Source organism: Centruroides sculpturatus, unplaced genomic scaffold, assembly GCF_000671375.1.
Source record: "Centruroides sculpturatus isolate CEXI.00-Female unplaced genomic scaffold, Cexi_2.0 scaffold722, whole genome shotgun sequence".
Classification (NCBI taxonomy): domain Eukaryota; kingdom Metazoa; phylum Arthropoda; class Arachnida; order Scorpiones; family Buthidae; genus Centruroides; species Centruroides sculpturatus.
The window spans coordinates 199,595-271,683 of NW_019384969.1; the positions used below are offsets into that span (position 1 = coordinate 199,595).

At 31.1% G+C, this 72,089-nt stretch overlaps 1 protein-coding gene across 2 annotated transcripts; it reads right to left on the reverse strand.

Moving 5' to 3' along the window:
- Positions 1 to 25,518: 25,518 nt before the first annotated feature.
- Positions 25,519 to 46,747, reverse strand: LOC111632558 (monocarboxylate transporter 12-like). 2 transcript variants are annotated; one of them, XM_023377021.1, is made up of 6 exons: positions 46,515 to 46,747; positions 35,030 to 35,386; positions 31,435 to 31,578; positions 27,373 to 28,782; positions 27,176 to 27,301; positions 25,519 to 27,101 (listed from the first exon to the last, which is right to left on the reverse strand). In XM_023377021.1, the coding sequence occupies exons 1-6, from the start codon at positions 46,537 to 46,539 to the stop codon at positions 26,893 to 26,895; spliced, it is 2,271 nt and encodes a 756-aa protein (XP_023232789.1). In that variant the 5' UTR covers positions 46,540 to 46,747; the 3' UTR covers positions 25,519 to 26,892. The 2 variants fall into 2 exon arrangements, with proteins under 2 accessions (XP_023232789.1, XP_023232790.1); XM_023377022.1 differs by lacking the exon at positions 46,515 to 46,747 and adding an exon at positions 40,025 to 40,595.
- Positions 46,748 to 72,089: the final 25,342 nt, after the last annotated feature.

Genomic DNA, 72,089 nt, shown 5'->3' on the forward strand with positions numbered 1-72,089 from the left:
TCGGACTTCCGCTGCGTGTTTCATCAACAATTATGGCTTTTCCAGGCTCGTAATTACGAAATTTTATTATCCATCAATTTACAATCGACCTATCGTCACCATAAACAGCCTTTAAACGTAATTTTCTCAGCAGTTAAAAATTCGATAACAGCACGCTGTTTAACTCGCGTTGACATAGCACCAGAACATGTCTCCATATTTCCGCTTCTCAAAATATACTGAATGAACGCAACAACCTCAAACTGCGCATGCACATAGAGGGGGAATATTACTTCCATATGCCATCTGGCACGCTTCTGAAAACCATTTCGTTTGTGCTCTACAAGCATGTGTGCATTACTTTTCAGCCTACCCTCGTAGAATACCATTGAGATATAAAAATATCCTTAAACTTTAAACATAATTATATCTTTAAAGTCTTGAATATAAAAGTTTATAAACATTGCGAACGAGTACAAATCTTACTCTGAATAAAAATTCATACTAGAATCAATACATAATATATATAAATGACAGAAGTTATTATAAAATATTTAAAAAGACTACAAACAATAACAATCCAAAAAATATTGTGAATAGGACAGAAAGGAATGAAACAATGAATGTAACGGTAGATACACAAGAATTAAGCACTGTTGTATTATACAAATAAAATTAATTAATGGATACACCTTACCATTGATGTAAACAACAATTTTTCTCACTCTCTGTCAAATGATAATTCTCAAGTCAATTTATTCTCTGGAAAAACCCTTCAAATACAACACGGGTCACTGAAGGATTTCTCTTATATTTCCGATTCGAAATTGGGACACTTCTAAACCAGAGGGGGCAGAGACGTGTTACTGGTCAAGTCGACTCGTCCAGAAAATTTTATTACCCAAGAGGGAAATGCCAAGATAAGATCGGGCTCAAAATAAAGATAAAAATATTAAGAACAGATGCAAAGCTTATATACAAATCTGTTGAACTCATTATAATTATGAAAATGACTCTATTATATTGTAAAGTTTTAACATGAAGAAATTCGTAAGTAAATTTCATGTTTAATTAAGGCGGCTATACACGATGGGTTAATCCTCAAAGGAGTAACCATGCATGCCTGATTTTGAGTCATTCCTGGAAGTGTGTGGGGGAAAATTTAACAGTTTCGGCGAACTGTACCGACCACCTGAATAAAATCGCCCATATTCGTTAGGTTAATCCTCAAAGGAGTAATCATGCATGCCTGATTTTGAGTCATTCCTGGAAGTGTGTGGGGGAAAATTTAACAGTTTCGGCGAACTGTACCGACCACCTGAATAGAATCGGCCATATTCTTTAGGTTAATTCTCAAAGGAGTAATCATGCATGCCTGACCTTTATAATTCTTGGTAGTTTATGGGGGACAATTTAACAGCTTCGGCGACCTGTACCGACCACCTGAGTAGAATTGAAAAACCATTTGATTTTCCTGGCGCAGTGTCAGACTGCGCAGGCCGACCTAAACGTGTGTGAGAACAATGTCTCGTGAATGTTTGGAAGAATTATTTTCTATAACCTTATTAACTTTTATTATTTATAACCTAATAAATTAATTTTTCAGGTTATAAATTATTTTCGGATCAAAAATTTCTTGAGTAAATTAAAATTATAAATAATTTTAATATTTAGAAAACTTCTCAATTCATTTCTTCCGTTTTCATAAAACATCTTGATACTCTATATCATTTTCTTTTACATTTTAAAAAATTTATTGTTTTAATATCCAAGTAAATTAAAACATGACAACTTAAAATAAGACAAAGTTTAATAAATTCTTTTTAATTATTAAATTATAAAATTAATTTGCGATAATAATGTTTACAATTTGTACTAATATCGGATGTGGTTGAGAATTATTAATATATATTCGTCTATAAAATTTAATCCATGAATTTTTTTGGTAGTAAAATCGACTTGCCATTGTCTTTCGCTGATAATTGATGCTTTTTAACATAATCTATAGCCCAAGATTTCTCTTGAAAAATTAATTTTGTGATCTGAAATAATTCCATTAAAAAATTATTCATATGAAAAATTAATTTTGTGATCAGTGCTACCCAAACCACTACTACTACTATTTACACCATAGACTTCTATGCATACTTTTTTCCCGCGAGTTTTAATAGAATTTGTTGCCAATAAACATCAGTGGCGTAATAATAAACACAATGGCGTAGCGAACATAACTGCACCCGGGCCGCGACACTATATTGGCGCCCCCTCCCCCTCCAGAAACAAATTTTGTTTTTCTTGGAAACCATTTGGCTCCCCTCTGCCAGTGGCGCCCGGGGCAAGCTGGCCCACCCTCTGCTGAGAGGTTTTCTTCGTTCGTGAGCGATAGGAAATTCTGAAGTTCCTCAAGGCCAGGAAGCCTGAAAGGATTAACCCATCGTGTATAGCCGCCTTTAGATAGAAAAACCCCACATATTTTTCGGGGGGAGTGGTATGTTTCCCTCACCATCCGCACCTCATCGTAGGCCTGGCCGAGTCCAGGATATGTTAATGAAAAGGCCCACAAGGTGGAAAGAGTTTTTAAAAAATAGTTAAATTACAGAATTATTTAAATTTCTGTCGTTAAAATATTTCACTTTTTGCATTTACTGGGCAATCCAAACTGGAAAGTAATATTCATTAAAATATAAAAGTAATTTAAAGTTTTGTCATCGTTACAGTTTATTATTTCATTCTTTAGAAGGGGTGAACACCTAAATTCTAGACGAATTATATCTAATTAATATTTATTTTTAATAAATTTTAATTACATACATCGTTCGTGGATTCAAAAATGTTTCAATCGATCTCTAGATTAATTTCTTTCATAAGAAAAATTTTATTTTCTAATTCAAATTTTTATTATTCATTCCGTCATTCGATCATGATAGGCATAAAAGTTTCCAGGTATTCGAATAAATTTCTATAAAGTTTTGTACGAGTTCTATAACTAAGGGTGCATACACATAAACGGAGCACGCCTCATATTAGCTATGAGGCGTGCACTGTTTAGATGTCGCACTGGCAGCACTAGTGTTATTAACTTGATACTTCCAATAGTGTGTAAAATAGTGGAAACTGAGCAGTTTTGATCTGCTTATAAAAACCTAGTTTAAAGAATGTGACAATTGCTGAATTAAAAAAAAATTAAAAGAATTAGGCATACGCGTCGTCAGTGGGTCAGGGGGGTCTAATGGGTCTGTAGACCATCCTGTTTCCGCCGTGTAGGGTTACGTCACAAAGCTAGGCTCCGATTGATGTTTATACTGTTTAACGATTAAAAAACACGATATTTTTAAGCTTGAATTTTGTTATTGTTGTATAAAACGTTGATTAATAACGCGATGAATGGTGACTCAAGCATAGATTAGAGGGTTCCCAATACGTAAGTGTATAAGTTACCGCTAAAGCTCGAAACTCGTTAATCTGCAGATTACCTAGCTAATCTGCAGATTAACAAGTGTGATCCATTAAAGTTGTGAAAATTGTTCCATTTCTCAAATTACCTAGATTTCTAAATTCTTCTCTTCTCTTAAATTTTATAAAACATTATCTTACCCGTCGCGCATTGCTGCGATCTCAGAAGAAGCGAAATTCAAGCAAACTCGTTATGATAAAATTAAATTTACATTTACATTTACATTTTATACATAATAAATTTACATTTTTAGTGAAACTTATTATTATATTATTATTATTCATTTTCATCGGGAAAAAAACATTTCAAAGTGTCGTTTCAATTCTATTTATTTATTGGAGTGCTTGTGGATACACGATATTTTTGTTTTTCCGTCTGGTGCGTACACGAATAAATCGGAAGATTTTTTGACGCGTGAGTTGGCCACATACAGTTGTCCATGCGAGAAGCATGGATTCTTGGAAATTTAGCCCACACACTCGCAGCGATTGTCAGAAGCGCGATATTCTCCATTTTTATATATATATTTTTTAATCCTTTATAATTTTAATTATTTAATTGCTCCTTCCTCTCTTCCTTGGCATGTTGTGACATTTCTGATAGTTGGATAACAAACCGTTTTATTGTAATTTGTCTTTTTAAATTATTTCGAGTCGATATTAAAATTTGGAAAAGGTGGGGATACCTAGATCGGTAAAATACGCGAATTTCCTCCTACAACTTCGGTTGTTGTTCGGGGTACAGTTGAGGTTTTAACGAAGTTCGAGCGAATACATAATTAGCAAAAAAGAAAGTTGAAATAAAGTGATTAAACAAAAATTATTACAAATATCGTAAATAACAGTTCACAAATGCATATATAGAGATATTTTTTGAAGGGGAGAAATGGTCTTCACAATTTGAAATCGATCGAACACACTGTGCTCGAATGCTCGTGTAAACGCGCGCCATCCATCGTAGGATAAATGTACTATGCTAAAAAACTTTGCGGGAGTGTATTAAAAAAAACTTTCCGAAGTTTTATGGCAATCGTACTATGCCACAAACCTTCGCCGGAATATATTAAACAACTTCCCAAAGTTTCACGGCAATCGGATAAACGGTGTGGTAATGCATAAAGGACAGACAGACAAACACACAAACATACATTCAGATATATATATATAGATATATAGATTTAAAATTCAAATTGATACATAATTCAAAATACGTAATTCATTCTTTTTAAACAGAAATAATGTATAATTATTTATAATAAAGAATTTGTTCAACAAAGTTCTTCATTATATAAATACTAAAATATTGTGGTAAACAAGATTTCTATATAACATAATATCATACAGTAATATAGGACTAACAGAGATAATTTAGCTTGGGATAAGTTATCTCTGCAAAGCCAATTGGATGCTAGCCAAAGGAATTATGAATTTCAAAGGAGTTTTATTTATTATTTAGAAAAATAAGTGATCTATTAAAATTATTAATATGGTATTTATAATAAATTATTCGAATATTTAATTTTAAGTTTTTTTAATGCAGATGCATAGTAAAATAACAAGACTCGGTTACTTTAACTTCAACTAATTAGCATTTTTAGATAAATACAATAAGCTATAATTTATTAAATTTAGAAATTAAATTATTTGTGTTTTTTTTAGATTATTGAAATGAAATATAACATCAAGATATTTCATAATCAAATCTTTTAAAATCGTGATACATTCTTCAAGCAACAAATCGCTTTCATAAATATAAAAACACTGTATTTGTATATATAATGGATTCTCGTTGAAACGAACTTGAGAAAATCTCCAAAAATGTTTGTTAAACTGAAAGTTGTAATGAAAGATACTGTATATACAAATTTTATTAAATTAATTAAATAGTTAAATATGAAGTCCACATATGAAACAAAGATGTTACATAATTATGTTACTTATATCTTTCTTGTTTTAATTATCTCGTATAACTAAAGTAAATTACTTTAATTAGTTCTGAATTCGTCAATTTAATTCAGGCCTCCTAATTACATTCTTTCTATCCTTTCGCTTTCTATACCGAAAGAGACTGACCAGAGGGAGCCCGATGACTTTATTTTCCCCTTTGCTCTTGTGACATCTTGCTCTTGCATCTTAATTTAATTTAATTTAAGTGAAGAATAGGAATAAACAGAAACATTTAAAAAGGCATAAACGGCTTTTCTTCTACCAGTGGCTATAATAATTTGCGTTCTTATTGACATTAGTACAGCTGTAGCTCATTAGTTCTTCCGGGCTCGCCCCTCTACTTTAAGTACAGTTGTTTACTAGTTGGACGACAAAAGGAAAATATTGTAATGAGATCGTTATGTTGATAAGAAAATTGCAGAAATTCTGTTATCGTAGGACTGACATAAAAGGAACGTTAGACTGAAATATCCTAATAAGAGGTTGTCCATAAATTACGTCGGCATTTTTCTTGAAATTTTTACTCCCCCGCCCCTCTTGCCCCACATTTTTCCCAAGTTTCCTTCCGTAACCACCTCCCCTCTTCGGACGTCCAACAGAACTCAACCGTACCTTAAAACCACGAAGGTTTTAAGGTAGGAACTTTGTGAATACTTTATGAATGATAGATACCATAAGTAAAAATGAAACATGGGAAATTTCGAAATAAATATAATAAAATGTATAAATTGTATAAAAGTTAACGAAATAAACGGAGGTCCACTGAAGTAACTTACTTATTTTATCTTTATTTTATCTTTATTATAGGGGAGGAGTTATTTTATCTTTATTAAAAATAACTCCTCCCCTCCTCCTTGTCCGTCTTGTCTTAACTCCTACCTCTCCCACTGTGGACGTCATTTATGGACATCCCCATATCTTCGTAAGTTACAACTGAAAAATTATATTTTGGGATCCTATGAAGATTGGGTCGAAAAAATATATATATAAAAGTTCGTTATGACGAGATTCTACTGTACACTGTAAAGTTATAAGTTATCTTCCTATCGCTCATCATATCTAACAAAGAAAGGACACAGCTAACTCTTACCGATTTTGAACATCTTTATTAAAAATAAATGAACGTGTCCGAGCGTTTGCGTGAAGGTGTTTTAGATAGTCGAAATATTAAGATTTAAAATTTCAAAAATGTCGTCGTATACTTCTTAGCCCGAAAAAGCGGATGTTATTTTCGAGAACAATACGTTATGTTCTGTCACGTGATACCCGTTCTCGGATCACTCGTTTCGAGCAAAATAACAACACACCCTGACTCTCTGCTGATACGGCCAGATGACCCAGTGGTCAAGGTACTGTGGGGAACCGGAAGAATAAAAACCACAGAAATTTTTCGAGAGTAGTCCGTCCGAATATGTTGGTCCCCATCTCTCATCACTTGGCTGAGCCGATAATGGGTTTGCTAAAAAAAAGGGCCCTGTTATCTCCCAGGCGGAAAGAATTTTAAAAAAAAGGAAAGAAAAAATCCTTCTGGGGGTCAAAAGACGTCACATTCTAAAAACATAATAAAATTAAAAATACAGTAAAAACTTTAGTCTGATTTAACTATTATAAACTTACAAGAAAAGTTTCAAATATATTCTTTTTTGTTTATTATATAACAAAAAAGAATATATTTGGAACTTTTTATTATACAGTATAACGATCTCGCCAGGAAGTCTTTTTTTTTCTATTTGAAGCGTGCAATGCTATAATATTGTAAATGTCAAAAAAGAAACTTTTGAGGAGAGGTAAAAAACACTTTTTATAATGAATGAATTCAAATCAATTTTACAATAAAATGGTGAAAATCTCACTAATTTACAAAGTTTTTGGAATATCAAAACGATGTAAATATAAGCCGTTATGGTATTGAACGGTTCATTTATAAATTTTTGATCACCAGAGGGCCAGAATCAATTGTCTGCTCTGCAGTCTGTATTCTCTAGACAAGTATTTTTCAACCTTTTTCTTATAGTGGACGGGTAAAATTATGGATGATTTTGCACGGTCCAAGTAATTAGGTATTTTTAATTTAAAAAAAAAACATACAGTAGATGAAGGGTGTGATTTTGATTGCCGAGAAACGATTTAATTTGTGTTATACGGGGTATATATTAATGCCTCGAATGCTGTCCTTCTAAATTCTAAAGAAAATTGAACATTTTCAAATAAACAAAATTTATATTTGCATAGTGAAATTTCTTTTATCCTCTAGAACAGATTCATTTAGAACTTGCATTTTCGATCAGGTTCAGATGAAGTTTAAATTAGAAGGCAGAGTAACAAGGGTTTTTTTAGGTAAGGTGCAAATTTATTTGAAGCAGACTAGAAGTAGGCAATCCTGTTTCGTTTCTGGAATTAGAATTGTTGGAACTGTTTCGACGAAATGTTTCTTGGAACTGCCGAGAATATGTTTCATGGAATGGAATCAACGAATAGAAAACTATACTTTTGTATGTGAAAACGGAATAGCGAAAGTGAAACATTAAATTACAGTACAGTATTCTCAAGAATGTAGTAATAAATAAAATATTTTTGATCATTTCAATTTATATGCGTCATAATTATACATCTGTATAGCCTATGTAAAATAGAATATCTTCTGTATATCTTCTTACTTTTTGATTGGATGTCAGCTAGCAACCAATCAAAACAAATAATTATGAACTGTAATAAAAACATAAATGTTCCAAATTTACGTTTTTAAATTTAAAATACTCAAAACTAATTTCATTATTCCTCAAAACTCATGGAACATTCTCATTTAGTTCAAATTCAAATCCAGATAGGAGTTAACTGTTTTACAAAAAGCCGTATTCATAAAAGTAGAGTTGAGAACACGTTCGTAGTTCCGATTGAGACTGTCTCAACATTAGGCGTGGAAGTCCAACATTCGAGTCCAAAACAGTTTCATTTGAAATCGTTCCTAAACGACTCACCTCTGAAACGATTCGGACTAGGACTGTCGGAACCGTTAATTCATGTCGAAAATTTTCTATCACGGACGATAGAGAATTGGTTTCCTTACGATGATAACGTGTTTTAATCGAAATAGCAAAGAATTAAATCAGGAACAAGAAAGAAAAGTAAGTAAAACCTGAACATTTGCTTTCGAGTAATATTTTATTTTGAAATTAAAATTTTTAAATGTTGTATTTAATAAATGTATCAATATGAAAAATAATAAGTCTGTTATATAGAATCTTTAAACTATGCACTTGCAACACTCGGCGTGGCGACAAAAAATCACAATGCGCGTACTCACATAGGGCACGAGGAAGTTTCGTCACCGAATTGTGCAAATTTCTAGTGCGGAGTCTTGTGCAAAGTAGATTCATTTTTGTTATCAGACAGTTAATTAATTAACATTTTAAAATATGATTAATTTTTATTTATAAGATAAAATAAATATTGTTGTTTTATTTATATATGAAATAAATAAATATTCATCTTCATTTCATTCATGTTGCATTTTCTTACATCTATTTTACATATTTCAATTTTCGCGGGGCCAACGGTGAGCTGACAAAGCGCTAGGCTCTGTGTCAGCTCACCGTTCGCACTTTCCTCGGGACGATCCTGCATTAAATGTTGTTTTAAGCTTGGTCATATCTTGAGATTTCCAGCCGCGCAGACGACTGCAACCTCGGGGACTGTTTCCGATAACTAGTAAATCCCCTCTGAAAACTTGCACAACTGCAGCCGCGACTAGAAAAGTTTGTTCTACTCGTGCCGATTGCAACCGCGCACATCCAACCAGCAAATATCTTTTGTGCCACATCATATGATGGCAACTGAAAATAGTTATCAAGGCAGAAAATGAGAATAACGGTACAGCTTTGGAGTTTAGACTCGAGATTGGTAGATCTGATTTAGGTACACGAATGCCTATGGAATTTTACTTTTTCGTTTTATCGAAGAGCGCAAGCATGGCGTGAGACAAGCGAAAGTTTCAGCATTGATTGTAAGTACCATTTTTAGATTTCTGGATATAAAAAATTAAATGTTTTTAGTTTAGTAACGACAACATTATTTTACATATAGGTAAGGAACTAAGTAAAAGTGTCATCATTTGCGAACGACATTCCTTCGCATTAAATGAAAGTAGAAGGTAGCAGGCAAAGTTGATGTTGGTGTATTATAAGGTCGTGTGTTTCCGAGTTTTAACTCCAGCAAACAACGACAAGACGCACAAAACGCGCTCATTACAGTTGTAGTTGCCTTCACAGCTGGAAATCGCTAGGTGTGACCATTGCTTTACGTGCAACGTTCCCTCTAATATAAGTACTGTAATGGTTTATTAATGATTATATACAGAGAAACCAGATTTATTAGAATTGAATGATAATAAGTTTTCATCGTAAATAATTGAATAAATGCTGCCTTAAAGATTTTTTTATCTTAAGGTGACATTTTATTGTTTGATTGTGTACTCAACTTTCTTATTCCATATTAGTACATTGAGAAAAAAACACGCTGTGCTTACAGTTTAGAAGCTTTTTAACAAATGTTTTTAGGACATTAAACATTGCTTTTTCAGATTTAAAAAAAAAATATTTGTCACANTTAGTACATTGAGAAAAAAACACGCTGTGCTTACAGTTTAGAAGCTTTTTTAACAAATGTTTTTAGGACATTAAACATTGCTTTTTCAGATTTAAAAAAAAAATATTTGTCACAGGAACCACATAATATCATAAGAAATATTCACTAATTAATTATTTTTCAAAAATATCTTATTTACATTAATTCAATTATTATTATTATTTATTTATTTATTTATTGTTATGAAGATTATGTTGTGTGAGATTTATAATATAATAATGTTTTAATAAATAATGATTAACTGCTCAGAAGACTACAGAAAATTATTTTCCTCTTCTAGTTGATGTTTTCCTTTAGCAGGAACAATAGCCATACAAGATTGCTTGAATATACTCAATAAGAAAAATTAAACTGAAATTTAGTGCATATTTTTAAATTATTATTGCTTTTATAACTTCATATTTTGATACATATAATGCTATTTACTGCATGTACTGTCATTCAGTGTGGACATGTTGCATTTTCTGAAGTAACAGTTCTAGTGAAATTGAAAAATACATTATCAATTATAGAGATTTCTTTTAGATATTTTATGTTGTTAGACGAAAACAAAAATCCAGTATATAAAGTTATATAAACTGTTTTAATATTTAACACCTATTCTGAAATGTTTGCAGTATGCATCATTAAACTGGTTTTAAATATAAACCTGTTTAAATTACAACAAAACATGGTTATCAGATCAGTATTAGTCTATAGACTGTCTGTGGTAATGTTTTAGTTTTCTGACAAGTTGTAACATTATGTATGCTATTAAACAGAATAACAGATTTATTAAACAGATTAAATGTTATAATATGTTGTTTGTAGACTGAAAACATTTTAATATTTAAAATAAAATACAGTAATTCAAATTAAAACTTTCAGTTATTTAAATTAATATTTCATAATAATTGAGAGTAATATAACATAGTACAAATTGCATATTCTAATGAATAAGTACATTGCTTAATAATCATTTTATTATAAAATAAAACAATAAATAAAGTTGAAGTTGATATTTCTATTTATTGGTATTGTCTACTGTTTAATAAATTTTTATAAATATACTTATTTAATTTTCTATAAAAATAAACAATTTTAGTTTATATGCATAACTTTCTTCATTTAGGAACCTTCTTATTATCTCTTGCAAAAACTTTTTAAGGTTTACATTACATAATATATAAAGTTTGTGAGAATGGTTTAATTTTCTCTTGATCTAATTTTAATTTATAAAAATGTTTACTCTGAACTCCTATTTGCAGTTTTGTGTAATGCAAAAATGCATGTGAATACAGAAAAATAAATATATTCTTATTTTAACAAGTATCTCCAAATTTCTTCTCTAATTTTGCATTTCAAAACTAAATAAATAAATTTATCTTTGTACTCTATCATACAAACCATTGACAACCTTTTATTTTGAAACCTATTTAGTTAAAGCCTTTAATTATATGTCAGAGTAACCTCTAAATAAAAAGATACTCTATTTGAAATTATAAAAGGAATTTCGTGGCTTGAACTCGAAGAAACGTACAGTTTACTGCACGTACTGTACAGTACATAGATGAAATCTATACGATGACCTTGGAACTCAATATGCTGGCGTCACAGGGAACATTGGTGTACTGATTTTGTGTTTGTAGACCTTGTTAGTAGTGATCCAAGAGACCGTGACAGCCCAACAGTATGTTAGTGAATCCCGCAGCCACGTGTTTTGCCTCACGTGGCAGGGCTCCCAAGAACCATTTTCCAATAGGACGATGCTCGACTACACACAACAAGGGTATGGACTGTCTCCCTACATTGCCACATTTCCTTGGCCTGCCCAGCCCCCTGATTTGTCACCGATCAAACAAATTATGCAAATTTTGTATTGGCAGAAAATAAATATGAAAATATTTTAATATTGCACTGTGCAATGATATTATTAAAATAAATTATTTCGAAGACTTCCAAAGCACTTTCAATATAGGTGCATCTTAATTTATTCAAAGATTCAAACCCAATTCTACATACAGACAACTTCCTAACACATGGTTGATAGGCTTTGAAACACACTGCGATATTTTGTCTCGGAGACGTTTTGTTGCTCCTCTAGGTACTTGCAACACTCGGCGTGACGACAAAAATCACAATGCGCGTACTCACATATAAACACATAGGGCACGAGGAAGTTTCGTCACCGAATTGTTACCAGCCTCAGGAATTTTTTGTCTCCGTCACCGCACGTTGTCGTGATGTGCGCACTCCCATATAATGCTATGTAATTCGGCCGAGCAACGAAACGTCGCCGAGGCAAAATATCGCAGAATGTCTACAACCTTAGAGTTCTATAAAATCTTGTGTAGTGCAAACTGTTATACGGGACTAAATATTAGTAAGAGCAAAGAGTTACGTTTAAAAGTTAACAAAAATCTGTGAAATTTGAAGAAATAGAGCGTGTTGCAATAGCAGTTCTAATTTTTCTCCCATATTTCTTTATGACATGGATTGTTGCTTCTTTTAAATTTAAACTTTTGGCTAGGTATGTTACGCTTTCTTCTTTTTAAATACGATTCTAAAGAAATAAAGTCTCTTAAGTATTGTTTTTTAACTTTTATTCGACGTAATTTAGGACTGGAATTTAATTCGCAACGAAGAAATTCAAGTGATTTTTAAAGTAGGGTGCCATAAGAAAGAATTATTAAGTTGAATGCAGAAAATTCGATGCTGGATGTTCCTCACCCAGGCGTCTCGGAATAATAACGATAGATACAGGAGCCTGTAATGATGGCATCACCTGTGTTCGGATGGCTGTGTTCGTACTTGTTAGCGGATCAGCAGTCCTGTCAAGTTACTGGTATGCCGAGGGCGTCCTGAGCCTGGCGTCATTTGTGCGAGCTCTCTCTCTCTCTCTCGTCCCAACACCTCCTTACAGTATTGTTAGAACGACCTAGATGGCGGGTTATTCGGCGAGATGACCATCTGGCTTCTTCCAACCTGATGATTCTTTCCCTCTCAAACTTAGTTAGTTGTTCATATGGTCTTTGATTGCGACGTAAAGGCATCTCTAATGATACAGCGTCCCTCTGCAGTAGGGACAGGAATGCCTTTACGGCTACGCGCTTTTATTATAGGCCAAGGAGGACGCACTTTAACGCCCTCTGCTGTCATTATGCAATGCGCCATCACACTATAACTAATCATTTCCACATCTGATTGAGACTTATCTGTATGCCAAGTTTCGCAGCGATACGACAACTCTTTCTCGGTGCGTAAATTTTATTGAGTGTATTTACAATCTATTGAGGCGCTAGACAAGGTAACTTACTCTTCCCTAAATTATTTAATACTGTGCAATAAGAAATTTTTGAAAACTTAAACTAGAGCCAAAAGGGGACTAAAATTCATAACAAAAATCTTTTCACATTTAAGATATGTATATGTTATTCATTTAATAGCAAGTACAGCTGAAGAACTTGATGGAATGGTTTAGAAACTAAATAGAGAAGCAAAAAGAAAAGAAATTTTATATTACAGCAACTGTCAAACCTATTTTTCTAGATCGAGATCAAGAATTAGAAAAAATTAATTAATACATTTATCTAGGAATAATTAATTGATAAAGGAATGGAAGAAGAAATCAAATCAAGGATACAGTTGACCTGCGCAGTTTATAGAAAATCAGCTCCATTCTCAAGAGTGAAATACTTATAAGCCTACAGGAAAAAGTAATAAACCATAGTTTACTTCCTGTGATGACATAGAATTGAAACTTAGTTAAACTTTAGCTGAGAAAATGATTACCAAACTAAGAATGAAGCAGAAAGATGCATCTTGGAAATTACTCTAAAAGACAGAAAACACAATACAGTACTTGGATAAGACAACAAACGTTAAAAGATATTATAACTCATGCTAAATCTCAGAAATGAAGGATAGGCGACATGATGAAAATAGACGATGATCGATGAAGAGGGACCTTAACCAAATAGAAACCAACTGATAAAAAACCAAGAGGAAGACTAAAATCTAGATGGAAAGTAATAAATCATAAATGCTGCTGATCCACAATGATCAACAAAAAGAAGTAAAAAACAAGAATGAAAATTGTTGGAGAAAGTCTTCTTTCAACGATGATACAGGCTTGAAATGATTGCGAATATCGCTTTTCCTGAAAAGCAATAACATAAATGCCAAATTAATAAGTTTTTAGTAAATGCAAATGAAGAAAAATTTTCATATTTGAGATATTTATTTCCAAAACGTGCTAAATCCAATTCTAAGTTATTATTGTATTTTAAAATATTACCCATTTGCATGGCATCTCTCAATATTATAAGCCTAAGACCCATTGAAAGCACTTTATGTAGGAAAGCTATTTCAATTTACTCGATTTTAATTGCTTTACTGCCAAAGATTAATTAATGCCAAAGATGTTTGAACAAATTGGTTTTTTGTGAAATTTTCAATTCATATTTACTTACATCTGTATCTTACATTTCGGTTGTTTGAATAGAATCACTTTCGCGGACGAAGAAAGATGTCCTATTTGAAGTATAGATGATAGCATGAAGGTTTAGATCATTTGTAGCTATTAAATAAAATAGCAATAAAAAATCGCATGATCATTACCATATCATAGCTCTCTTCCACGCTTTCAAAGTTCTGAGTCAACTGGATTATTCATACCGAAGAATCATTTAAGTGAGAAGTTTCCAAACTAAAAGCTATTTCTTCATCTTTGATATGGAAAAAAAAAAATGGTAAAAAGTTACTGTAGTTAATGTTGCTACAGTAGCACGTCAGAAGATCGACGAAAAATCTAGACTTTTTAGTATACAGTAATACCCCGAATTACGAAACACGCGACTTACGTAAATTCGCAGCAGAAAATGTAGGCCTAAATCTCAAAAACTGGAAAACAATCTGAGTAGAGTAATATGTAATTTTACGAAGAATTATTCTATTTCAAACGTTCATTCATTCATTCTCTCTCTCTTTCTCTTCCTTTCTTTCGCACTGTACCGATTTATTACTTATTGTTCTGCTAATTCTTTACTTTTCGGTCTAATTGTAAGCAGGTGCGCAAGCGTACCGGGCACTCTTTCTTGTAAATAATTTTTTATACAAAAAATAATAAATAATATATGTGCAGTTCATATAAAATAATAAATAGACTACAGTAATTTACAAATTCGACTTACGTAAAATTCGAGTTACGTAAAGATCTACGGTGCGCATTACTTACGTAACTCAGAGTATTATTGTATTTGTATTTGTAACAAAAACATCTGAGATGTAAAATAATTATGCCAAGCAATTTATGATAATTTAGACAATGGTCAAAATTTTTCTTAGCACTGTTTCTTTGCTAAAGATAAGCCTGGCGCTGAAAGGCGAAATGTAAAGTAAATCCAGATAAAATTCTTGTGGGTACAGATGCCTTCGATACGCCGTTTAGAAAAATCATTTTAAAAAGTTTTAATTGGCATAAATATGAACTTTGGTAATTCTGAGTAATATTTTGAATAAAATTCATTTGTTTCCATGCAATTTTATCTTTACTGCGTAAGGATAAAATTAAGCCTTAAAACTGAATTAGCTCTATGGAAAACTCCCATAAATTTTGATCTATCGACTCAGAAGTTTTGTGAGCACCTCACTGATAACGAAAAAGGCCTAAGTTTAAAATTTGAGCTTTCTAGACTCAATAGTTTCTCTCTAAGAGCGTCTGCAGTGCAGGACGAAGAAAAAGAAGAAAATAGAACTTTTTGGCGATTTTTGCACTTTTCAATTGCTTATATTTCGGCAACCGCTCTATAGAAAAATCTTAAAATTTTACACACTACATAAGAAAACAATTTTCTTTCGAATGAGATATTCGGAATTATTTCAGGTGTTCGGGGACTCCCGAAAAGCGGAAACTCTGATTCTTGTATATATAAGTCAGTCGGTGATATTTTTACTTGGCGGGGAGTCACTACCGTGACAACTGATATAATAAGATGAATTTAGCTAATCTAATAATCGAAATTCGCGTTAAGAAGTATTTCACCAAGCACCGATAAGTTGATACAGACTGCACTTCAGTAATTTCATACTTGTAACTTTTCTTGAAAAAGCTGACAGACATAATTTTCTTCTTATACACATTAAAAGGTGTTATGTAAAATATCTATCACAAATATAGCAGCTTTATTTTTATGGTAACAATGGTATACAAATTATCTGTATATATTGCTCGTCTTTCTGTAATGCTTGTATGTTTAAATACAGAATATGATTCGTAATATTTACAAGAAAGCAGTTCGATATGAAATTTAACAAATATTCATAGAACAAGATTACAAGATTTACAAGATTTGTACAGTATAGTACAAAGAACCAATGTTGTTAATAAATTTCTTTAATACGAATACGATAATACGAATCTACGGGTGATCCACCCGTAGATATATTTTTTATATAACTGATGCTTTTACATGAAAGCTAAACAATTCTTAGCAAAGCATTTTGGTTCGGATATTATTTTCTAACCACAGTCAAAACGAAAAAAATTTGGAACTTGAAACTTTCAAGAATGATGTAAAATGGTACAGTAGTACAGTAATACCTCGACTTACGCTACCCGACTTACGCGAACCCGGAGTTACGCGATTTTCAAATCTCATCAATTCGTCTTTTGTGTGAGCGCCACGCAAATCTCGATTACTCATTCCCTCCACGCTATTGTTCAACTTACATGTTCGGACGTGTCGCGCGGAATCGGCACATAGCTACAATTTATTTTGTGTTATTTATTTCTGTATTTGTTATATCTACGGAGACGCGAGAGACTCTATGTGATTTCTTGTAACAATGAACGAATCAAAAGACGAGATAAGATTAACGAGAACATTTATTAGCTTACATACATCCGACTTGGATTTTACACAAATTGAGAAATTATACCCCGACTTACGCGAATTCGATTTACGCGGTTATCGCTCGGTCCCACCTATCGCGTAAGTTCGGGGTATTATTGTACACGAAAATAGTCTCGAACTCATCAGAAAAATACAAGGATAATAAAATAAACAGTATCAACACCAACCAGTATAGCGGTTACTTCTATGTCGTCATGTAGCAGCAACTGCTATACTACGTTTCCTTTGATTTATTGGTGTTATAAAATGATGGCAGTCACGATTATCCAGGCATGGATTGTTATCGTGAACTATGATTGCTTTAAGAAAGATTTCCGTCCAATTACAACATAATCTTCTTATCTTTATTTTTAGCATGCAAAATAAGAGGAATGAATGTACGTTGTCTAGATAAAGATATTTTCTTTTAAAACATAAACACAAACTGCCATTATGAAAAGATGTTAAGATATTTTAAATCTGTGCTTCTCCTAAAGAATGATAAAACTATAGAAACTTATAATGTCCTTAAGCTAAATATATATTAGAGTCTCGATATAGCAAATTTTGAAAAGACTGATCTAAATCATTCACTATTCAATTCCACAAAACTTCACTTTATCGAGTGACCACTAAATGAAGAGTGCACTGTAAAATTTTAGAAACAAGGAGATGAATGATGAAAGGAAAGGATAAAGATAAAGAAGAAGAAGGAAAAAATAAGAAAGAATGATAACGTTAAATTTCTAAAAAAATAATTACTAATTTTATGTAAAAATCCATAAAATATTTATTTCACTTTAAATCTTAACATTAACATTAACAAAAACATTTAATTCTTTAGATAGAAACCGCAAATATTGAAACATGTAACCCAATTGGTGTACATAACGAAATTTTAATTACGTAGATTCATCAAAAAACAAAAAGGAGGAGAAAACACACATTCTCTCCGGTGATTGCTACTATAAGTAACTAGAAAAATAAGCAAAACTTTTACTTCTTTCAACGTGTCCTACTTTCTCTTCGTTGATAAACAAGTTAAACAGGGAGTGCACATTGGATAAAATTGAAGATAAGGAAAACCTCATTGGTGTTTATGAACAATTTTCTTCTTTTTTTGACTTAGAAAACAACAAGATCGTCTCTATTAATAGAAATTTATCGAGTGTATTGCTGGAAATAACTTGAGTGTCGATTAATCGTTCCATTATATTACGGGGTTATTCGGTCGAAATCTATCATGTCACTAGGTTGAAGTTTGAAGGAGAAACGTGTTCAATCTCATATTTTATCATTTAAAAATAGTTTTTAAACTAAATTATAATATAATACTTATTAAATTTTATTTATTATTATCATAAAGAATTGGTGCGCGTGTGATGAATGTAAGATGAAGCAAAACACGATTCTATCAATCCAAGAACATGTTATTAAACTAATGGAATATTGGATATCTCATAGATTAATTAATGTATTGATTATCGATTCGATAATTACATATATACATGTAAGCTATATTATAATATTGTAATAAAACTTAATTATATAAAATTGTAGTATAGCTTTCTTTATAAATAACGGGACGAATTTCAATTATTTTATTGATTAACAGTAGCTAAAATTATTTTGTAAGATATGTTTTATAGAATTTAAAATTTTCTTAATTAAGATATTAAATTAAATATAGAGTTATTAAGGAAGTGGATTAACTGTGACTCAACTGAATCGTGAGTTTTGATCCACACAGAGTTTGGACCTCAGATAACATGCAGCTATTCTAAGTAAAACCGGTTTTAAATATTTCTTAAAATAATCGTAGCTTCTATTTTGATTAATTAATTTTTGGACCATCCTTTATGTATAAAATAATTCGTTAAAATGAATAATATTTTCTTATAAATTTTATCGAGACCTTTAGTAGATACCGGCAATAATTATACGATTAATTCTCAATTAATTAATTAGTCTCTCAAAGTATTAAAAATTTTAATCATTTTACTTTAAAGAATATTTTAAATAATCCAAAAATTGAGAAAATAGACGAAAAAAATGAAATAAAATTGGTTTCTTAAAATTTTCGAATTGACTGAGTGGCTCTGAAATTTAACTAAATTATAGCCTAACGTTTAAATGAATAATTTTAGATACGAAGACATAAAAATATGCACGTTCATAAATTTTTATAACTCAAAATCAAGTCGAAATATTTTGTTAATTACGGAAAAATCATTCTTTATTAAATACTCTCACAATAATACATTGGATGTNAAGTAAAAACTTCTTTTGTAAAGTAGAAATTCTATAAAATGAAGCGAAGGTATATGTTTCTGTATATTTATATATATATATATATATATATATAAAGCATAATAAAATAAAACTTTCACTTTGAGTCATTTGTGCAATAAATCTTTATTGCACAAATGACTCAAATTATCACTATTAAAATGCTATTACAAAACGTAATAAATTTTAGTAAATTCGATAATGATCAATAATGAAAAACGTCTTGAAAAATGTATAACCAAAGTCAACCCAACACTAATTAATTATAAACTACAAACAACAATTAAATTAAATCGTGATTCCTTTTAAACAATCCCTCATAAAATATACTCGAAAATTTTTAAGAAAAAGAATAAAATAAATTCAACGTCTACACCATTCGGATAATATTGATTTCTTAATATCATTTGAACGATGTAGATGTTAAATAGAATTGAACTGAATATTTGTTTGCAAAAATGTGATTTACTTGTTTCTTTTTAAACACCTTTTATTTATAGGACTGTATGGGTCTACAAATAAAAGGTCACTTAACGTCGTCGATAGATTCTTTCAAACTGTGACGTAAAGAGAAACGACATATAACGAAACCCATTTTTCAATACCATACACTAATCGATATAAGCAAGATATAATTTGGTTAATATTATTCTAACTAGAAATTCCCCCGTCAAGCTTGACGAAATACTTTTTATGAGAAAGTAGAGATTGAAGAATTGAGATGAGTAGAGATTTCAAGAGATTTAAGAAGAATTGTTAATATTAATACAAATAAAATAGTTTATACAGTACTGTCTGTTGTAACATAAAGAGCAACAGAACAAAATTTCATCTGAATTGGACAAAATTGCGAGAGTTATAAGGAATTCACACACATACACAGACGACGGCTTTTATATTAGTAATAATTTGATCATGTTTGCGCCCCCAGCATTTATTTCTCACCTAATAGAATCAATGTTACTATTTATAAAAAAAATTTAACTAAAATATTTGTAAATGATTATAAATGTACTTGTATCTTTCTCAACATTGTTATAATGAACGAAAAGACTTTGAGGACTTGCTGTATACACTCAAACTCAATCTACTATCCTAAACAGCATCATCCTCTTTGCGAGGATGACATTAAAATTAATTAATGAATAGCTGTTAACGGATCTTCTTCGTAAATGCTAAAAAGAAAAGTTTTTAGTTTCTGTGAATTATTATACGTACGATTTTGCATTGTAAATGCAAAAATGAAATTATCACCAAATTATGATTCTCAACTCAAACTCTGATGAAGACTTCATTACTATATATATTATTCTTATTATTTGAAGTATTTCTGTTTAACAGTACGCTCGATTTAGTTTGTCAACTTCAGAGGGCGAGAACTGCATCGAAGATGGTATTACATCGAAGTTTACAATTTTCTTTTGTGATCACTCCCGAACATGATTCTTCATACCAGATTAGAGTATTTTCTAATTATTTTAATTTCATGTTTTGTACATTTTATGTAATTATATATGTGTGTGCGGTTGTGCGTATGTGCGCGCGCGTGTATTGACTCTTTTCATCTTGTGGGCACTAAGAAAGCCTTTTTCAGACCCACAATGGAAACGGTCGAGTGGTGAGGAATGGGACTCGACAAATCTGGGACAGACAACTCCCGAAAAATTCCTGGAGTTTTTCGATTGCCAATTCGATCCCAAATCCCCAGAGCAGTAGGCCTTAACCTCCTCTGCCATACGGCCGGAAAATTGCAATATTATATAAATGTACAAAAGACAAAGGATATCTGCAGGATATCATCCAGGCTATAATTCTTAATAAGCTATACTATGTATAGAATTTTCGTGCACTATATCCAGAGAATATATTTTCGGATCCATTTCGCCACGCCGTTACTGTTTCTTAGGAAAAATTCTGGAAGAAATTCGTCAGAATATGAATATTGAAAAGAATTTTATGCATTTTTCCTAAAACTTTGATGATGATATCTCAAAAAACAATGCTGCAAATAAACTCGACCACCTTAAATTCGACCTGTAATAGTAATTAAATTCTGCTTGTAGAATGATATTTAGCTATTTCCAAAATGAAAGTAACGGAATGCGAAATTAAATGTGTTGCAGGTTTTTGATAGCGGATCGGTCTGTAGGCAGTGATATCACAGATTCGTTTGCTAGAATTTTTATAGTCACTTGAAATTTTTGGGCTTTCGCAAATTTTTCTGTAAAAAACAACGGAACGGATTCGTAGGAAAGTATACGAATAAAAAGAAAGATAAATTTCCGAAAAAGTTGACCGAAAAGAAGACGAAATTCAACATCACACCTATCATTGAGTTACTTAGATCTTTGTAAACGGTACTCAGTGAATTATCAATAAATACGAAGAATTTTCCAATGTTAAATATTGGAAAACGCTTTTTGATGTTTCGTTAATAAAATGCAAATCAGTTTGGGAGATTGAGCAGTTTAGACATGCCTTATATCTTATACTGTATCTGTTCTCAATGTGAAATTGTGTATTTTTTCAAACACTATTGGGTTTATGTGCGAAAATAAAATGAACTGTACACGGAAACAGTATCTACACGCTAAGAGTTCTAAGTGCCAAGAAAATTTTTTCTCTTTTCGATTGTACCGATGAATGTCAGAAAGTCCGTGTATAATACACACCTTCTAACATCTCTACTTTTATTCTCATTATTTTCAAAAGTTAGAGTATAGATGCAATAAACACAATAGTCTAGATTTGTTAGACACCGTTACACTGTTCAGTTTGCAATCAGTTTTTTCCGTTGATACCTGCGTTGCTTGGGCTTTTGAGAGGGGTGGTTGAGTTGGAAAAGGGTGATATAAACAATGATCTTAGAAACTAAAACATACATTTATTAACTTTGGTATTTACAATAACAAAATTGCAAAATAAAAAATCGGGCTTAACTCAACAGGGAGACATGTTTGTCTCATAGACTTAACATTCTACCTTTGCCGCTTTGCCATGCCCGAACCATTACACATTTCTCAAATGTCTCTTCGGCGACATCATCTACAGGACAATAGCTTTAATTTGATACCTGAACCGTATTTTTAGTCGCAGCAGTTTACTCAAACTAAGTTGGACAAAGTGAAATCTTCTTTCAATTAATATATACATTTTTTATTTTCAGAACGGGTTCAAAAAATTGTATCCCAGTTTTCAAATTAAAATCAAAAGTATTATTTAGTTTTAAGGGGGAAAATACAGTCGTAAAAATGACGTAAAAAACATAATACTTATTTTTATTTTGATACACATACTTTTAAAACAAATACAGAAAACAGAAGAATTCAGCATTTCAAAATGTGGAAACATTGCTGTAAACAAACTTACAAAAATTTTTGTTGTAGGGTGGATGGAAAAAAAGTAACATTAAATTAATTTAAACAGTAAAAAATTAACTAATTTAAGTTGTGATTATATTATTATACTAATCTTTTTTCGTATCGTAAAGCTAGTGACATATTATCGAATCTGTGGAGGCTTCAATCCATTGCTCTTGAAGAGAATTCATGCCAACACAAAAATAAGGGATTAGGATTGTACCTCTTAAAAAATTCTTTAATAAAATATTTAAATTTTTATTACTAAATTATGAATTTTTATAAGATTTTTCGACTTTCTTATTTATTAAACATTATGCGAGTACGTTTAGAAAAAATTCAAAATTTGCCAAATTCTAATGCGAAAGGTCTTCGTTCTAAGTGTTTATAAATATGATGAAAAATTTAAAAATGTTGGATAAATTTTTAATTTGTCAATTTCCAAAAGTGTACTTCCTAAATCTTTAATCAGTTAAACCATTCTGAACGTTGAATAGAATATTTATGAAACGTGTAATGCCTTATTAATTCGTGCAAATCAAAACAGCAATATTTGTGATATTGGATACCATAAATCATTCCACATATTAACAATGTATTATATCTTGCAATAGTTAACAAAAAATTGCACGAAATTTTTTTCAAGTAATTCTTACAACTATAACATATTTGAATTGAACAGGTGAATGGATTACAATATTTTGAAAAATGTGTATCTAATTGAGAATAATTTTTTTCGTGGTTCTGACCCACTGATAAAACTTATTACGAAGTACACAAATGATCCACTAATTGAAATTGCAAATTCACGTTTCGAATCGGATTTAACATAAAAACAAGCTGTGGTATGAATAATCTTATTAGTCATTATGCAAATTTGCAGCAGAATGCAATTTCATATTAATATGTTAATTTTAAGTTTTGCCATTCTTTATTCTGTGTTAAAGATCATGGTGCATCCAAACTTACCGGTAATTTTTACCAACAGATTTTGCATGAACATTTTCGAATATGATAAATATCACACTAATCGCGCAATAAATTTTATTTTACTTACATTGCAATATTTTAAACTAAAAATGTCTTTATTATAATTTTTCAAGAAAATTCCTCAATTTAATTAATTTATAATTTGAAATGTAACTGGATATTTCGCAACTTATGTTTAACATTTTTGAAAATATCAAACTGAGTCTTAAAAGTCCTTTTAGGTTAAATTTTATAAAATTCGAATTTTATTTTAATAAACATGTTAAGATTAATAGAAAAACTTTTCGAAATCGAATAAAATTATTAAAAAAATGCAAGAGAATTTCAATATTCAAAATTAAACTTTTTCCATTCTAATTTCATTATATCTCAACTTTATTGAAAATTTCACATCCAATTCTATATTTTCTCAACAAATAATTATATATTCTATTTTCAGTTACCATCGTTCAGTTACCTTTTAAAATTACTTGCACAAAATATAACATTTTAATAATTTTGTTTATGTAAAATCAATAAAATCCAAAAACATTTTTAATTTGTTGAAATGGTTGCAAATTTACAAAGATTTAACGAAAATATTTTCTAATAACGACGTTGATGATTAATTACACAAACATTAGCTTCGACAGGCTTCGAAACCACATGCTTATAGGCGTTATAGCTTCAACGAATTTCCATAAAACGAATGACTCACTCACTCTGACATAAAAAGTTAGTACTTTAATTGCTCTCACTACATTTGTTAAGGCAACATATCTGTGTCTGATGTAATCTGTAATTTATCTGTAAATTGCATGTATGCAAATTAAATTTATTAAGCTGTTTCTAAACGATTCTCTTGACTAACTTGACATTTTTATACTCGTTGCACTATTTTAAATTAAAATTAATATATTTTGTCGAGTGCGCAGTTTCTGCAAGTTACAACTCATTTTCCGATTTATAATTTAAATATTTTAATTAAAATCATACATTTATTGAAATTAAACAAGAGTAGTCCTTTAAAAGTCATAAGAATTAATTAAACCATTCTTATGACCAATACATTATATTAGTATAAATTAAAATTGAAATTATTTTATTGCCTGAAACTATTAATTCTGTGATAAAATAATGCAAAAAGAAACTTGTATTCAGATTAAGTAATGATTGAAATGTGCGATAATAGATTTTGACACAATATCAGATTTATTACACAACTTGAATAAATTCTCATAACGAAAAACTTGATTTGAATTCTATAAACAGTGAAATATCATGAATTAAGATTATAATACTACAAGATCATGTGAAGAGTTTAAGTAATCCAATAATTAATAGGTAATTTCCCTCCCCTTCTACATAATATTTTCAGACAGGTTAAACGCTTTTACCGCGATTTTACCGAATAAATATTTAAAGTAATACGTTTGGTGTTGAATTATTATAAGATTATTTTAATCTTAAATATTATTTAGAAATAAAATTCTGAATGTATATAACAATAATAATGTATAAATTTATGAAAATTGATACTGTATTTTTTATGCATAGCCTTTATTACAAGAAAACAACCTGAAAGACCTAATACAGATCTTAGTTTTACTGTTACTTTGATCGATTTGTACTCGCAAGTTGTGCACTCACCGTAAGTATTTATTTCCAATAACTGCAGTACCGAAATTTCGCCAAAAATAAATAAAAGCAGTTTTACATAGATTCTAAGAGAAAATTGCTTATTTTCGTGTCAAAAAGTCGATTTATTATTTTATAAAAAAATTAATTTTTTTGTGGATGATGTAACCCGGTGATTCTCAACCTGTGCTACAAAATTTCAAAAAATAGTAATTATAGGACTATCTTTTTCATATAATTAGTATAATTTTTACATTAAAAAAATTCAAATCGACATCTCGTTTCGTTTAGGACCGTAGGGAGCGATCGGATTCTCTAGTCTTTCTGATATGACACAATCTGTTTATATTTCTTTTTCACCCTTTATGCACTCGAAATTACGAACATTTTTCTAAACTGAAATTTTATTATACAGATTCCGGATCGCGCACCAGGGCTACATCTCCGTTTCCTCACCTCTTGTCGGCCCTATAAACGCATCAGTACGACATAAATTAGCCAGAGCACCACCAGAAATTTAAATTGCTAACCTGTATCTAATTAAAAATGGTTGAGAACCACGGGTGTAAAACAAATCGACAAAATTAATAACTCATTACGATAAAAATTTTAACTTATTTAATACTACAAGTTTAGAATTAAGTAGATAAGAACATTTTGGAGTAAATACAGTAGTAGATTTATGATTTTGATTTTGTGCAGCATGTCTTTTTATACACAACATTCGATCGCGGATGAGAAAAACCATACATAAGCATTCATACGCACGATGGCCGAAAAGAAAAGAGGAAAAACAAAATCCATTGGTGTGGATGAACTTCAATAAAACTATATAAACGTAATTCACAGTGAAACATTATTTGCCCTTATTAACACATTACGCACATATCGTGAATATATTGTATTGCACAATAGCCACGGAGTTACTCCGAGAATACTTTCATATGTTAGGATATTCGTATATGGAATGTATGTTAAAATGTATGTATACTGTGAATATCTATATACTGAATATAATATATATATATTTTTATATATTCTCTTTTTCTATCTGTCTAATCCATTCTCGCAAATATGCGTTCAAACAAGGCACTCGATTAGACCAATGGATTGCATATTCGCTTTTACGCGCAGGAACTCGTACTGCGTCATATGAAAGTAATTTACGTGCAATTCTGATATCACAGATTACTTTTGAATGCCTCTTCTTTGGTCCTTTCTTCGATACAGTCTGCAACTGATCGTTCCATTTTCCTAATATTTCTCACATTGAAAACTCCATCTTTGTCTTTTGCAAAAGAAAAAGTTCGTGTCATAAAAATTAATTTGTTAAAACATTCTTCGTCTCCTGAAAATTAAGTTCTAAAGTCTGAAATAAGAGTATTTTAACTGAGATTTAATTGCACCAGTCCGAATTTTCTGGTGTAGTTTTGTGCTACGTTATTGCCAGAAATGATCCTTTTCTTACTAACTCTTAAAGACAGCAACTTATTTGGCTTCAAATTATCTGACTGGAACTTTTTGAAATCACACAAGATTATATTTGGAAGAACAATTAGTCCTATTTGACGAATACATTTGTTCCTTGTTCTGCTCTGTTTATAAAGTTACAAGGTAATTGTCATTAATCGCCAGATGTAGTCAACCTGTGCAATTTTTGTGGTCGTCGACGACTATCACGATTAGAAACAAAACAGTCGGAAAAAAAACGGGATGCAAATTCTTCCGACTCGGATGTAATTTCAAACGACAGATTCCACTTGTGCGATTTCGACTGCTTCGGCTTCCTCTTCCGGTTCTTCGATAACGGTCGGCAAATTACAGGTAGGTTGTTCGGCTTCATTTTTGGCCAAACAAGGAATGGCAAACGTGATCAAGGAAGAAATTATCAGTAAAATACCAGAAACATAAAAAGAAATGTTGTAGTTTCCAGTCCAATCAGATATGGAACCTTGAAAAAGAAACATTATGTAAAGATTCGTCATATAAATTTCAATAATAATATTAATAAATGTTTCAACATACCGGCTAATGGAGGGCCAATCATACAGGAACCTCCGCGAAATAAACTGAGGAGTCCGAATGCGTTTGTTAACTTGTCCAAACCCAGCAGATTTACCAGGATGATGGATGTCAGACAGATATAAGCAGCTGCAAAATACGGTATCTTCGTTAATTTACTGTTTCTCCATTACAGAAAACACAGAAGAAAAATTACTTACAAACAAAGAGGCCGAAGACGACGCAAATAAGAACAATGCTGACGTAATCTTGGCAAAAAGGCATAATGAAGATGCAAACTCCGGATAAGAACAGGCAAACGTTGTTCACAAACAAGGCGCTAACGTTTGGTCTATCGGAGAGCCAACCGAAGATGAGCCTGCCTATGGTGTTCGTGATTCCGATGACGGATAAGAGAAATGCCGCTTTGTCGGGAGATATTCCTTTTGTCGTTGCACTATCGGTGAGATAAATAAAGGGAGTCGGGAAACCGACCATTCCGATGACATTAGAGATGCAAATCATAAGAAAAATTCGGTTCTTTAAGAGAGAGAAATCCAACATTTCGTCGATGGTATCGGTCATACTCTTAGGAAGCTTCAGGAAAGTAGGGCATAGATGAGGTCTAGGTTTTTCTACGTTTCCTTGGCCACCTTCTCGAGGTATCGATATTACACTGGCAACGTAAGATCTGATGTCTTTCTGAGAGTGAATATATTCCGGTAGATGAACGATGCTTCCACTATAAAATATATCTTTCCTATACAGAGGTCGAGTATAATCTTTCTTATTACGTTTCAACGACGATCGACGATTACCGTCCAATGGCATTTGCTCTTCTTGTAACCTCTTCCACATTTCTTCGGCTAAATAGTTATTGTTCTGATGTCCAGGACAGAGGATACCACTCGACGAATATTTCATGGATATATTATGTTTCTTCAAGTCGTTATTAACAGTTATATTGCTGAGACTAAGTTTCATGGCACCGTTGATTGGTACAAGACCTTTGCGTTTGGCAATTTCTCTAATGGCTAAGCCACCGTTGGAAATTACGGGTGGGGGATAAGAAGTATCAGGGGTAGTGAGTTGTTGTTGTTCTGGTTTCTTTTCTTCCATTTCGTCTTCTTTGGAACTGGCAGGCGATTTGTGAGCTTCTTCAATTGGAGATAAGGTAATAACAGGCGTGTCCGCCGGCGATTTGCCAAATTGGTCTAAATACAGCGTCGAATGAACACCCGGTTCCATATTCAGCAACAATTTAGGTTTTTTTTCTACAGTACCATCGGCGTGTTGAATTAAAATGAACTGGCTGTCGCAGAGGGAGTCAAGACGTCTTCTTTCTTTCTCTTCGGCGATTCTTTGTAGCAATGGCTTCTGTTTGGGGGCCGTCGCATTTAGAGGACGCATCAGAGCACCAAACACCATGCAATTCAAGGTGAAACCAGCGAGGATTATCAGCGCTCCTTTCCATCCGTATATCTCTAGTAATTTCTGGCAGAGGGGAGCGAATATAAATGCACCGACGCCGGATCCACAGACGGCAATTCCCGTGGCAAACGCCCTCTTCGTAGAGAAGTAGTATCCAACGCTGACAATGGCAGGCAGATAGATGAGGCCAAGCCCAACACCTGGACGTTGGAAGAAATATCAGTCATACCTGTTGAGAAGGAGCATTGATAAATGACCATCTAGAATGATACGAACTAAGGTGGTCGACAAGGCCCATTCTCTGTGTTCGTCATTAAACATCCATCTTTTAATAAAAAAACAAGATGGGAAACTATCTAATTTTGTAATTATTCCTCATTAAAGTTATCTAATTAAAATTCCAATAATTAATGCTAAACTTGTCCTGTTTATTAAAGACAAAAGGAGTGAACAAGGAAATGAATAAATGCATAGTCATTGTTCGTTTTGACTTTTAAAATTAATTTTACATATATCATTTCATTCTCACGTAGTTGCTAGATTTTAATGAATTATTAGGGATATTTCGAAGCCAATTCTAATAAATTATTCTACTTAATTAGCAATTAATTATATTCTTGTAAAATATTACAGTCGACCCCCTATAATACTGTTGATTATTCCGTTTTATATAAATTCCATGTTGTACGAGTCACTTAGATTTTACAAATACGTGAGCCGTTCACAGCCTGGGACACGTATTTGTAAAATCTAAATGACTCATACAACATGGAATTCATATAAAACGGAATAATCAACAGTATTATAGGGGATCGACTGTATTTTCATCTCAAAAATTATAACATCTCTAATAAATCATATTCTCAAATTCATCAAAATAAATTTTTACCTAGTAGCAAATTTTTTAAACTAAACTCCATTTAGTAGCACTATTCCTATCTACTTGCAATTTTTGGTAAAATAAATTAGACACTATCATAAATTTTTATTTATTTAAATTTAATATGATCTTGCATACGTTGTTTTATATTTAAAAATTTTAAACTAAATTAAACAAATTAAAAATATCTTTGTTTCAATAACTTGCATATAATTTAAGATAACCCTCCAAATTACGCAAGAAAATTACAATTGTAATAAAATTTGCATATGAAAATGTAAATTTTTAATAATTGATCATAGACGACTGAATCGATCATCACAAATCTGTTTCAACAAAATTTTCTTGCAAACAGCAAGACAACTGACAATAACGAGAAAACAGAAAACAAATCATGATGAGCAAGACACATTCCATTCACAAAGTTCTTGGTTTCCCACCTTCTTTCAGTGTGAGGACTACTTCAATTATCCCGTCTTATCGTGAAACACATTTGGAAATTTGTTCAGTAAAACGAATAATTCCAGAAATGCTTTCATTATTGGAAATTGCAGCTTGATGCATTGCAAGTAGTTGAAGGGACTGAATTGACAAAGGTTATTTCAATTTAAAGATAAACACTTTAATGCAATATTTGCAAATTTAAAACATTACATCTAAGCCAAAAAGAACAGTGACTCTCATCCAGAATACCAAACTTTCCATATGAATCACAAAATTTCAAAAATAATTGAAAAATACTAATTATTTATTAACGTTTTAATAGTGTTTGCATATTTTTTATATTAAAAAATGCAGATCTTCAATGCCATTTTACATTGATACATACAACAGTATCTTTGATTTGACACTGACTGGTTTTTATGCCAACAAAAGTTGTATGTATCACTAGTTCAAAAAGTTGAGAGCTTATGAGAATTAGAGCCTAAAAAAATTAAAATAAGATCTCATAACATTCTTATTTGACTGATGCTTTCACTCGAAGTGTTGATCATAGTATTTCCTTATTACGTTAGAATTTAAATTAATAGGAGATCATGGTCATCTACATTTAGTCCTATAATACATTTACAAGAATGCTATTCAAATTGTACTATCTCAAAAATGCTTATACCTGATTGGTATCAGCATTATTATTTATATTATTTAATGTGCTAAAGTATTTTTTAAGTATCACAACTGACAACTTAATTTTTTTATCTACTTTATGATTGCCGATAACAAATTAATGAAATAATTTCGAATTAAGTTCACCATATGTGGAATTCAGATTATATGAAATCGCTTTGGATTTTCGATATCCCAATAAAATTTTTCTTGTATAATATAAAACCTGAATACCAATTTTTAAAAACTGACAATTGTCATTTTTATATGATTTAGAATTAATTTATAGGAAGTACAGTAGATTCCGCTTAATTGGGCCACCGATTAATATGGGCCGTTTATTTGGGTCAAATCGCAGAAAACAAACAAATCAATATATTTTATGTGCCAAATGATTGGCCCATAAAATATTCACCGATGTGGCCCATTAAGTGGAATCTACTGTAATACTAATTTTTAAAACATTTTCATGAGACGAAAGTTTGAAAGAATTGGTTCATCTCTATATATTTTGTATTCTAAAAACTTGTATACACTATTTAGCAATAACAAGGAAGTTTTCTGATATAATTTACATATCAATGAAAAAAAATCGTTTTTGGTCCACATTATTTTTTAAAATGATTTAACAGAACAGTCTTCATAAGCCCTAACAACTAAACTGAACTTCCAAATATCTATGATCAAATTTGACCAAAGTTTTCGATTCGAAGTGTTAAATTTATGCCATCATCATTATGATAATGAAATAATTTCGGCAGAATAATCATAAGAATCTAACTGGAATTGCATTGAATACGTTCGAATTATCAAATTCTATATTTCTAAAGTAAAGTTTACAATATGGTCCAATAGCTTAGCTTACCTCCCATCATTCCGTAAGTAACCATCAAGACATCGACGTTCGGGGCCAATGTACTGAGCAGGAACGCAAAACACGCAATTATACTGCCGGTCATACATACGGGACGACATCCGAAACGATTAGTCAAGGCACTCACTAAAGGTCCTGCAAAGAATAGGATTTTTTTAAGAATCTGTTTACATAATTGGAAATTAAAAGATATATATTGAAAAGTGCTGAAAATGACCACAAAGTTCTTCCAGAAAAGCAGACAAATATATGCTCTTCTTGAAGGATTTTGTGAATTTTTCTAAATTTATTGTTACTTTCGAATATCTTATTCATTTTCCCCCAATATGGACCACCCGTTTTGAAATCCAAAAAGATCTTTTAAATTTTTATTAAGATGATTGAACTTTAATAAAAATTTCAAAAGATCTTTTGATCTTTTTTGTACGAAGATTCGTTGCAACTAATTCGTGATGGCACACGTAGCCTAAAGGAGTTAAACCCACTACCAAAGAGAATCCTCAACTTATAGGCAATTCGAGTTGAAGCGTCTTTTCCTATCACTCAACCCATATTGGTTGACCCCCTTGTGGGTCGAATTGATTCGCAATGCGTGACGATAACAATAATAATAGCCTATAACGTGCCGATATCTAGCGTTAATTAACCAATCAAAACAATTCTTACAAAAGCAATTTTAGACCATTTTAAAAGTAAAATTTAGTTTTAATTACAGTTTTCTACAGTTTCTCTCTCACGTAAACTATTAAAATATAGATAATTTTTAAAAATTTACTTAGTATCTTTCGAGGTTGTATGAAGATCATGTGTACATTTAGAGATTCAAATCTTGCTGCCTACTCTGGTCTAAATAGTTTATCATCTTTAAATTTTTAATATTTATTTGAAATTTATGAAAATATTTATTTGCATAATTTTCAATGGAAAAAACTAAAAGATCAAGGGTACGTTCGTAAAGTCGAACGAGTTAAACGAGAATGACGTCATCGTTATTCTTATTTCGTTACACTTTTCGAACGATTCGTTTAGAACTAAATGGCTATTTCTAAAATCGAAGATAAAAATGTTGCTAGTACAGCCTTATCCGAAATATTTTTCTAGATTGCTTCGGGTAGACAGTTACTCCAATCATTTCATCTTTTAATTCACAATTTAAACACTCGAGTAGATTTAGAAACATCGATATCGCCGACCGCCATTTTCTTAACGAAGTAAACTAACTCTTTCCTTCGTGAACTTCGTTAGAGTTTCGTTCGAAACGTCATCACCGCAGAGCATACGCACTGAGCGAGACTACTACTATTCGAACGATTCGTTACTAACGCGTTTAACTCGTTTGACTTTACGAACGTACCACAAATAAAATGCTCACGAAAACTGAGCACCACAATACATATATACTGCCATCTGTCGTCAATCAGAGAAGTCTCGGGCTATCACGACTCATTCTAGTTTTAGTTATAATCTATCATTATTAATTAATATCTAATTCGTGAGATAAATTTTATTAGTAAAAAATTTAAAGCAAAATCGCAAGTGTTTAAGAAATTGCTATTTACATTATAGATATTAATTTTTAAAAATTAATCAATCACCGAAAAAGAATAAAAACTAATTTCATAATTTATAGCATAATTACTCATAATTTAAATTACAGTAAATAAAACTGTAAAAACAAAATAAATAAATTTCCCTTATTAAAACAAATAAGGTAAAGCTTAAGAATTTCCTTTAATAATTGAGATTTTAAATAAAAAAAATAAAGAAAAGAATTCCTCAAGAATAAAAGTATTTTCAATAACTTTTTGTTGCTTTTTATTTTAAATCTGACTAAAACATAATTGTCAATCAATCATTTTTAAATAGCTAATATAGTTATTTGATTCTTAAAAAAACCATAACATAATCTCTTCCCCCGAAATCTCATTAACACGAGTCATTGAACTCTTAATACAGTGGGTGATCGGTTAACGAACAAATCGGATAACGAACACTTTCGCGAAAGATTTTTATGATCGGACAACGAACACTTCACTGAATAAACACAAGAAGAAGCGACGTAAAATAACGAATATCGATTGGTCTTCCTTTGTCTTCAGACAACAATTCGAAACTTTTCGGAGCGCGAGAGACGTCGACATCGACGTTCAACCCAGTATATACTGATCGGATAGTACAGTATTTCCCCGAACTTTGAAACTCTCCCTTGTAATTCCAGCCTTTTATATTTCTGACAGAAACAATTCTTTTACGTTTTCTTCTGAAAATGCAGATTTATGCCGATATCTGCTATTAAAGATCTTTTGAAGTGGGAGGATGTCAGAACAACGGTCTTAAAATGGCAAAAAAAACAAGGTTAAGGTTAATAGACCTAGGGATCTCTAAAATTACAATGCTATTAATTACTTCTGAAAAATCACGAAGACAGAAAAGCAATCGACATTGGATAGATTCTTTAATCCCCACAAACGGGAAAAAACATGACTAATAAAAATGCAAGACCGAACATTTTATTATTACATATGAATAAACGTAGTAAGAAAGTATTTATTTTTTTATTTTTGGGGGGTCTCCAGAACGAATCAATCAAATTCCCATTAAAACCTATGGTAAATCGATAATCGGTTAACGAACAATTCGGATAGCGAACAAAGTCTTGGAACGAATTATGTTCGTTAACAGATCACCCACTGTATATTCAAATTTACACAAACTATACAAATACTACCAAAATAAATGAAAAATATCGAGACAAATTAATTTAAAAAATTGATTAAGTATTTTAAATTTAGTTTAAAAATAAATTTTTAAATTAATAATTTAAGTATATTATAACTAACCATATTTAAAATATTGTTTTAAAGTTTTTAAAAGCTTATTCATATTTTGCCACGTGCAAGCAGTGATGAAGTCTTTGCAACGACATATAGCGATTGTAAAATTGTTGTCATTTTAAGAAAACCTCCTGTGTGTTACGTGTAACAAACACAAAATTATCATAATGGATAATTATTCTCCATCGTACAGTATGTATTTGTTGTTCACATAAATTAGCAATAGCACGAGACACTTCTGTTTGGAAACGAGCACAGAATTCGATGCTTCTCTCTCCGTTATGAGATCTGTATCTGTAGCTTTCATTAAATCGTTAGAGAGAGCACTCAATATAATATGACAAGATGGAAACATTAGATTTAAGTGATGGACGTCTTATAAGAGTTCTTTTCTCTTTTCCGAGGCCAGCATCAGCATCATTTATAATTAAACTGACTACATCATTTTTGCAATAAGTATTTTAAGTAATTATTCAGTGTCGCTTGTAAATCATCAAAAGAATCACTGTAACATGATGAAGTATAAATAAATTCCACTTTCTGTAGTAGTTGTAGTTTTATAAAACTGATTTGAACAACAAATACTCGAATTTTACAACTGTGAATAAAAAATATTGCTATAAATTCGTATATAAAATTATTGCAAACCTGTAATTTAGAGTATTAAAGTTTTATTGTAAGAACAAATCTATAATTACTACTTTGAAACTAGATAGTCTATAAGTAATAATCAAAATAAAGAAGATACTTACCCACACTGAGGTAGAATCCAGAAAGAAGAGAACCAACCCAGGCAGTCTTTCCTTTGGGCGAATTAAAATATTTGACGAATTCCATAAAAAATATTCCAAAGGTATAAGTGATGCCGTCCACCACCATGTTACTGAGAAAGGAAGCAATAACGATCATCCATCCCCATCCTCCGTCGGGTGGTTCGGGTATGTCCACCCATTCCCCCACCTCGGATGTGGCATCATCTAATTCGGCTACGTCCTCTTCCGTCTGAACTTCTGGTGGTAAAGCCTCCGCAGCAGCCGATAAGCTTTGTTGAATTGAATTGGACGGTGTAACTGGAAGCGTTCTATCTTCCGGTTCTTTGGTCATCTTATCTAAAACGGAAAAACGAATCAACTAAATTTCCCTATTTTCTAAATTCATATTTTGCTAATTTACTATTTTATTATAAAAACGGATACACAGTCAAGTCGATTTCTACATTACTCATCCGCCATTTTCAGGTTTCTGTACCTAGAAATTGGTTTGAAATTGTGTAAATCCAAATTATATCTAGTAATTAGCGGATGAATCAGAAAAATTATATTTATAAACGAATTTCTAAGCAGCACATCTTAAAAACAATAAGCGATACGAATTACTTCTTAGAATACGTTTATTATATACCAAATATTGATATATGCTAATTTCAGGATCCAAAAGAAATTGAAATCTTGGTTGATTTGTTGATATTGTTGATTCTCGTACAAATATCATAGTAACTCAGTACCAAAGCATCAAGCAAAAATATACTAGCAGGCCCGAGAGTGACCAAATCAGATAAGTTATAGGAAAAGATTTCGAGTTATGCTGTGAAATTTCTTAATATATTCATACAATTTATCCCAATTTTTATGTAAATTATATCCAAATAACTAGAAGATATACATTAATTATTTAAATGTCACCACAGAAATTCGTTGCAAGTCCTTCATTCGAATTAAATTCAATTAATTCGAATCCCTTAAAAAAATTTAAAAGGAAAAAGTCAATAAAAATTAGTCTTGACGTTTAGACTTTATCCATTGAATATTGAATTTGTAAATACTCGACACGGTAACTACGACAACCCATTTAAATGCAATTAAATAACGTGTTACGTGATAACATTATTTATTAGCTCTATCAATACCGACTCGTCACATATAATTTTTTCAGTACGAAAAATTTATTAGTTGTTTGATACACATCACAAACTTGAAAGTACAGATGAGATCTGCCAACCCGTCGATCGAGGTATGCGCTTTATTATTACATAAATAATAAGCGTGATTTATTAATCTATTCAAATTTCTTGGAACATTGCATGCACGAATTATCTAGAAATTTTGCAAGAATTCCTTTATATAAGGAAAGGCACGAAAATTCGAGCTTTACGACACATAACTAGGAAGAGAAAAGCCTATTAGTACACGAAATACACACCGGATGGCGCATTTTCTCGATTATATTCGCACCGAGTAGAACTCCGAAAGCCCTAGCAACAGCGAGGTTCTGTTGTCATGACAACCATTCGATGACCTTCTCTCTCTTGAACGGAAGAGAGAGAGCGAGAGATCGGTCGACACGACTACATATTAATAACGTTAAAACAAAAAAATAAGTAATGTTTTTGCGTATAAAACAATCCGCCATTGTTCAAAGTTCCGCCTGATTATTTGAGCCATTTTTGTTCGAAATTACGCAGAAAAGCATTTAAGAATTCTAAATTTAAAGCAGTGAAGGAAGGGTTATCTAATGTTCAACCTCCGGTGACACACGCATGAACTTAACAACATTTATGATAAGAGGATTCGGTTTCCTAGACATCGAACCATTAGAAAATCATCCTCAGGCAGCGTCGATATCTGAACTAATTCTTTGAGCCAGAATGTATTTTTTGATCGATAATAAAAAATATCGTTGCGAGACAATTACACAAGTCGGTCAGAGCTCTTAAACCCCGCGGCTACTTCCTTTGATCTAATAATTAACTAGTAAACACAGAGTTTAAAGAAGGGGGAAGTCTCCGACAGCGCTAACTACCACAAGACAAAAATCGGAGAAAGGGAATTGGCATTTTAAGCGATTTCCAATAGTGAGCTTAGGGTTCCAAAATGGCGCCGAAGATTGGTATTGACAATTCCCATCTTTTGTATGAATGGAATTTCATGCCTGATGGAACTTATGATTAAAAAAAAAACAAGTTTAATAACCACTAAGCAGACATGTTTTAATCAGATACCGATACGATCTTTCATAAAATCTTAATCTAACTAGAACGTTAAACTGGCAATTAGCTACAAGAGGATTTTTTTTCATGTGGAAAACTCGCAAAAATAACATTGAATAAATCACTTTGGAGATTTTTGAGTCTCTTTCTATCACTTTCCTCCATATAATTAGACGAAAGCTAACACAAATAGCAAGCGTTATAATTGAAAACTAGTTTTATAAAACTCTCTAATAGAATGTTTTACATATCTTCCACAGAATCGATGTTAATATATATATATATATATCGAAAACAGATGTAATACAGATATTACCAAATGTGCTATGATAAAATTGTTTGAATTTGTTACGAATTAATATAATCTAACTAGTTTAATTCACGTTCTTTCAGACGTATAAGAAGATTAACATGTTTCGTTGGAAAAATGCCATTTATATACACAATAAGCCAACTTTCTAGCTACTGTAGTGGTGAGATGGTAGGCTTCACCACATTACTTTAAATAAAATTATAAGCAGAAAGAATAAACTGAATGCGAACGAATGAATTGCATATATATTGATATATACAAGCATTTTTCTGGTTTCTTTAATGTGCGGGGCCAATAGCAAACTATAGTGAATGCTAAAATATTTTGATAATTCTATAAAAATAATTTGATTATGTTTAAATCTATAATTTGTTAAACGGTACAACTATTAAATTTCTGGTTTAATTTTACAATGTAACATCATCAATAATAAAATAAAATATATATATTGTTGTTATTGATGATAAAGTTAAACGTATATATATATATATATACGAGTAGCATTTAAAATATATTTAATCGAAAGAGTTTAGAAAAAGGTTTCTGAAAAACATTAAATCGAGAAAATTCAACAACTTTTCCAGGAAGTTGCCAACAGTTCTTAATTCCAATCAGATAGAGATTTTTTGGATAGTTCGTGCAATAGGTATAAAACACAAGCCAGACCTAGATTTTCAAAGAACCTATATCCCTTCCTTTCTTATGATTCATTCTATACATTAACCTCCAAGTTGACGTTCCCTTAACCTCAATTTTATTCATTACATGCAGTTCTTAATTTTATTAATATAAAAAATATACAAGAATGTTTTGCAATTATTCAAATATCTTATCGTCTAAAAGGGGAGGAGTAAAGAGAAAAAAACATTGCAATAAACAAAATTTATCGACATATAACATTTCACAGATCGAGAAAGTTTGAAAGTTTTCGTAAAGATGTTGACATAGTAGAAGAAAAATAGAACAAGACCCGCATTTTAATGGGTATTAAATGAATCATTCATTCGACACCGTTCAAATTTTACTTTAAAAAGACGAATATCAGTTCATATATTATATAATTGCTATATATATCGATTATAAATATTATATAATAATTTTAATAATCGATTATTCTTTAGTTACAGCATATAAGCCGAGTAATGTTACGAAGTAATCGATTATCGTTGTAGCAACAATAATAGATTACATCGCGAATTAAACAACAAATTATGTAATGGATAATGACTGCATGCAAAATAAACTTTCAGAAATCGGATTAAGACAACGTTCATTTAAGTTAATGTTTAAAAATATTAAACTAGAATTTCTGTAAAAATTAGAATCTATTACAGTCAATTATTGCAAAAATTACTGTTCAAGTTTTAAATATGAAAAATTAATGGAAACGTCAATGTTATCGAAGGAATATCCTCGTTTCCTATATCGAGACGAGCGATTTCAATAATAAAGCACCAAATAATTATTGCCCATGACAATGAAAGTAACTTTCCGCTTTCCGCCATCAAATAGAAACTACAATTTCCACTTATTAATTATCATTTTATGAATTAGAGAGAGAGAAAAAAGTAAAACTTTAATAGATATAATCAAATCCAATTTGACGTCACCAATTTTCTTCTTTAGGATATCTGGCTTCTCAAAATCTTTGATTAACACTGTCCAGTGATTTCATAATACGAAAGCTTGTCGAATCGTCAGAATGGAATGTAGAAAATTCGCAAAAGTAAATGAAGTTGCAAATGAAACTAATTCGATTTCGCATATGTCAAATTGTACGAGCGCTCGTTTTGAAGTGGCCGAAAAGGGGTTCGGATTTAGGACTTTCATTATGTAGGTCGCGGGCGTTGGGTCATACTGTCCTACAGACTGCACCCAGATGAGATTCTTTCGTAAGTTTTTCGTAAAGCGTAGCACTTGATATGCCTACGGTACCGATAAATGTAACACTTAATTAAAATGTGCTAAAAATTTAAATTGTTAACACTTTAAATCGAATCTATTCTGTTTCTGGAAAATAGGAGGTGTCCTAATTCAATTACATGAAAAATCTGAGCGAAGAGATTTCTAAATTTCGCGATTGTTCTAGACAACATCAAAAAGATAAACAAGAAGATAACATTTAATAAAATAAAGTCCAGAAATTGTAGCAGAATAATACAAATGTATGCGTTACAAAATGAACTGTTGTTATAAGCAAAAGCTACACAAAGATTATTAAAAAATTAGGAAATTTTAGGACCAAAACTTCGCCACATCTTACGACAGATGTTTTAATTTCAAACACGAAAACATTATATCTTCGTCATTATTATAAAAAATAAGTAAATAAAAATAATATCATAAGCATAATTTCTTACAACCTGCTCACCGCTTATCAATTACAGAATTAAATTCCGCCATCAACGTGCAAAGAGGAGATTGTCATTCGAAAGAGTAAACAATTACCTGATTCTTTACCAAGAAAATCTGAAGCGATTGACCGGATGCATTTTCCAAATATCGCCCTTCTGCATGTTACTATTTGCTATATTCTTTAAATGCTAACTGGCGAAGGAATGACGACAGCCCACGTGATCGCCGATTCTCCTTCGTAGTTGGAAGAAAGCCACCGGTGGATGATGTCATAATGTCGTGTTCGCCTTAGCAACAGCTGAGTTTCGATGCGCGAGACCTCCCTCCGTTCCGTTTTGCAACCGGCGGGGTCCTTTGTCTCCTATCAAATACTAAAAGTCGCGTAGTATTATCGGTAGGGAGTTAAATACTCCTCGATGAGAGATTTTTACATCGACGTATTCGTTTATGTTAATGATTAATTACGATCGACCGCTATGACTGGAAACTCTTTTTCTTGATGAAGCTCCCCGTCGTTCAATGGCACTACTATAGAAACAAAACTTGCAACTAGAGATCATTCACAAGAACAATAAAGATTCTGAATTTTTCGCGTTAAATCAGATATATTTCAGTATTTTATCAGTTGATGTGAATTTTATTAGACGAAAAAACACTAATAACAATTATTTAAAATAAATTTACTCGTTTATTCGTAACTCTACTATATATAACTTGTAGTAAACCGAAATTATCGGACGAGATAAAACATTAAGTAAAAATTAGAGGGACGATATTCGATCATGAAAAATTTAATAAAGTAACTGCATAAAAGTCATCAGAATCACGTAGTGTACATTGCGATCATAAATAACGCTACGTTCGAACATTAACAATCAAAGATAATCTGCAGTTAATGCTAATTAAATTCCATGGATTATGAAAAGTAATCCTCGATTAAAAAGATAAGATAAAGTACAAAACGTTTAATTATTCAAACATTAAAACAAAATTATCATTGCGGAACTTTATATACTTTACTCTGTCAAGGTGGTGTTTCTTCTATGAATTTTTTTCAACTTACTCGGAAATGACAGTTTTTGCATAATTATAACAGTAGCAGATTTGTGTAATTGGATTATATTTGAAAATTTTGTATCGAAATAAAAATTTGCAAAAAATTTGAAAAACCTTCAATAAAAATGAATCGTAAACTCGTTGTGAAATTTGCAAAATGCCATAATTTTCTTCAAAATTGGTCACTTTGCCAATAAGTAAAGCGTAAAATCATAAATTATTATCGCAAATTTCTTGATTTTTGGCACAGCTTAGAAAAAATTATCATAATCCATAAACAAATAAATGCAGAATGGTTTCATTACGAGATTTTAAGCACACGAACAACTACGCAAACGACAAGTAACCAAGGTCGTGAAGATAAATTACTTAAAAATAATTAGCAAGTTTCCGGGCTGGAAGTTTATGTTTCTACAATTAAAAATCCTCTGAAACCGGGTGAAAGTTCACCTGCATAACCTCGACACGTGCCCTTCCAGCGCAGAACTATCCCACATTGACAAACAACCTTCGACGCAACGCGGGATCCAATATTTTACAAAGTGAAAGTAGGTCTGTGCGTTGAGCAAGCTGGTGTTCTCCAGTTGCTGCTGTTTATTTTCTATAGCAAATCCCACGACAATAAAATCTGTAATTAACACTCTAGCCTTTTAGTTTTAAGAATTCCCAAGGAGGAATCAATCCCTGGAAGATTATGTAACCTACAATTACTCTATAGTTACCATTGGTTTTCACACACTAATCAAACGGTACTCCCCCTAGAAGTGCGCATAAAATTCTCCACCAAAAAAGGAAATATGAAAAAATACAGAAAATTCTCCATATGCGATCAGAAAATAGGTCGAGACGAACTAATTTCGTAATTTACGGGGTCAAAATTAGACTTGTGCCCACTCTATAATTATTTAACTTTAATTTAAAGACAGACACGGTCTTGTAGTTTCTAACTTAGAAATTCATTCCGATAAGTCGGTTACATAACTGAAGTGTAATTGCCAAAAAATAAAATTAAAAAAAAACAATTAACCTCTTTCCGAGTGGCACCCAACTAGAATAAAATGTACACGTAATTCTTCCAGTCTAACTTTCACTAGTTACGTGACTCGGGTCACACGTTCGTTAATATTCAATGGTACAGCTGGTACTCGTACGACGGGTGGGTACCAAATTTGGCCTGAGGCTTTCTTAAAACTATTTCTATTCGCATTTGTTTATTTTTATCAGCCGATGTAAGCAAAATTGCAAGTTTTCGACGAGTAAAAAGTGCCTTAGTTCGGACCCGAGCAGCTATAAAATGCGTCGAATCTCGAAAGAAGGTCAAGGACGAGAGGGATGATTCTCCGTTTTGATGACGTAATTAGCTTAGATGTAGCTAGCGTCCAATGGGATGCGACGTTACGGAGGTTTGCTAACGAAATCACCTTTAATAACGTAACAAGCGATAAATGCCTACAAAAACAGTACGGAATTAAGGATTTATAGGCACAATCTCACTGTCAAAATAAACATGACATTATGCGGCAATCCGCGCATTGATCCTTTATTATTTATAAATTCGTCTTGCAACGCCGAGATATAAAGACGCACTTAAATTTTAAATTCAGGACCAATCCAGTTTATTTTCTCTTGTAGTTTTGGATAAAATTTGTCATTCTTAATGAGTTTCCATACCACTGACTAGATGCAATTTGTTTAGTGTGCGTGTGTTTTTTTTTTGTTTGGAGAGAATGGAAGGCAGGCGCCACCTGGATTTTGAGTCGAAAGCGAGTAATAAAAACAGATTATTAGTGCTTGCCGATATTTTAGTATCTTTTACAACAAACGCAGTAGTGTAATTTTAAATTTTATCAGAATAATAAGATGGCAACAGGGATTTTTTCAGGTAATGCCGAAATAATCTAGGAATTGAAACAGCAAAAATCGTAAATAGCACGAGTGACAAGAGCAATGGCTCAATAAGAGGCTGAGGATTAACACGTAGAAATATACGACTTTTTTAAACACGTACGGATACTTTTATCGTTTAGACAATCTTTTCCACTTAAAATATTACATTCGAATTTAACAGACTTACTGGCTATCGATCGTTCACTTTCTACGGGTTGAAACAGTTCGATACAAGAAATATCCGTTGTTACAACACGAATCGCTACTTGAAAAATATTTGAACGATAATTTTCGTGTCTAAATAAGTCACGATCTGATTTTTTTTCTTCTTTTTTTTTTTTTATAAAATTCTCATCAATCGAGTAACAAATTTCTAAGAATTTCATTGACCCCGTGGTCATCCTTCCGTTTTGATTCTTAACTCTAGAACGTATTGAAATACCCCGAATTACGACTCAAGACTGCAGTTCGCGATATACTGTTTGAGAAACAATAATAATTGCTTAGGAACAATTTATCCTGCATACAATTACATTGTATGATTCACCGTCCAAACATCCGCACCTGGATTTTCGATTGTGGCGCGGATGCGCGACACATTCTATCGCCATTATTGAGGGGGAAAAACTTACCCGACTTGTATGCACCTGTGTTTTTAACCTGCAGGCACCGAGCAGTCTACCCGCCCCGACCGAGAACAACTAAAACCGGCGCGTGATGACTCACACTTTAATAAGGAAAAATTCTTTCCCCTTCGCTTGTCAAAGACGAAATAACTCGTTTAATTATAGTCATGATAATAAAACCCTTCCGAGAATTCCGTCCGGCATACGTAGAGCGGTTCGTGACAGACGGACATATAAAAATTGTCACAAATCGTTACCGGATTTCGTTCGCGCATTTAGCGACTCCGACATCGAACCGACACTCCATCATCGATTTCTTTTTGGTTCGTCGATGTGGCGCCCTTCGAGGTTCGTCTTCGCCACAAAAAGCTGTTACTAAGGACGTAACCAAACGTCTCGCCACTCTCTTACGTTCCGTTAAATTGGGTAACTCGAAACCTTCCAGCTTCTCGTCCTTTAGATACAATGGAATATGATTTATGCGTTCGCGATCTACTGGTTGAGAGACTATGAATAACCTACTAAATAAGAAAGATTTGTCTTCTAAGAAAGGATTTCTTATTCTTAAAATTAAAAAAATATTCGTTTTCTACGAACAGAGTTTAGTACTACTAACCTTTACAATAAAATTATCACATTTCGATCGAGCGCAATGCTGTTTTACTTTTTTTCTATCTGTTACTAAGCAGCATTACAAAGGTTAAAACCATACATTCATTGCTTCGTGCGTCGTAAATGGAGCGTTATTTTTGATTAATTCGAAAATTAACTCGAATTTTGTAATTGGAAATATTATTTCTCTTCATATGGATCTATCTATCGGGAAGAGAAACAAAAATTCGATAATTTATCGAGGAACAAAATGCAATCGAGTTAAAAGCATTGCGAAACCGAGCGAACGGGAAATAGGAATTCCTGTTTTTAAAGCGTTATTTCCCCCCCCAAATATACTTATTTATGCTTTTATCGATTAAAATAGGGAAAAATTTTTAAACAGGAAAAAACGTTTAAAAAATTACAAACTTTTTAATATTAAAAATGGCGGATTAATAATATCACATCGAGATTTAGGATGCGGGCGGAAGCCCCTGTAAAACCGTCTTTCTGATGAAACTTGGTTGCTATTCGCAAAAACGCCAAAAGATGAATCCATTAACGTGACCTTGAATCGAAAAACATGGCGGAAACAATCGGGAAAAACTTGAAAATCGATTATAAGATCCGAAGCGAAACCATTGTCAAGAATTATAGAATACAAAAAAAGAAAGAAAAAAGTATTTTTGGCAGGGGATCAAATGATGTTCCGAGAAATCCAGTCTAAAAATTCTGCCAAATAATAATTTAATTAAGATACAACGGGTTGTTTCGGGTTCGAATCCTGAAATGTATTTTTCCCGAGTTGTCTCTATCCGGAACTAGTCGCCGTTATTATTATTATACGCGACCGAATTAACGAGTGGATCGGCGTTCCCATTTAGTAAAACACTTCCCTCCGGAATTAAGAAATTTTGTTCTGTTTTCGTCGTAGTAACTAAATGCCCGACTACGAGGGTAACTCGAGAGCAACCCGACCGCATAAGGCACCGATCACGTGATCGGCCAAGGTCAATCCGTACGCAACGAACGACGTCATCGAGAGGAACTTAATTTCCGACTAACTTCACGACGAGGAAATAAACAAAAATCAACATAACACGAGCATTTTAAAATCATTAAAATTCCAATAAAATATATAATTTTACGATATTATTTAGAGTTCATTCCTAACATTTTCGTAACCTTACGGAAATCCGATACATTAGGAATTGTGTTAATGTATAATTATTACCGCACGAGGCTCATATGTGACAGCTAGATATACATGTAAAACACGCGCGAGAATTACGTCAGAAGCGTGTAAACGAATCAAAATTACTGTTAAAAAATTCCTAATTCATCTAAGTGTTTATCTGTAAAGAAACAAAATCTAATGTTGCGGCAGAAGATACTATCGGAAAATGTTTCGTAGAAAGAAGAAAATAAAATACTGACGGTTGCCAAATTCACTTGCCAACATTTAAACTCGTGATTTTGTCTTTTATAAATAAATTGTCACTGTGTAAATGTCACTTTTAAAACTACCTGCAATTACAAGTCAAACAATTCCTTTTGTTTTTAGTCTTTACACGAATACTAAGGTCGGTATTTTTTTTATAATTCATTGCATAACACCCAATAAAAATATAACCGATTTTTACTTTATTCATATTCATTTAATTTAATCATTTTTTTCTAAATTTTATCGAATCAACATTTGCAAATGATTCATCATAAATAAAGGTGAATGTCCTCCACCATACATATTTAGCCATTAAAGTGTATATAAGTATTTATGTATACGTAATACCTTTAACGGGTAATTTCAGTGTTAACAGGCAAAATCACTTATTCATTTCGAAAATAATTAAATTAATTATTGTATATTTTAAAATCGATCGTGTTACTTGGATAATTAAGAGGGTGGCTGTTGTTTGAAGGCTCGAATTTACCTAACCATCGAGCAAATCTTCTCTGTAAAGCATCTACGTGCCACGGGTTAGTATTGCTTCTCATCTTATGTAAGGACCTATCTTCGTTATTTCAAATAAGAAAATTCGTAGAAGAAATGATTAAACTTTTAGCTTATTTGCATTTAAAGGAATGAGGTTCGACTACTACCGGAACTTTCCAGTTGATTATTTTGTTAAGAGTGATCAATATGTTTAATAGAGACTTAGAGAAAGATAAGTGTGGTGTATGGAATTAGATACTATTTTATAGCATTGCGGATACGATTAAAAATACGCTTCAATCGATAGGTTAGAAGTGCATCGACCTTCTCTTCTTGGCAAAAATCCTAATAAATACGTCTTGTATCTACGTCGTTGGGGATTTTTCCTACTTATATTCGTGCGACGTGTCCGTTCCGGTTATAGCGGAACGAGTCGCTATACTACTAAATGGAAAATAACAAAAAGAAACCATTGGATACTTACTGTTGCTGATGTTGAGAGGCGCCATGTTTCCGACGAAACGACGACGATCGAACCGGCCAAACAATTAATGGAGAATGTTTTTTACTTCGGATAGCGCCATGGCCAAATTAAAATAACGAGACTCGTCCTCGGCCAGTGCCTTTCGAGGCGAACCGCTGGCGAACTTCTCCTCTCTCCGATTTCCACCATCAGCTGATCGACCACAGCCGAATTGTCACTAACGGATATTTCGTACGTGCTGCCGTCTACCAATCAGAATCGAATGGTGACGTAATAGCACTGACGGCAAAATTCCACCATTTTTTCTTTTTTTTTGTTTTCCTATCATTTCTCGATTAAAATTTAATAAATAATTCTAAAAATTAGCAAAGATTTAATTATTAATTTATTAATTATAGAATTTGACTAGTAATATATGTTTGGCTTTTAAAAATATGGCGGCTGGTCGCCATCTAGCGGAGACGATGCCAAACTTAAGAAGTTATTTATAGACACACGAGGTAGCAACTGGAAACAGGTGGATGGAAGTGTGACGTGGCATCGGCGATGTCGTCAGAGAGATTCCGGGAATTCGACAGCAAATTTTTCGAGAATTGAAACGAAATTGCTAAATTTTCACGTGTGACGTTTGATGGGCAACATGTGGATCTTTTCCCAAATGTGACAATTTTTATAAAACTCGAGTTTAACGGTAAAATAATAGAAATTCGATAAAGGATTTCGAAACAAAAGTTGGGTTAACCGATATCGAATTTTCAGTTAACATTTGCGTGAATCGAAGTGGGTCACCGTTCTTTTCGTCACTCAGGCAGGTGAATAGAAATAAAACTTTGGTCTATAGATTACCACTTGACTTAATCCATATTTTTATTGCGAATGTGAATCGGATGGCAAAAAATATTTTAGTTTTAAATGCGATACGAGTAATACTACATAACTCAGTTTATCCAGTTTAGCTGATCCCTCTTCACCTTTTTTTATTAAGGGTACCAAAAAAACTTATTAATTAAAATGCGATTGTGTTCCCTCCTTCTTTTGCACCTACAGAAACGTGAAAAACTAATAAAAATGATATAACTAAAGTACAGATCTCCTCCCTTGCATAAGTTACTGAAGTTACATTTCCCTCTATATAAAATGAAAACAAGTTCACTCGTCTTTTTTTTTTTTCTTAAAGTGCAAAAAAAGGGGGCGAGACAAGCGAGACAAACTGCATATAAGTTACAAAAATAGTAGCAATCAAATTTTAATATCTTCGAAAGGGGACGATCGAACTACAGATCATCCCTACTTTACGTGTTACTAACTCAGAGGATCTATAGCCCACTTTACTTAATTCGATTGCCCCCTTCTCAGAAAGAGCAAAACAAGAAAAGAAACTTTTTTAGTAACTTATATCAAGAGAAAACTATCTGTAAATAATAAACGTTTACCATGTTAAAAAATTTTGTCAACAATTATGCGGTTTCAACTTGTTTTCAGGTTGACCTAGATGAAATTTAGTGAATTTATGTTAATCAAACCGCATATCCTGTAATTTGCAAACATACTTTATCCGATTATGTTAATATACGTAGAATATGTTTTACTCTTTACATAATTTCGAAGTTTACATACAAAAGATTTATCATAAAATTTTATTTTATAAAAATGAAATTTAAATAATTTGTCTAGCGGAATTTTATTTTTTAAAAATTTATATGAAAAAAAAAATCAGTTAGTTTATTATAAACTGTATTTTACATCAAACATTGATTATTTTAAAATGCGATCTGTACTGTTAGAACTTAAATTGTTACATTTAATATGATGTATTGTTTAAAACTTTGTTAAGCAATCGTCAAGTCTTTTTATATAAAATTTGAAAAAATATCGAGAATTCAAATATCTTACAGAATTGCATGTAAATATATAGGAAAATATCATAATTTGATGGTAATCTTGAAATGAAACAATAATTAATATCAGTGGCGTGCCATGACATTTGATGATAGGGAACCTACGTTTCTGTAAGAAGCCGACTTCCAGGAGAATCAGTTAATTGTGCATCAGTGATGGTCTAGGGCAGGGGTGGCAACAGTTTTTGCCCAGGGCCGAATTGGAAAGAAAACTTCTTTCACGGGCCGAACCAGAGGCTGCCCTAGGAAGATTTTGAGGTGGTGCGCGAAATTTAAATTTATGTTTATAGTTTTCAAATTTACAGATTTTTCTCTACTTTATAGAGCTTTCTGTCAACTACTAATATTATTACGATATACAAACTGTATTTCTAGATTTTTCTACAGTGTGCAGAGCTATAAAGGTAACATTTTGTAACAAAAATAAATCTACCCGAGGATTTTTTTAAAATTACTAAACTGAAAACGGTAACTCCCGATTAAATTCTTAGTCTCGAGGTTGTAAAAGGCGTGCAGAAATTCTGACATCAATTTTTGCTTTATAATGGTACGCATAGGTGGTGTATACCTGAACGGCAAGCGAACTATGCGGGCGCGTAGAGCCCCCGCAGTCTTTAAAATGCTACTGAAAAAAGGGATTGCGAAAACGCAGAAGATAGAAATAGTAAAAAAAAAAAAACGCTTCGATATATATAGATACATGGAAGTAATAAATGATATAGCTTTATGGCAAACAATATTAACAGATGCTATTATTGATCATATTGTTAAAAGAAACCAAAAAGTATAGAAAAGGGATTTCTTAATAAACGAAAAAAAAAGAGTTAAGATAATGGAAATAGATAAAACACCAGATGAAGGAAGTAACTTGACACCTGAAAAATTATTTAAAATACAAATTTACAGTGTTCTTGACACTCAATTGTGTCAAGAAATGAAAACTATGAAAAAATGAAATGTGAAAAAATGAAATTATCTGTGACGATTTTTGCTTTCGCTGTGGCTTTTCTTTACAATGCATGAGTTTGCTCATTTAAAAAAATCGGCTGCAGATCTCGCTATTAAATATAGCAAAGATTTAAAAAAGTACGAATTCACAAGTGAAATTGAAAATTTTAATTTTGAAGTAACGACTCTTATACAAAATATAGAAACTGCATCTCCGCTTAATATTCTACAGGATCTTCATGATTTTGGTTTAATTGAGTCTTACCCAAATATCAATGTCGCTCTTCAAATATTTCTGACTCTTCCCGTTTCTATTGCTTCGTGCGAGAGAAGTTTTAACAAGTTAAACCTAATAAAAAATTATTTAAGATCAACTATCGGACAAGAACGATTATCCGATATTTCTATTATTTCAATAGAATACAATATCGTTAAAAATATTAATTATGATGGTATAATTAATGAATTTGCTGAAATGAAAGCCAGTAAAATTCAATTAAAACAAATAACCAAAACCAAATAAATTAAGGGGCCTAAATGCAAATTCTTGCACAGGGCACAGGAATGACTAGTTACGGCTCTGGGAATGGCTAATGGATGGAATCAGACGGTCCTGGTAGGTGTACAGTGGGTGCATGCACGCGTGCTGCCAAATCCCGAGGGTGCCGATACTGGTCAATGTCAAATGCCTTTTTTGTCGCATCAATAGTATACCTCAAACGACGCGACAGGGTTGTTGTAAACTTTAAACGTTTCTCACCATAAGTTTAACATATGTAGATTTTTACAGTTAATACTAAGTAGATTGTCCATCATTTGTTTTCTAGTTCATTTTAGGACCAGGTTCCATTTCCAGGTTCATTTTAGGACAGGTGTCCACGAAAATTTCAAAATTTACAACGTTTTAGTCATTCTCATTGAACTGGAAAACTTTGTCTTTATTACATCTAATATTACGAAGAAATCAGTCCCCACTGTACTTGGCTAGAGATTGGTTCAGTTAAGTTGTTTAAGTAATTAAGTAAAATTCCGGCTCTTTCAGCAGTTTTTTATTTATGTCCCTAATCTCTTAATTATTTAACTATTACTTAAGTATAAATAAGTTGAAACCGGTTACTTTGTACTTGAATATTTGTAGTCTTGGGAAAGAAGTGGAAAGACAAATTTTTATGACAACGGATACATAAATCGTAAATTTAACGGATACTTTTTTGTACCTTGTGCATCTCATTCATTAAATTTAGTTGTAAATGATGCTGCCAAAGTAACGGTTAATTTTTTAATTACGTTTCTTTCTGCATCCCCTTATACATAGTAATATCGCTAGTTTATGTCATATTTAATAACATTGAAATATGTAAGATGAGAAAGCAGAATAAATATATCAAATATTTTAATGAATTCTTTTTAAAATTCCTGTCAACTATACAGAACTATCATAAAAACATAACCCAACCTATAAGAGTTTACTGGCAAGTTTTAAATCTACTCGTGATTCACATAATTGGGGGAGGGCGGCCAAATATCTAGCAGGCAGGCAGGCGGCTAACAGCCCAGAACCGGTCCTGGATAGAATCATTGGAAATGTTACAGCTAAACCGCGAGGTTGGTGCTCTGTAAAGCGGATGCGCAAATGCCTATAATCTGGCTGCTTTACACCATTCAGATATTTTCACCGTGGAGGCTGTCCCGTATTCGAGAATACAGCGCTTCCATTCCGCCACTGATATTCGAATATACAATAGCAATCTTATCGTTTTATTCACATGTAGTATAGAAATTTATAAGATACATAATGCGGTTATAATAAAATATTAATTTTAATTAATTCAAAATACGTTAAAATATGAAAATAATCGCGCAATATGTATTTATATTTTAGAAAATACAAGGGAAGCAGCGCTTCCACCGCTTCCAAGGACGGCACGCCACTGCTTAATACATAACTCAATATATGAATTGTAGTAGGCAGTGTTGTTGACACCCAAGTTTCGTATTTATATTCGAAATTTGGGTGTCAACAACACTACCTACTACAATTCTACTTAGTATTAACTGTAAAAATCTACATATGTTAAACTTATAGTGAGAAACGTTTAAAGTTTACAACAACCCTGTCGCGTCTTTTGAGGTATACTAGTGATGCGACAAAAAAAGGCATTTGACATTGACCAGTATCAGCACCCTCGGGATTTGGCAGCACGCGTGCATGCATCCACTGTACACCTACCAGGACTGTCTTTGATTCCATATAGATGCAGTTAAATCAAATTCTAAAATAAAATTGTTCTTTTGCGATTCTTTAGTTTGACGTTCCTATTTTCACGTATGATTCAGTGAATTGAAAATAAGACCATTCACATATTGTAGTGCAAGCTTTTATTTATAATAATTATTTAATAAAAAAAAATGAACAATCAGGATTGTTCATTTTTCGAGATGAGCCTGACTTTCTAAGGTCTGTCAACATATTTTTAAATAAAATTTGAATACATTTTTCGCAAATTTTTGTTCCTTAACACAAGAAATGCGATCGAATAAATGATTTGTAGCAATGTTTTCGAAATCCTCCATATATGTGAAGTTAGGACAAAAAGGCTGTTGGCATAACCCTATACAGTTTATCTTAATAAATGAAGCTGATAGAGAAACAATTTAATTATCTGTATATTCGTAGTACAAAATTGTTAAAAATGTTTCGAGATGAATTCTCAACGTCAACCAATTCATTATAAACAGGAATAGAATTACAGCTGACAGACTTTTCTCTTCAAGTACAGTAATGTAATTCGATCACTAAATATTACATTAACCTATGTGACTTTTTTAAATATCAAAGCATGTATTAAACACGCAATGTTAACCATTAATTTGAATATCTGCAAAAATGGTCAAGCTTGAAATGATCTTGTGTAATTATTTCTAAATAAGTCTTTTCGCCACATGCACAATACATGTATTAAATGAAATCTTTAATTCACTGATCTTTATTCGTATTTCCATTAATGGATATATCAGCACTAATTTGACATAGAAAATTGCTGTAAGATTTAATGTCTAGACGAGTTGTCTGCTGAGGATTGTGCTTGGAATTCTTATGGTGCGTCCTACATATGACAATCTCCTGGAATATACAAATTCAAATACGTTCTAGTTTAACTGCAGGGCAATACCATCGATTGTTAATACATTAACGCGTTGTTATTACAAAACACATACTTGGAAAGAAATAGTCATTCTTCTTTTGTTGGAGGCGAAAAATTTAGTATGGGTCACTTTGAAATTTTGTTTTATCTTTCCCCCCTCCATCGCCAGGAAGGATAAAAAGAAAGGAATTGGATAAATTAATCGATAATATATTTTTTTGATTTCCGGAATAACGAGGATGACATTCTATTAAAATAAATTTAAATTCCGACAGATCTTGAATATAAAGATGCTCTAAAAACACAGTTTTATTAAAAAAATTTCTCAATTCTTTTGTGTTTAAGATTTTTATTGCCTTATCGAGCATTCTTAAAATTTGAGTAAATCTTCTCTTATACAAAGAAATTGTTAAAAAGAAAAAAAAAAAGAATTAATGCATAGCAAAATAACCAACTATTGTGAACGGAAATTGAGGAATTTAAATTATTCATAAACGACTTAAAACATGGCAATTAGGGCATTTCTTCTTGTGATTTTATTTAGAATAGTGGTTCTCAACTCTCTTGAAATACGGCACATTCACAATTTTTGACGATACACCAACAAGCCAGTGTTACATTAAAGATGCTCTCACGTTTAAACGAAAAGCGATGTTGAAGATCTGCGTTTTCTTAATTGTAATAAATACACAAATAATATATAACAACTAAAAATTCCATGGCATCATGTGAGAAGTTACCAGCACATTAGTTGAATACTACTGATCTAGTCTTCTTGGCGTTTCCCTCATCTGTAAATGCCCCCCCCCCAATTTGAACTCCACAATTAAAATAACTATCCCAAAGATCATCAGTTACCTTCTTGCAATCGAAGATGTTTTCTTCAGATTAGAATATTAAAAATGACCGCCAAAATAAATTTCATAATTTGTTTCATTTACCATAGCTATTTTACCGAATAGCGCCGTATCCCAATGTAGCATCGAGGGAGAATGTCCCGTGGTCAGATGGCAATTTGACTCCTCATGCTTTAGCATCCCCTATAATTTATTATCCAGAGTGCATTAGATCTTTATAGAAATTTTGTATTCTTAGATAATTTACAATTGAACATTTCAATTTTATAGATACACCATTTAGATCAGTGATAAACAACTTTTTCTTAATGCGGGCGGAGGTCATGCATATTTTTACGAAGTTGTAAACTTTAACTCTGTTCAATACTAACATACTACATTTGATACTAATATATGCAAATTAGTAATATAGTTTATTCTCTTCTTTTCACTGGCAAGTTTAGTTTAATCTGATATTCGCGACGAAAAACAATTAGGGTTGTATAATGGCACGAGGCAGAAAACAGGTAAATAAAATTACATTGCCAAAGTCCTGGATAGCGGATTGTTCATGACTAATTTAGTTTATCAAAATTATTATTATTATTGTGTATCGATCACAAGTTAATATAATGAAACTAATAGTTGAACTAACATGGTTTCATCCAGATTTCATTAAACACTAACTAGTCATAGTGACAGCTGCAACAGATGTCCGTTACATTAATAAATAGTAGCAATTTCGCGAAGTATGAGTCTGATTAGACACTACTCACATGTTGATATTCACTTAGAAAAAGCTTAATTTTATCAAACATTTTAATTTTCAAGTTTTATTCACAGTATTTGCAATGGAAATGACTGACTCACATTGATTTCGGATTAGTCGTTAAATACATAATCATTTGCATAATACTTTGCACATAATATAGTCTGAACTAAGCTTATTAAACAGAAATAAATGGAAATAAAATGCAAACTTTAAAAATGTTCAAAATATTAAACATAAATATTTAAGTAAAAAGATGGTATTGGAAATATATCACAAATAATGATTGTAAAAAAAAAATCACCTGTGGTAAGCCACCAGTCAACAGCATGGGATTGGAGATCGAATTCTGTGCTCAATTTTTTCTTAAAAAGGTTTCTGACCAAAATTTAGAATTCACGTACTTTATCCAAATTAGGTTTTTATAGCAAAACAATCAATCAAAATGATCTTAGTATACCAAAAGGAATGACGATAATTAAGTAAAGGCTACCATCCTACAACTCAGAATCCAGGGCGGATTCTCGAATTTTCATAGATGGGTTTACCTGGATATGTCAGGACTACTACTCATAGGCGTGGCCAGCTATTATGAGCATTACCAAACTCAAAAAATATTCAAAAGGTATTCTGATTGCACAGGAAGGAAAAACTTAAAATTTTTTAAAACCATTAAAATACTGGCTAACCATAAAGAATTTAAGCTTTATCCTTTTTTATAAACGCAATTTCGTTATCATTACAAAGAAAATATTCCCACAAAAAACTTAAAATTTTCAGATTTCAGAAATTAGCATCTGAACAAATAATTATTAATAATATTTGAAAACACAGTGATAAAACTGCAAGCACTTTATGCAGCAGAAGGTATTGCTACTCTTAAAATGGGGGAAATAGAAAATATGGAGAAAAAAAGAGAGGAAGATTCTTCGAAAAATTCTGGGGCCAAAAACAGATGAACATGGTAACTACGTGCTAAGGAGCAATAAAGAGCTTTATCAAAAAATCCCAAGACTCTCGGATATAATTCAAAGAAGGCGAGTAAGCTTCTTTGGACATATAAAGAGAATGGGGGAAAATAGAGTAACAAAACAAATTTTTATGTATTTCAACAACCTAAAGAATAAGAATCAATGGATCAATGACACTCAAAAAGACATGGCAGAAATGGGCATATTGGAAGAAGATATCCAGAACAGAGAAAGGTTTAGAAACAAAATAAAGAACTTCAAGGGTTTTCAGGAAAAGGAAAATAACAGACGTGGAAGACTCTTCAATCAGGAGCAAAGACAACAGCAGAGTGAGAGAATGAAGAGGTATTGGAAAGAAAGGAAGAAGAACAAAGGGAAGGGAAGAGGGAAAAGCAAGTCATAATTAATTGTTTGTACGTGGTCCAAAGATGGCCGGAATCGACACAAGAAGAAGAATATTTGATAAATGTTAATCAAAGAAAAACAATTATGATTTTAAAAATTAACCGGAAATCAACAATTCTTAAATGTTTATTTAAAACAAAAAATTAAACATGATTACTTAAAAATTTTAATAATTTATAATCCCCAGATGCTTAAATTTCTTTCTGTTAAAGTGAATCATTTGTTTCTGCCCAATAAAACACTCTAAATGTTTAAAGAATTTATTCAGAATAAAATATAAGAAATGATATAAATCTGAATTACTTTAAATAAAAATTATTTATAGATTCAAATTTTTTAAATAAAAATCTAAAATGAATCATTATTATTACATATTTTCCATTAAAATAATAAATCATTAAAATTCAGAAATTTTTTTAAAAAGGATAAAATTTAATAATTAAATTTTTTGATATTCAGTATGTGATAATTTTTCTTTGGTACAAAATTTTATTTTTAATGAATTTTAATGCCACATGCTTTAAAAAACTTTTCACATAATTAATGAGCTGATTTTTTAATACTGACATTTCATTTATTGATAAAAAATGAAATTTCAATTAAATACTGTCAAATAACTTTCAAATTTTTTTAATATTTTCAACAGAAATGCATTTAACAACAACATATTTCAACTATGCTCTTTCAAATTTAATATATATATATATATATATATAGATATATATTTATCACATCATATAATTTGGTGAGAAAAACCCATACTTCACTGCCATTTTTCATTAAAAAAGTAAATAAATATTGAAATTATATTAAATCTCTAAAAAAATTTAAATAAACTCTATATAATGATGTTAAACTTTATTGTTTTAATAATAAAACTACTGAAAATTAAAATAAGTTCTAGTATTTAATTTAGAAGACTTCTTAAATACTATAAAATTTACTTTTTTTAAATTGACATTATAATAAGAATTAAGTCTTTACAAAGACTTTAATTTATGAAATTAAAGTAAAATTTATTCAATTTTAGTCCTAATGCCCTGAAGCCAAGTCCTTTTTTATCTATTAGAATATTAAAAAAATTAATTTATAATTTTAAATGAGTGTCAAATTATGATAATTTTGTGACAAAATATTTGAATGTTGCAAAATAGTCAATCATTATGGAATGTTTTTTTTTTTCATTTTTTGAAAATGTTATTTCATAAATACAGTATATTTAACAAATATATGAAGATTCTCTTCTATATTTATTCCATTATGTAGAAAAATAACTGCAGAAAACCAACTGCTTGAAAATGCATGGAATGAACAATGATATAAATTAAAATCTTTAATATTTAATAAACCTCATAATTCACTGTGATCATTTGACTTTTTAGATTCATCTGAAGATTTTGTTGGCTCTTCATTAGTACCTGTAAAACAGAGATGCATGAGAATGAATTAAATAATAAATTAGTTTAGAAATATCATTATATTTAGTAATGTATTTACAATGAACTTAAAAATTTGAAAAAAATACAGTATGATTAAATATGATTTCAAGATGTCAAAAATATAAGATTATGATGAAATAAATGTATTTTCAATTCTTATTGTGACAGTGTCACAATGCTGGGCTGTAATTTTTAATGCTTTAATGTTGAATCATTTTAATTTAAAAAATCAAACGACTTTTAATCCAGACGAGAAATTCAATCATGGACTCTATTCCCTAAGTTTTCCATATCTGATCTCCATTTTTATCTATCTAACACGCGAATAAAACCCGGTAAAAGCTACCAAGCCTTCCATATCTGATCTCCATTTTTATCTATCTAACTCTATTTTTGAGATTAAGGAAGGATGGATGATAGTGGAAATCTAAGTCTGCAATTCGAAAATTGCAGTCCAATGATGAAAGTAAAAAAAAAATTTAATTATACTTAAATTTTATAATGAGGATCGTTACAATTTAAATCAAAAAGTCAAATGATAGCTTGATTATAGATATTATGGAATAAAAAAAACCACATGTTCTACACAAAACATAGTCTCTTGTAGACGAATTGAAATAATAATAATAATAACCAATGAGTGATTGTGAATTAAGTTATTTACAATATTTAAACAAATATTGTAGAATTATTTTATATATATATATATTTATTAGTAGAATATATTCTACTAAGAAAGAAGTCAAAGACACAATTAGTATAGCTAACAATAATTGATATAATATTAAAATTTAAAAATAAAAACAAAATTATTTTATGATTAAGTTTTTAATATAGTAGTGCTTAAAGGTATATCAAATAATACTAAATTCCATAATATTTTATATTAGACTCTAATGAAAATTTTATTTTGGAATTTGAATTGTTTTATTATTTCAAACTACATTACAAAAATCACAATTACTTTTGGGATGATAATGAAATGTCTACAGTAATAGAAGCCACTGGTTAAACAATGGTTGCTAGTAAAACAAAACATTTTATAGAAAAAGCTTAAATATAACTAGAATTGAACTTTAAAGTAGGAACTAAGAACATGTTCAAAGCCACATTAAATATTTAGAATATTTAATTTAATATAAGCATGTAAGTGCATATGTTAAATCTTCAAGAGTGAGCCCAACCTCTTTCTTTAAAATTTTTGAAGTTATAATGTAAAAAGTTATATTATTAAAAAAATAAAAATTATATAAATGAAAAAAGTAAAAATTACAAACTTAGAAACCCAACAATCAAATGTTATTTCTAATTTAGCACTTGATTTAAATTCTCATTTTCAGAATGTTTCTACATACAAAGTTCACTTTCAGATAAATTTAAGAAAAAAAATTAAGAATGAAAATAAAATTCTTCCAAGTAACAATGAACTCTATTACTTCACAAAAAATCTCCAAAACCAGAAATGTAGCAATTAAAAGAATCAAAACTCACAACAGAGTCAAGTAAATGTACAAGAAATATATCAATATTGTTATAAAGTATTTATTCCTTCTCACAATTTACTTCAATTAGCTCAACTGAATTCATGACTAACTTTGAGATAAAATTTTAGTTGTGTTTATTCAGATCAAAAATTTTTGAAACATTACACTTGTCATCAATAGTTCCAAAATAAATTACTCAGAACAAAACAACAAATTTGAAAAAAAGCAATCTTTAAAAATTTTCAAATACAGTAACTTTTTAAAGAATTTTCCATTTTATAATCACTAACAAAATATCAAAACATTCCAAAGATAAATATAATAAATAGAGGCTCTAAGAAACAACACAAAATTATACAAAGACTTGATGAAATTAAATTAACATTATAATTTGATATTGTACAATTCCAAATCATTTATGGTACTGACATTAAGATCCATATCATAATCAGAATTAGATTCTAATTCTATTAAATTTAAAGAAAAAATATAGTTGAATATTGCATTTTTATAGCTTTACATTAAAAACATATTTGCATATACAGTGAATATATTTTAAGTCCTCAATTTTTAAAAATTAAACTAACTTTCTAACAAAACTTGTGTTAGAAAATTCTAATTTTTGTTCAAATTTTTTAAAAACAGTTGCAAACCCTGAACTTAAAACAGCAATTCTTTTACTGACCTTTTTTATATCACTGATAATAAAATGCGTTTGAGATCTTTTCAATTTTTCCTCATTTTGATTTTTGGTGTCGAAAAGACTAGTGATTATGAAATGTATTTCCAATGTAAAAAAAAGTGAACTGAAGAACTAGTGTTTTAAGTTTGTGACTGATTTAAAAACTTCAATAAAAAAGTTTATCATCATTAAAAACAAAAATAATAATATTATTATTATTTTCAAATAATTTTGATGTTACTGAAACCAAAACCAAAAGAAATCACAACTGCATTATAGCTCAAAATGCTTGTTTGTTGACTGATAATGTACAAAAATTTGAATTTATCATATAAAACTTCATATCATGTACAAAAGAGCAAGTTGTCTGAAAGTTAAAGATCATCTGTATTCTGTGGTTGTTATTTCATTTTTGTTAAGATTTAAATAGAAACTGAAAAAAATGTCAAATTAATTTTTTTATTTTTTTCTATGTAAGTCCAACACAAAAAAATATAAACTAAAAATTTTCTGAACAGGGAATACAGTCGATTCCGCTTAATTGAGACACGTTGGAACTAATCCATTTTTGCCCAATTAAGCAGCTGCCCCAATTAAATGAACTAATAATAAATTCTAAAATAAAATATGTAGGTAAATAAATAAGTAGGTAAGAAATAATTAGGTACAGTGAAAACTGTATTCGACGGGCACCTGTCAAAAGGACAAAAATTTCTGGCACCGAATAGTTTATCCATAGTCTTCGTATAAATTACCTGTATTACACGACCACCTGTGTAACGCGACCGCAGGCATCAATTTTTGGTCTGAAACAACATACAACAACTAATAAGCGACCACTTCCGCAAATATATCTATTGTTCAACAACGTTTCCCCCTCCTAATATAATGAATTAGTCTAAACCAGTGTATCCCAAAGTGGGGCCCACGCCCCACACAGGAGGGAAATTCGAAAATGGACTCATCCAGAGTTTAAGTTAACTGTATAGCCGCTGTATATGTTAGGGGGCATAAGAATTTTAGAAAGGCTTAGGTGGGGCATAGCACAAAAAAGGTTGGGAAACATTGGTCTAAACTCTCGTTCTAACCCACCCTTGAAATTAGGTGCAGGTGTTAATGAATTAGTCTAGCAACAAAGGAAATTCATTTCAGTTTGTTCGAAATTATCCGAAAAACGAAAGAAATGCGAAGTGCTGTCGTTAGAAGATCGTGTTAATTAAAGTTATCACAACAGCAATTAGCGGCGAAGTTTAACCGTGGGAAAACTAGATTGCTTTTACCGTAGACCTACAGTATTTTTCTTGGGGTATAAAATATTGTACACGATACAATTAATTAATTAATCGGATGATCTCATCGTTTGATAAAATTTATTTTGAAGCTCATATACAGTACACGTGCGATAAATAGTTTCTGTATCAACCTACCTTATTTCCACGATATTTTTAGAAAAATAATATCGGAGTAATTTTCACACGCAAAATATTCAAAAAACAATAGAACGCATTACTGCAAAATTCAGTTTTACAGGCAACCTTCCTTTTTTGATTCCGCAATAACAATCGCGGAATGTAATGAAATCGTATAATGAGAAAAAATAATAAAATCGTTTTATTATTATTAATAATTAATAATTTTTCTTATTGTACTTAATAAAATATTAATTAAATATTAAAAAATACAGTATTTTTAAAGTTAAAATAGGATTAAACTAACGAACACCAAAACCAAAGTGATGTAGAGATATGACACGCTTGTACATCGATGACGTAATACACGTAACTGAGGAGCGAACGAAAACAACCAAGTTAAATTAAGTCGGAAAAAAGAAAGTGTGCATTATAATCGAGAAAATGCGACTATCGTATTAATCTTTAAAATATTGGTATTAAATCTGTCTTATAAAATCACGATGACTCCTGTAAATGGAGTTAACCGATAAAAATAAAATACAATACCAATATAGTCCTATCGTTGAAAAAATTTGCTTATTTTTGCTCACCACGAGTTTTGCTTAGTAGAAATGGCTAAAAAATGTGCAAGTACTACGGAAATACGGTATTACAGCACCACCAATTCGTTCCTGTATTGGACGACCACCTGTCTAAAAGACCACTTTTTGAAGGAACCATAGGTGGTCGCCATAGACAGGTTTTTTACTGTACTTATTTTAATGATTTATTAAATCAAAATACAGAAAATATTTGTTATAAATTTGCCAGACTCACAATGATAGTAACTGATTCGCATCACACTAGTTTTGTTCAATATAGTATTAGTAGTGGCGTACAGTACCTGTACACAAGGGTTAACCATTTTTAATTATTAATTAATTAATTGACGAGTTAACTCGTCAAGTTTACATAGCGTTACAAAAAAACGCGGTCCTTTAGGCCCCGAAATTTTTTTTTTCAATTTTTGGGTGTTTTTTTATGTCTCCAAATTTTTTCAAAAATTTTTACCCGCGCGAAAAAATTTAATCGCGATTTTAATCAACCTTTAATGACACGCGATTAACGCTTAATTGTTTTTTAATGCGATTTTTTAATCAAAATTAATTAATCGTTCTAAAGTTGTAGTGCACGGATTTGACTTCGGTAAAGTTATTTAAAGCTACTTTCTGATGTCAACAACGACCTCCAANATATAATTTTAGCTTAAGAAGAAAAAATTATCCTAAGCCAAGACTTCATGTATTTAAAATAAATAAATTTATTTTTTAGTTTAACTTCAATAAAATGCATGTCTAAATAAAAAGATCCAAATATAGGATTTGATAATCTGTTTACTTTGTTTATATAGTTGAATTTTGAAAGCATTATGATTAGTTCTTGAAATCATTGAGATCAAGAATAAAAAGTTAAAACTGAAAATCAACTCTATTGGCTATCTGTAGTTTTAAATACATAAGAAGTTCTAGTATTATTATGATTTTTCAATATGTTTGTAGAATGATATCTTTGTCCATATATTTACAAAATATTTATATATACAGTAAATTCCACTTAATTGGGACACATTGGGACTAATCCATTTTGGCCCAATTAAGCGGCTGCCCCAATTAAACGAACTAATAATAAATTGTACAATAAAATATGTAATACATAGGTAAATAAATAAGTAGGTAAAAAATAATAATTAGGTACCTATTTTAATGCTTTATTAAACCAAAATACAGAAAATATTTGTACTATAAATTTTCCAGACTCACAATGATAGATATTTGATTTAGTTCGTCCAAAAGTCATTTTATGGTCTTCCTTTGAGCACAGTTTCCTTTACTTGGAGGTAGAATCCGCCAGCTCGATGCTGGTCTCAACAATCGGATGGCTGCTGTCTGAATCTAGACATAATTATGCACGCAATACCTTTCAAGGAAACTCCAGCTATCTTCCTACTCAATAAAGAGACCTCGAAAAATTGTCTGGTGATCTTTGTCCCTTTGCTTTTAAGGGGATTGTCTAGTTCACTCCAGAGCAGGGTCAGTAACTCTCATTCAGGTCCGCCTCAGACAAAATCCTCATGTGATACATCCTGCTATGCTGATCCCCTCCAAAAAAATCAAACTGACCAAGCAAAAGACAAAATCACTTTGTCTCTACCAACTGTTAGGACTACACGACATTAGCCTATATATTTTCGGAAGATTACTAAAATATATCAAAAATTGCTAAATTTCTTTTCTGCTACTGTCCCAATTAAGCAATTAAATTATGTATTAATTTATTAGTTTGGTTTCCGTTCTTTGAGATTTGGCCCAATAAAGTGGCTGCTCCGATTAACCGGTGGCCCAATTAAACGGAATCAATTGTAATTGTAATATATATCTACGATCTGAATAATAATGTGCGCTAGGAATTTGCAGAATAATTGTTTAATTTTGTTTTATTAATAAAAATTACTAAAACTTCTTAAGAAATTTATCAAAAATTAAAATATAATATATCATATTCGTATTATTTTATTTATTCATTCATTTATCCCATTTATATTTATATAATTTCCATATGATATCAATAGAATACTGAATTTAAAAAAGAAAAGAAAACTTTTCTTAATGGAAATTTTTTAAACATGCTTAAGTGAGAAGATTAAATGATTATATATACACAATGGGTGATCGGTTAATGAACACAATCCGTTCCAAGACTTTGTTTGCTATCAGAATTGTTCGTTAACTGATTATCGATTTACCATCGGTTTTTATGGGAATTTGATTAATTCATTCTGAAGACTCCAAAAATTAAAAAATATATAGTTTCTTACTACATTTATTTATATGCAATAGTAAAAATACATATATACACAGTCTTGCATTTTTATTAGTCATGTTTTTTTTGTTTGTGGGGGTTAAAGAATCTGTCCAATGTCGATTGCTTTTCTCTCTTCTTCAGGATTTTTTGGAAGTGATTAATAGCATTGTAATTGTAGATATATCCAAAACCTATTAACATCATTCTGGTTTGGATGTCATTTGAAGGACCGTTGTTCTGACATCCTCCCACTTCCTCAAAAGATCTTTAATAGCAGATGTTGGCATTGGTCCTCATTCTCTTTTTCAGAAGAAACATCTTGCTGAGTTTCTCAGTGTTCTTCATTTAAGAGTTCTTGGAGTTCTATCATCACATCAGTTTCAGGTTCCATTATGAGCTCAAAAATGCTCTTTATTTCTCAGATGTGATTTTCATTACTCCTTTATCTGCTTGAGACTTCTTGCTATATCTTTCTTAGCTATGATTATGCCTACTGTAGACCTGTTCAAGCCATATTGCCTAGCAACATCAGACATCTTGTGCCCACTCTCTAACTTGGCTATTATTTCTTGCTTGGTTTCTACGATGAGCACAGTTCTTGACACTCCACTCTTTTTAGACTCCATAATATTATCAGTTTCTTTTTTAAATAAAAAGTTCAGAAAAGCACTTACAAAAATTATTGAAATTCAAGGCCCTGATGAAATTCGAAATTTGGTATTAAAACATTAATGAATATCCGATGGGACAGTTAAACTCTCACCTTTTGTAAATAAAAACTGACACAAAACTTAACAAGTACCTGCCCGACAGTCTCGCAAAGACTGTAAAAAATTATTTGTCAGAAAGGTAAACAAAAAACTGGAATTACAAGGGAGAGTTTCAAAATTCAGAGGAATACTATCTGGTTAAGTGTTGATGTCGATGTCTTCAGAGTTCTGAAAAGTTTTGAATTGTCACCTGGAGACAAGGGAAGACCAATCAGTATTCACTATTTTATGTTACTTCTTTTTCTGTTTGTTCTGTGAAGTGTTTGCTGTACGAACATAAACTTTTGCGAATGTGTTCGTTATCCGATTTGTTCGCTGTCTGAACTGTTCATTAACTGATCACCACTGTATATATAACTGTAACCTTCTGTTTTTTGCTAGATTGGTTATATGCACTCTAAACAGTGCAAAATCATTCTTTAAACTGTATGCTACTAAACTTCCCCCCATTTACTTTTGTATATCCTTGCAACATTCTTAATACAGTAGATCAATATTGCAAAAACATTGCACAGAAAAAAAATATTTTCTATATGTATAACTGAATTCTTAATTAGGCTATACATGATTTGAATTCTATACAAATTCAGCAAATTAACCTTTTCATTTTAATAGCCAGTCACAATTGATTATATGCTCAGAGCCTCAATAAGTATTGTGCATGCTGGACAACAACATTTTGGGATTAGACTGTCAAGAACTTTACTTTTTATTTTGCTACAATAAAACTTCCCATTTAATAACTGAATGAGGTAATTGATAATGAGATTAACTTCTACAGCATTGACTTCTGACAGAAGTCAAGAGGCTTATGCAGATTCATGCAGCATGATAGTAGATAGGGTGACCATCAACCCCAATTTCTGGGGACAGTCTGTTTTTTCATTTCATTGTGGTTACTGTAATATTGTCTTCGACACAGTTTTTCCTCAGAGGCAGAGTTGCCAACCTTACAGAAGAAAATGATTGTATCTACCCCTTGAAATTATTGTATTTCACTTAAAATTATTGTACAGTTATCTCTATCTGTTACACTTGCTCCATCAATCCATAGAAGTATTAATTGAGTTCCCCTATGTCAGAATCTCAAACTTTTTATTTGTGACCCCTTCTTATAACAAAAAAAATTTTAGACCCCATTTTACAATGAGGTTTTCATGATTTTCTCTGCACATCAATTTGAGCATTTTATCAGCTGGTCTAAAAGTATAGCAGTTAGCAGTCTCTAAAAGTGTGGAAAAGATGTTCCTTAAAATCAAGAATGTATATTCTTGATTTTAAGGAACATCTTTTCCACACTTTTAGCAAGTATAGTAGATAGTAGCCAGTCTAAATAAAAACTTCTGAAAATTTAGTTGCCATCTAGCAGAGAAAAAAAAAAGACTCAAAATATCATTGAGAAGACAATGTACAAAAATGGTGATTGCAAAAGGATTTTTTCAATAACTTACTTTGGGAGTAAGGTGTATTTTTGAAATTATACACAAACCCCATTATTATACATTGTAAAGCACCTGAAATAATCATTCAAATATAATCATCATAAAGACAATAACGAGGATATGCCCAATGTCTACAGTGTTGCCAAGTAATTTTTTAATGAAGTAACCAATTGTTTGAGAAAATACAAAAACGGAGCCAAATTTTAAAATGTTGACAAAAGATTAAAAATCACCAAAAGTAAATAGCTACAGATTAAACCTTATTGAAGGAGAGTTATTTGATTGAAGTGAATGAGCTCAATCAAAATTAAAATATTTAGATCTCAGTCATGTGTATGCACAGCACAATACCCATTTGACAGTACTGATACACTATTGTGTAACCTAAAAATGACAATTGACGTGTCTCCCTGGTTTTGCCAAAAAAATCTGTCACCCTACAGGAGAGCATTGAAGTAGTATATAAATGTTAATAGGGATTGTTGAAAAATAAATGTTCTAAGGTTTGATATTTTCTTATCTTTTTTGGGGGCTCTAACTTAATTACATATTTCCTCTTGTATACAGTAAATGCTAACTGAAGTAAAAATATTGTATAATTTTAAATTACAAGAAATTTATTAATATTAACTGTAGTCACTGTTTACTGTTTAGTTTTTATATCTAACCTAAGAGAATGCATCAGATTTTTCAGAGAAAAACTTGTACATGGTTATCAAATTGAAAAATTTCAACTGTATCTCACTGAATAAAAAGCAAAATAATGATTGTACTTTCATAAAATTTTTTCAAAGCTTATTCTATACTGAAACTCACATTAACTTTAAATACAACTGCCAAGGCATATTTAATTTTTTTAGTATATACACCTATTTAAGCAAATATAAGTATATACTATATACTTATATTTATGCAAATATAAGCACTACACAAAATCAATACCCAGCAAGAAACTACCAAAATCACTTTGCAAACTGAACATTTGACAACCTGAGGCCTCCATCCTTCCCACCTTTGACCACCATATTCTCCTTTATGCATGTTACATCCACAACATTCTTATCTTGGGGCAGCACAAAACCCGTATTCAAGATTACATTCATAAAATCAATACAAAGAAATTGATTTTCATCCCTGCCCCATTTCTCAATCCTTTTTTCTTCAAGATGGCCAGCTTCAATGCCCTAATTTGTTGAGCTTTCACTGATTTGTCTGATGGACAATGACAAATGAGTAAAGGGCAGGCACTTTCCTCATTTCTCATTGTCCAGCAGACAAATGAATGAAGGCTTAACAAATTAGGGACTCCAAACATTCACCCAGTATGCCAGACAACATGGGTATTCTCCAAACACCATCAAAAAGTCTAATTCATCTTTATTCCTCCACCATTACTGTCATGCCTAACAATTGCTCCCATGATACCATATATAAAGCTGTTACAAACAACAAAAAAATAGCTGCCCTTTACAGATTGCCCAAAATAATAACTTATGATTAGCTTTCAGAAGAAGTCCCTCAGTTTTCACCCTCCTCTGCAATACTATAACTATCCAGATATGAACCTCCTCTCTGGTATATATCCTATCCCTGTTACATATCACAGAGTTAACCACAACTTAGAATATTAGGTGCTACAGGGTGACATTTGAATACCCACCTAAGAGAATATTGGATGTCCATCGGAGCTTACCAAAACAGCATTAGCAACCTTTATCACTGACCCTGATATTTAAATATTTAGAACAGTTAAAAATTTATAAAGCTGCAAGAAAAAATGTAGTTATCAACTTTAGAGATGTAGACTCCTCCTCCTGTGTGGAAGTCAATCCATTACAGTCTTACAACCTCCTCTCTCTTTTGTCCCCCCTTTTTAGCATGTGGACAGTGATCCCCTATCCTATGTAATTCTTCTGTTCAAGCCATTTGTTTTAACATCTGCATTTGAACTGTAAAGATCTTTTGGTCCAACAATGATCATTCAAACAGGGATGTTTCATAGATTTTTGTAGCTTCTTGATGGATATTGGTTTATTGGTTTTTTTTATGTAGTGTTATTTATGTATATCCAATTTGAGTTTAAATTTTTATTAGTAAAAAGTTTTTTCTAATGTACTTTTGTTTGAGAAGTTAAACTCATATAAATTTAAATTTTCAAAAATTCCTTCTAGTCAAGACAAAATATTTATTCTGAAATTAATAATAATTTAAATTGTTTAATGTGGAAAGTGACTAGGTAACAATTTATTAAAACATTTCTTTTTAGAAGCATCTTCTTAAAACTTATTTTAAATTATTTATTTTACAGTAATCTGTGTACATATTTTAATTTTGAATTATTAGATGTAAATCTGTAGCAAATTATTGTAATATGATTAGCAACTGTAATAACAAATACCAAACTTTGGATTTCTAAATCTTAACTTTAAATTTAGGATTTTTGTAAGTTACATTAATTGCTCAATACAATATATACTTCAATAGAACACAGACAGCTTTGAACCTCAATTTATCATTGTACTCCTTCAGATCCTGCTGCTTTTATTTCATTTTACTGTAAGTTACTAAGTGGCAGTTAATGGAACAGTTCAAAATCAATTGTCTCAATTTGCAATATTTTGCTAGTCAATATACCTAGCCATTATGTAAAACAACAAGCTTATCTTTTGGATTCTTAATATGAAAAAGCCACAACAAAATGAACAGTAGAGTATATCTGAGTACAAAAGGTAAGTTGATAAACAGTAACAGTCACATATGTGATGTGGATTGTGTATGGGATAGAAAAGGTTCTTTCCTATAATGCAGCCTCATTACAATGTATTTGAATTTTTTAAACATCAAGAGCTACATTACATTGAGTCATTAATGTAATTAAATTATATGCACTAAAATATAAATTTAACTTGCCTGTAATATCAGCAACATTTTCTTCCATCTGTAAATTTTCTGGTATGTTTTCTTTTTCATTTGGTTCCATTTCTTTTTCAGATTCTATATCAGATTGTGTTTCCTCTATAAAAAAACAAATTATCTTTTATTTTATATATAGTGTTTATGACAATGAGAGTGGTATATAATATTATATATTNATTTTGCTTTTTGGTAATAAAAAGCAAAATAATGATACCAAAAATGATGCTTTTGATCTTACATATTTGATGGGACACAAAAAATAAACAATTTTTAAAAAATGAAAAAAGTAAAAATTACAAACTTAGAAACCCAACAATCAAATGTTATTTCTAATTTAGCACTTGATTTAAATTCTCATTTTCAGAATGTTTCTACATACAAAGTTCACTTTCAGACAAATTTAAGAAAAAAAATTAAGAATGAAAATAAAATTCTTCCAAGTAACAATGAACTCTATTACTTCACAAAAAATCTCCAAAACCAGAAATGTAGCAATTAAAAGAATCAAAACTCACAACAGAGTCAAGTAAATGTACAAGAAATATATCAATATTGTTATAAAGTATTTATTCCTTCTCACAATTTACTTCAATTAGCTCAACTGAATTCATGACTAACTTTGAGATAAAATTTTAGTTGTGTTTATTCAGATCAAAAATTTTTGAAACATTACACTTGTCATCAATAGTTCCAAAATAAATTACTCAGAACAAAACAACAAATTTGAAAAAAAGCAATCTTTAAAAATTTTCAAATACAGTAACTTTTTAAAGAATTTTCCATTTTATAATCACTAACAAAATATCAAAACATTCCAAAGATAAATATAATAAATAGAGGCTCTAAGAAACAACACAAAATTATACAAAGACTTGATGAAATTAAATTAACATTATAATTTGATATTGTACAATTCCAAATCATTTATGGTACTGACATTAAGATCCATATCATAATCAGAATTAGATTCTAATTCTATTAAATTTAAAGAAAAAATATAGTTGAATATTGCATTTTTATAGCTTTACATTAAAAACATATTTGCATATACAGTGAATATATTTTAAGTCCTCAATTTTTAAAAATTAAACTAACTTTCTAACAAAACTTGTGTTAGAAAATTCTAATTTTTGTTCAAATTTTTTAAAAACAGTTGCAAACCCTGAACTTAAAACAGCAATTCTTTTACTGACCTTTTTTATATCACTGATAATAAAATGCGTTTGAGATCTTTTCAATTTTTCCTCATTTTGATTTTTGGTGTCGAAAAGACTAGTGATTATGAAATGTATTTCCAATGTAAAAAAAAGTGAACTGAAGAACTAGTGTTTTAAGTTTGTGACTGATTTAAAAACTTCAATAAAAAAGTTTATCATCATTAAAAACAAAAATAATAATATTATTATTATTTTCAAATAATTTTGATGTTACTGAAACCAAAACCAAAAGAAATCACAACTGCATTATAGCTCAAAATGCTTGTTTGTTGACTGATAATGTACAAAAATTTGAATTTATCATATAAAACTTCATATCATGTACAAAAGAGCAAGTTGTCTGAAAGTTAAAGATCATCTGTATTCTGTGGTTGTTATTTCATTTTTGTTAAGATTTAAATAGAAACTGAAAAAAATGTCAAATTAATTTTTTTATTTTTTTCTATGTAAGTCCAACACAAAAAAATATAAACTAAAAATTTTCTGAACAGGGAATACAGTCGATTCCGCTTAATTGAGACACGTTGGAACTAATCCATTTTTGCCCAATTAAGCAGCTGCCCCAATTAAATGAACTAATAATAAATTCTAAAATAAAATATGTAGGTAAATAAATAAGTAGGTAAGAAATAATTAGGTACAGTGAAAACTGTATTCGACGGGCACCTGTCAAAAGGACAAAAATTTCTGGCACCGAATAGTTTATCCATAGTCTTCGTATAAATTACCTGTATTACACGACCACCTGTGTAACGCGACCGCAGGCATCAATTTTTGGTCTGAAACAACATACAACAACTAATAAGCGACCACTTCCGCAAATATATCTATTGTTCAACAACGTTTCCCCCTCCTAATATAATGAATTAGTCTAAACCAGTGTATCCCAAAGTGGGGCCCACGCCCCACACAGGAGGGAAATTCGAAAATGGACTCATCCAGAGTTTAAGTTAACTGTATAGCCGCTGTATATGTTAGGGGGCATAAGAATTTTAGAAAGGCTTAGGTGGGGCATAGCACAAAAAAGGTTGGGAAACATTGGTCTAAACTCTCGTTCTAACCCACCCTTGAAATTAGGTGCAGGTGTTAATGAATTAGTCTAGCAACAAAGGAAATTCATTTCAGTTTGTTCGAAATTATCCGAAAAACGAAAGAAATGCGAAGTGCTGTCGTTAGAAGATCGTGTTAATTAAAGTTATCACAACAGCAATTAGCGGCGAAGTTTAACCGTGGGAAAACTAGATTGCTTTTACCGTAGACCTACAGTATTTTTCTTGGGGTATAAAATATTGTACACGATACAATTAATTAATTAATCGGATGATCTCATCGTTTGATAAAATTTATTTTGAAGCTCATATACAGTACACGTGCGATAAATAGTTTCTGTATCAACCTACCTTATTTCCACGATATTTTTAGAAAAATAATATCGGAGTAATTTTCACACGCAAAATATTCAAAAAACAATAGAACGCATTACTGCAAAATTCAGTTTTACAGGCAACCTTCCTTTTTTGATTCCGCAATAACAATCGCGGAATGTAATGAAATCGTATAATGAGAAAAAATAATAAAATCGTTTTATTATTATTAATAATTAATAATTTTTCTTATTGTACTTAATAAAATATTAATTAAATATTAAAAAATACAGTATTTTTAAAGTTAAAATAGGATTAAACTAACGAACACCAAAACCAAAGTGATGTAGAGATATGACACGCTTGTACATCGATGACGTAATACACGTAACTGAGGAGCGAACGAAAACAACCAAGTTAAATTAAGTCGGAAAAAAGAAAGTGTGCATTATAATCGAGAAAATGCGACTATCGTATTAATCTTTAAAATATTGGTATTAAATCTGTCTTATAAAATCACGATGACTCCTGTAAATGGAGTTAACCGATAAAAATAAAATACAATACCAATATAGTCCTATCGTTGAAAAAATTTGCTTATTTTTGCTCACCACGAGTTTTGCTTAGTAGAAATGGCTAAAAAATGCGCAAGTACTACGGAAATACGGTATTACAGCACCACCAATTCGTTCCTGTATTGGACGACCACCTGTCTAAAAGACCACTTTTTGAAGGAACCATGGGTGGTCGCCATAGACAGGTTTTTTACTGTTCTTATTTTAATGATTTATTAAATCAAAATACAGAAAATATTTGTTATAAATTTGCCAGACTCACAATGATAGTAACTGATTCGCATCACACTAGTTTTGTTCAATATAGTATTAGTAGTGGCGTACAGTACCTGTACACAAGGGTTAACCATTTTTAATTATTAATTAATTAATTGACGAGTTAACTCGTCAAGTTTACATAGCGTTACAAAAAAACGCGGTCCTTTAGGCCCCGAAATTTTTTTTCTTCAATTTTTGGGTG

Bases quoted from the DNA above. Each gene is read 5' to 3' on its own strand.
- LOC111632558 (XM_023377021.1), bottom strand. From the start codon at position 46,539: ATGGCGCCTCTCAACATCAGCAACA. The intron at 35,387-46,514 runs GTAAGTATCCAA...TTTCCGTTTTAG, and splicing joins GCCTCTCAACATCAGCAACA to ATAAGATGACCAAAGAACCG. The intron at 27,102-27,175 runs GTATGTTGAAAC...TTCTTTTTCAAG, and splicing joins GATTGGCCCTCCATTAGCCG to GTTCCATATCTGATTGGACT.